Source organism: Berghia stephanieae, chromosome 10 (genome assembly GCF_034508935.2).
Source record: "Berghia stephanieae isolate SIO BIC M18660-M18661 chromosome 10, UCSD_Bste_1.3, whole genome shotgun sequence".
Classification (NCBI taxonomy): domain Eukaryota; kingdom Metazoa; phylum Mollusca; class Gastropoda; order Nudibranchia; family Aeolidiidae; genus Berghia; species Berghia stephanieae.
In genome coordinates, this window is record NC_088369.1 from 606,256 (window position 1) to 678,344 (window position 72,089).

Here is a 72,089-nt window from a genome sequence, read left to right on the forward strand (position 1 = left end):
TGTCGTCATAAAGCCTCTTGACCTGATGAAAACAAAACAATTTTTAAAACATAAATAAATAAACAAATAAATAAGCTGTAAAATATCAAATCTCCCTCAAAATAAATAAAGTAGTAGTCCTTCAGAGCCATTGCACCCATGGGTCCAGAGTTTATCCTGGTTTCCAAAGCCTGAAACGGACAATAGAAATTTCTTGCTATCCTTTGGATAGGTCGCTAACTAGTCTATCGCAAAGAACTCTCCACCAGATCTAACAGACTCAGCTACCCAAACACTACTGGCAGTTTAAAATATCGACTGCACCCGGGATTGATCACAGTCCATTTTTGTATGAACTGAACTTTCTGGACCCCACTTAAACTTTAAAAAACAAACAAAAATACGGCTCCCAAACTTGTAACGCATTGTCTGAAAAATTTACCTGCAGAATAAGAAATCGGTTATGGTCCAGATCAATTCCGCATCCTCTTAACACTTGGGCAATTTCCTTATAAGGAGCTTTCTTACCATCCAAGTAGTAGGACGAACTGTTGTCCTTGTACGCCATGCGGGAAACGACAAACTGTGAGTTGGGGACCACAGTGTATTCATCATCTCCTGGCTGGAATATGGAAAAGTTAAGGAAAAAAATAATTTAAAAAATAAAAATAATATTTGAGCTTTTATATGGTGCAAAACCCACTAAACATGCTCAAAGCGCTTTACAAGGGGTCCCTAGCCAACCACAACACTTAACATGTAGGACGACACATGACGCCTGTTAGGCAATATTACAATTTTTCGGACAGAGACAACGCTGTTAAATGGGCAGACACTCGTGTTACACCTGAGTATGGTGAGAGAGAGAATATGAGTAAAGAGCTAGGACTCAAACCGTGGACCTTCCAATCCAAAGGCGAGTGATATACCACAGATAAGAGGAGGGTCTGGGGACATTCAAGAAATGAAACATTCATACAGGTTGGATGTCCAAGTGTCAGGTCTGTATGACAATCTTAGTACTTATAGATAGAATAAAGTTGATGTCACTCCAGTCTTTGTTATTGTTTTTTGCCATCCACGTTTATGAGTAATTCTCACTAAACTGTATTAACCAGACTATAAATGTTTAAGGTTACACATAGTTTTTTTTCTGTGTTGGTTCGTTAAATTTACGGAGGACAATGTTGTGAGCTTCTTAGCCAAGCTCATACTATCTGTACATGAGTTTGTGTTCAGGGGTAAAAAAAAACACCTCAAAATGCTATGAAAATTCCAGTGTTGTCTAGGACTGGCAAAGGTACAGGGAAAAGTTTTTTTGTTTTTTCCTTTATAATATTTTCTTTTGAGAGAGGGGGGAGAATGGCGCTTGCAACACCATCCAAGAAAACAAAAAGGAAAATGATTGAATAATCATATGAGTGTAAAGAGTAAAATTTGATTTATAAAGCCATTTATCAGTGCTGATGGTGACAAAAAGTGAAGAAAGAGGAAAAATTTTAAAGGTTTTCCTTCAGCCCTATTTTCACTGCCTTAACCCCCACTTTTAGAGCGATTGAGATGATCAACTATCATTTATAATATCGGTCAAAGTGATACAAAGCTGCTAGAAGCTGTGGACTGTAAAAAGTAATCAATAAAAATGAATAGAACAACTTTAAAAAAAAAGAAGAAAATATAAGACACAAAACGTTTCGGGCTCAAACCCCTTATTCTGCCAACAACAACAAAAAAAAAACAAAAAACAATAAAAGCAAATAGAATACTACATTCTAGATCTACGACAGAGAATTTCGGTAGGTCCTCTCTAATGTATTTATGTTTTTATTGCTTTTTGTTGTTGGCTGAAGAAGGGTTTTGAGCTCCGAAACGTTCTGTGTTTGGTATTTTTTTCTTTTTTTTTTTTTTTTGAAACTGTTACATTTATTTTTGTTTATTACTAGTTATAATATAGATCACTTTTGGAGAGTAGGAAACTGCACCTTATATAATATAGATCACTTTTGGATAGTAGGAAACTGCAACTTATATAATATAGATCACTTTTGGAGAGTAGGAAACTGCACCTTATATAATATAGATCACTTTTGGAGAGTAGGAAACTGCACCTTATATAATATAGATCACTTTTGGAGAGTAGGAAACTGCACCTTATATAATATAGATCACTTTTGGAGAGTAGGAAACTGCACCTTATATAATTTTGATCACTTTTGGAGAGTAGGAAACTGCACCTTATATAATATAGATCACTTTTGGATAGTAGGAAACTGCACCTTATATAATTTTGATCACTTTTGGAGAGTAGGAAACTGCACCTTATATAATATAGATAACTTTTGGAGAGTAGGAAACTGCACCTTATATAATATAGATCACTTTTGGAGAGTAGGAAACTGCACCTTATATAATATAGATCACTTTTGGAGAGTAGGAAACTGCACCTTGTTGTCCCACCACACTCAAGGCTTTTACTGCCAGTGCATTTTTGTGAAAATTTTTACAAGGAGGAAATTTCCTCCCCTGACTCAAGATTTCCGTGGATCTGAGGAAAACCATCCGAACTGCTCTATAATGAACTCATCACGTACGTTTACTCACCCCATTATCAATGATTTTCTGGAAGTGAACGGCAACAGAGCAGCTGTTGATATTTTGGTGTTTCTCACTGTTGTGGATAAGGACACTAATTTTCTTGGAGCGGATCTTGTTGGCCCGATATCCAAACACAAACAACATGGAGTCGATGACATTCGACTTGCCGCTTCCATTGGGACCGATAATGGCTGTAAAATTCTGTGGGGCAGCAGGAGAAAATGACATTACAACTGTACCAAATCAAGATATCTTTATTTTCTATATCCAAAAAAAAATAATATATATATATATATTAAAAAAAAATTAATGACACAAACAACAACAACAAAATTAAATAAAAGGTTAAATTAACTGCCAATGAATTTTTCCAAAAAAATGTAGGCAGGAAATTTGCTTATTTTATCAAGTCCAATTACTGAATTTAAATGACAGGTGGGGCTATGTGGTCTAGCAGTATGACACTCGCCTTCGGATCGGAAGGTCCTGAGTTTGAGTCCTGATCTGAGCAGTGCATAGTTGATTCCTTCCAAAAGACTCTTTACTCACGTTCTCTCATTGTACTGAGGTGTAAAATAAGTACCTGGACGTATCTACGTAGCTATCTAAATTGTAATATCGCCTAACAGACATCATGTTTCGTCCTCATATCTGTCACTCAGGTAATAATAAAATTAGTATGAAAATGTGAAAAAATTAGTGTTTGGGGAGAAAAAAAACCTGCATAACGTTACGTAACGTATATATCGACTTACCAGTGACTCAGTGATAGACGATAATATCAGCAATGATGAATAAATGTTAACTTTTTGTATATACATAAACGAAATAGTCTTTGGTGCTCCCAAGACATAAAGTTCTTGTGAGCATGGAGTTAACAATTGTTTTGTTTTTCTTTTAAATTATTTTTTTTAAAAACAAAAAACATTTACCCTATGAAAAGGTCCAAGGGTCTGTATGCCGGCATAGGATTTGAAATTTTCATTTACAATTTGAGTAATCATCAAACGGGGACCATCTGGTTCATATGTGGCAACAGACTGGATTGCCTCAGGGATTTCAACTGGTCCATAGTCTGTAGAATATAGAGAAGACCATTCAGAAAATAATAAATCTTATTTATTTCATTCGAGCTGTTCTTTTTTTCTTTAAAACTCACTCATGTTTCGTGTTGCTGTTGGTCAGGGACCCTTTGTAAAGCGCTTTGAGCATGTTTAGTGGATATTGCGCTATATAAAAAATAGCTCAAGCTTCAACTTTAATGATTTTCCCCCATTTTTGCTACAAACCCTAAGATGGGTGCCAGTTCATAAAAGCCTTTACTACTTCTCCTCAAACATTGCAGGTTCTCCACAAGTGATTTTAAATATGATTTTGATGTTTGGTGGATATAATCTAATTTGCCAACATCACTTTTAATGATTTCCCCCCCCCCCCCCATTTTTGCTACAGACCCTGACATTCAGCAAATTTAGTCAACGTTCGCGTATCACCGTATTTTGGACCCCAAAGCATATCATAATATGAAAAATCATACTGGTTGGCTTAGAATTAGAAGGAATTATTCCAAGATCCAACAGGTCTGGCATTAGGTTTAGTGACAAAAACGATACTAAAAATTGTTTACCTTCAGGTCTAAAGACAACAGGAGCACTGGATACTACAGATGAACTGTCATCATTTTCAGGATTGTTGTCTTGTTGGACATCCATTTCCTCTTCCCCCTCATGTTCTTTTGCCATTTTGCCACCAGTATCTGAGAGAGGGACAAAAATGCATTGTGCTTTTATCACAGAGTTATACTATAAATTAGATTATAAAATAGTGCCAACTGATTTTTTGAATCAACTTTTATTTTCTTCTTCTTTACTTTCATTGACCCAACAAAATCATTTCAAACTCAAATTGAAGAACTTTGGTAAAAATGTGGTCTCTGCCAAACTGAGTAATTTTACTAAAATTTTACCAATGTTTTATGTTGATCAAGAGAAATAGCAGCTAAATTTTTATGTAAATATTGCCCCCCCCCCCCCCCCCCCCCAAAAAAAAAGCAGCCAAATTTGTTTAAATGATTAAATGTCAGAAAAGGGCCAATTTCGACAAAAATGTTGCTTAATCAAAAAAAAAAAAAAAAAAAAAAAGAACAACTTAAAATTATAAAGTCCACGGCAACTAGTCCTCGCCATTTAGAATAGAATACCATCCAAGTCCACCAAGTCAACAAATTAGCACAGTACAGGCACAGGCGTTTTCCCGGTCACGTCACGGTCATGAAACTTTTTTTTTTTTAAAAAGAAAAGTCTCCCCCCTACTAACTATCTACTACTACTACTACTAGAACTTAGAACATTATAAAAAAAAAAGTTTCTCCCCTCCCAAACCCCCTACACTAGAACAAGAATACTGGGGATGTAGGAGCTTTCGTTCGGATCTATCTCTAAATAGAAGACCATTTTTCAGCCTTTAAACTAACATAACTTTTCTTCTGCTAATCTGATTTTCATAATTTTGGTGTTATTAGAATCGTGTTGAAAAGCACTTTATAATGATATAAGTTATAGTTATAGGTTTCATTGAGCTCACTCAATCCAATTTGAATTTTTTACCAAAGTCAAAGTACCTAGGATTAGACTCGTTTAAAAAAAAAAGGTGAGGCCTTCCGAAATTCCTACATCCCCAGTGCCAGTAGGTATTCTTGTTTTTTTATAATGTTCTAGTAGAGGGGTTGGGAGTGGGGAAATTTTAGAAAAAAAGTTTTTCCCCTCCCAAACTCCTACTGGGAACAAGAATACTGGAATGTAGGAAATTTTCGGAAGGCCTCCCTAAAAAGAAGATAAATTTTTACATTTCAAATAATATCAAACGAATCTTAATAAGAAAACTAAAGAAGTACAAATGAAGGTGCGACTAGAGTCCGACTAGAGTTGAAGTAGGGAGTTTAATAGAAATTCTAAATGTATCTCACACACTTTAAACCAATGTCATATTGAAGAGCTGGCAACACAGATTACAAAACAGTTTGAATTTTGTTTCTATCTTGATTAGAAATGTAGTTACAGCAGTTCAAAGTCTGAAATTTCAGACCGATTTTTACCCCAAAATTACCATTGCAAAGTTGTGACCGAAATCGCGTGATGTTAATAAAAAATGGTTAAAACAGTCAATATGGAGTTCTTACCATATATTGTATACCAAAATGTTCGTCTTATCGAGGACAATGCATTTACATTAATAAAGAGGAAGATAAACATTTCAAATTAACACATTATTACATAATATGACGCAAATGTTACATAATCAAAAACTTGGCTAGACATAAGAAACAATTTGCTATATCACTTTTGGATTTATCCCCAATATCTCACTGAAACAATTGCAAATAATTCCCCTCTTTGAATTAATACATAGAGAATAAAAAGGGTTTGAGAGTATTTAAATGAAAAGATATAAACATGTTGTGTAATAACATAATGAGTTTATTTTTACCTATGGCAATTGCATATAAATAAAATCGTAGATTGAAAAAGTTCAAATAAATTGAAACAGATTCCCTATTATAATTAGAAGGAAAGTTCTGGCTTTTAATACTTTAAAAAATTCTGCTGAACCACTTTGGGTTTATTGCTATTACATCATTTGAACTGACAATTAATATAATTTTATCCGCCCCCCCCCCCCCTTCTCTCTCAATGTATGGGGGTGTCAAAATGTATAACTAAAAGAACTTCTTACCATAATAATTATTAAGGCTAAGGCCTTTAGATGGATACAGATGATAAACATATGGGAAAGAAACTTGATGACTTGATGGCAAAGTAAAATAAAATTCAATTAAAACAATTGGTATTTATAAAATATCGATATTATTAATATCGGATTTCAAAAAGAGAAGAAATATACGAACTTTTAAAACAAAAACTATAAAATGCCCATAAATAAAGTTGGAAAGTATGTATTCAAAATAAAAACATAGTAAATAATAGTACTGAAAATATTATGGACTAAAATTAAAATAATATATAACTAAATTTAAAATATTGATATGAATATCGATATCGTCCGGCAGCCATGATGAGAAGATAATGTAAACATGGCATTTCGGCGCAGAGTTAAAAAAAGGTGTCTGCGCATCGATATAGAGCCCTGAAATTTGGCATGAATAAAGTTTAGATGTTATTCTAAAAACAAGCGTTTAAATTTTAAAAACACGCGCAGTAAATAAAAAAAATTAATGAATTTGAAAATTGCCAAATTTTAACTTCATATAACTTCTGGAATTATTAATGGATTTTTTCCTTAAGTGGCACCATTTAAAAGGAAATTGAAAGACGAAAATAATGATACCAAAATATCTGCGATATTCCTCTTTATAACGAAGTTATGCATCTTTAATTGAACCCCCCAAAACGCGAACGGCAATTTCCAGTCACAACTTTCCTATGGGCGAGTTGGGTCAAAATTTGACTGCCACTGCTGCTGCTCACTAAACTGCCTAGTTGAAGTCTATTTATCAATCAAACTTTCCCGATCGCCGCGAGATGTTTGTTTTGAGGCAGCAGTGAGATCACAGATTCTCTCTGTAAAATTTACAAAAAAAATTCAACAGAAAAATATAAATTGGAACCGTTAGTCGTAGATGAACAATTAAGGTCTCAAATTTTATATTTTTTCATGTCCCATCTCCCTGACTGTGTAAGATATTTTGAGTTTGAAAATGTTATCTAAGTGATTCACATTCACTATTCAGGACACCAGTACCAGCCTCTCCCCGCTGTAATGTTCATGTACAATAGTTATGTTTATATGCAATACATAATATTGTCGAAATGTATATGAAATATCTCACATTTTTTCTCTGAAAATAGCAATGTATGTTGTAAATTATTATTTAGATCAGAAAGAAATTAGGATTTCTCTAAGATGTAAACAATTGAACTTGGCGCTTCCGCTCTGTCTAATTTTGTTTCCGGTAAGATCGGTGAAGTCAAAAAGTTTAACTTAAAAGGTCTGTTCAAATGACTCGAATAAGTAGTTTTGACGTTGTTTTGTTTTGTTTTGTTGTTTTGTTTTGTTCAGCAAGCTACTGGCAAGTTAAACATTATGTTCCTAACCTACGAACGGTGTTGAAGAAAACGAACATATGTCCTCAGACAGTTTTCTTCCGCGTCGTCCGTCAATCGCTGTAGGTTGGGACATAACAGACTTGCTTGAGATCGAGAATCAAAACGTGTTTATCGTGCCACATAAAATCATTTAAAATATATAAATATTTTTCAATGTTAACACAGATCCACACTTTTTTCCATGCTCTCCACTAATTGAACAGATTAAAAATAAAATTAATTGAACTTCCCTTTATTCTTGCTTTTTAAAGAACGTTGTCTGCGGGGTATATTGACGAGGTATAAAATCATGTTATGATACAAATTTTAATGTGGTATTAAGAGTGCTGGACATGTTGATAACGACAGTGGAGAAGAATAGTATAGATATATATATATATTCTCTCTCTCTTCTCTCTATGCCATGACCGGTTGGTCGTCGGGGGGACTCTCGGGATGCAGACTTCACGATTCGACGCCACTCATCACGGTCTTGGGCCTTCCTCATTAGATTGTTCCACGTCAATCCTGTCCAATCTTTAATGTTATCCTGCCACACTTTCCTCTGTCTTCCTCTTTTTCGGCAGCCTTGTACTGTGCCCAGCAATATTGTCTTGCATAAGCTTTCGTGTCTTACGAGGTGACTAAACCAAGACAATTTCCTTTTCTTATACATATATATATATATATAATATAATATATATATATATATATATATATATATATATATATATATATATATATATATATATATATATATATATATATATATATATATATATATAACGCACTAAAAAACCAGTGGACACTCAGAAGTCTTCGATACAAACCCCTAAACAATAAAGAACCCAATTTAGCTCAGCAAAAGAAAAATCAAGATCACGCGACAAAACGACTTGGTTCAACTTCCCTTTCAACAAAAATGGCAAAACTGACATCGGACAATAATTCCTAAAACTAATAGACACCCGTTTTCCCCATGACCACAGGCTACACAAAATTCTGAATAAAAACATCATAAAGGTCAGCTCCGCAACATCGAGCACATAATTAAAGCGCATATCAGACGCATTTTAATGTCCACAACCAACAAAACACCACACCAAAAAAAAAAAGGATTGCAACTGCATAAATAAAGACCCGTGTTCCCTATGGGGCAAATGCCTCATATCGAACATAATATACAAAGCAATCGTCACACACGCCAACACAGACAAGCAGGAGAATGACATCGGACTGACAGAGGGTTATTTCTAAACCCGGTATAATCAACAACCTCGGAGGAAAATTTCCACATAGATAAGAACCCACAACAAGCAATACTAAGTAGAAAAAAAAGAAAAAGAAATATTTAACACGTGCCTACATAGTAAAAAAAACATTTACTATCATCAATTAACTACCCATCTCAATAACCCCGCACAACTCTAATCTTTAACCCCCCCCCCCCCCCCATTTTTTTTGCACCACAAGCACATACCGTCAAATTGCTACTGGGTTTTTGCGCCCCCCCCCCTCCCTTTTTTTCTTCTTCTTTAAAAAAAAAAATAATTATTGTCGATTGATATTTACTTTTTATGATTAGCAAGTGAGGTAAGCCTGTCACAGGATACTGGACTCTGCAATTAACCCTTTGCCAGTGACACTGATTTTTGTTTTCAAATAATAGTTTTTCTTCCCTTTATATTATTTTTAATGTAAAATAAACCGTTCCCATCAGAAGAGCAGCGAGAATATCCGGATTTGGGCTTCAATTAAACTATAATTGCATTGCCGTTATTTGTCTTTTGATGAAGACGGTAAGATCTTCTATTAGGTCCAAGTAAGATTGAAATTCACATTTGAAAGGTTAAGTTGTAGGTGGGTTTTTTTTTTCTTTTCTTTTCTTTTTTTTTCAAACGCTGATTCTTTTTTTCTGACTGGCAAGCGCACGCTATACTTAACCGCACGGCTTGCACACACAAAACGAGACATCTAGGTCACAAAACAAGACATATACGTTTCGTTTGTGCCAAGACAGCAATCCAAAACCGAGTTCGAAAGACATTTCCATAAAAGATTCGGTATTTGCAAGACCCTTATAAACCAATTCCCACCCGAGCTCTAATATATATATATATATATAAAGTTCATTTCTATTGATGGAGTTATTCAAGGGTCTTACTTCATATGAAAATCGAATTTGTAAATGTTATAGGTTTGTATTGATATTTTTGACAAGAAAACTTGGCAGATTTGAGAGGGTGTCTTCTGAACGCACCATCCATTTTACAGTCCCCTGGTAGTTCTTGAGTTGACAGTCACGCAAAGACAGCAGACCACGTTCATAGTTCAAGTTTTATCTTGTTTATTATTTTGGGAAATAATTGTTTCATTTGTTTTAAGAGAATAACAAACAAATTCAATCCATAATGAAGGAATCATTATGATTTAATATTATGTTTTTTGTTCTGTGAACTTCTGTCAGATTTTAATTTTTAGAAAGGGGTGTCACCCTGTGCATTATTATTGTTTGTCAGTTTTATCTTCCGGGTTACAAGTACAGGTTTATCTCACTATCTTGTGATTGTTTAACCGAAACTGAAAACTGTGGTTTTCAATACACAACTTCTGTTTTACAAGATTACAGAAAATATGCAGAATATTCTCAATAGCGTGAAGGGCCATGCTCTAGGATTTGCTGAATACTTGACACCTGTTCTAAAGGTAAGGTAACTGGATGGTGATATTATAGCTACGACAGTTCAGCTGAGTCTTCTCCTGTCAGTGACAGTGCAGGCAGCGGCTGTCTCTTGCATTGCTGTACTTGATTACTTGCAATAATTGAATTGCACGCTCTCTTAATACATGTGCTTACGGATTCATGACATGACATTGTAGCGTTTGAGTTTGTTTGGTGCTACACGTCAACTCTCGTCTCTGCTTCAGGGCATATTATTGTATATTGCTGTTTCAGATATTTGAGGCCAAAAAAAAAGTTGGCCCCAGTCCCAGACAGGGGAACGAATAAGAATACACTGTTTACAGTCGGTGCCGGTAAATGAAATGGCATCCGGACTATCTGATGGAGAGAAAGATAAAGTGAGTAAATGTGACTCATATCATATATAAATAAAGATAAGGGAACAACACAAAACAAACAGACGATTTCGGCCTTTGGCCTTCTTCAAGTAAGTTCAAGTAAACACAAAATTTGTTATATAACTATGAACGAAAGGCCGAAACGTCGTTTGTTTTGTGTTGTTCCCTTATATATGTCACAGTTACTCATATACTCACTTATCTTCCTCTCCATCTTATTGGCTCATTTAGGCACTTCTTGTTTTCGGAACAATCTGTCTGTGTGAAATAGTTTTTGTATCATTGCATTTCGACTGATTAATCAATTAATCGGAAATCTTGTCATTTGATGGAATTGATTTCAGACCCTCAGAAAACGTTTTTTATGATATAAGTAAGTATGAGTATGAGATGTGAGTTGTAAAAAAAAAATATTTCCATCCAAGTAGCTAATCAAATATATATGTATTTTTAAAAACCCATTGAAATGAGCAAGAATGGAAATATCAGTGTCTTCAATAGGTCTGAGTCTGATATTGACATTATAATAACATCAAGTTTATCATCATCACCAACCATTCCCTTTTATAAGGGGTCAGTTATACATACATTACCCATTTGGTTGTCTTGGAGATCAAGAGATAGTTAATAATAATAATAGAACGCAGGTAATGATGCAATAATTTATTTGCTAATGTCACAGTGTCAAGAAATGTATAATTTGTCGTGATATATGGTTGAACTAGAATTATATGGCCTTCTATTCATTTTGGGGTCTTGATTGCTCAGTCGGTAGAGCACTCACTTCATACACAAAGGGATCAAGATTGATCCCGTTTATAGTCGAGATTTTTTTTGTGATTCTCCCCTATCAACCCAGCAGTAAATGAGTAGCTGGTTCTTTTAGATCTAGTGGAAAACGCTTTGCAATAGACTAGCACCCTATCAAAAGGAAGCAAGCAATTGCTATTGTCCATTTCACGCTATAGAAACTACAACCATAAACTCCAGCTCCATGGGCTTAATGGCTCTTAAGGACTACATTGATTTTCTTTCATCTACCACATATGAAATGTTAAATGTTTAATAATTATTATTATTATTATTATTATTATTATTATTATTATTATTATTATTATTATTATTATTATTATTATTATTATTATTATATTATATTTATTTATATCCACCACCCTCGACATGGACCTAGAGCAATCTTGGGTGAAGCAGAGATTTTTTTCTGACCATTTGTTTTAGACCTGGAGGAAAGTACTTTCCAATAGGCTAGCATCATATCCAAGGGGTAGCAAGCAATGAATATTGTTCATTTCAGGCTATAGAAACCAGGATAAATCCCCGACTCTGCAGGCCTATTGGCTCTGAGGGTCTGCTTTCTGACTTTTTACATGGCTTAACACTTTGTTTATTGATTTCTTCATTAGGAGTCAAAGTTCAAGGAGACCGGTGTACTCACTCCAGAAGAGGTAAAGGTGTTATTTACAAAAGTATATTTTGATTTGTCATTCTCATATCCTATTGTTTGATGCGGCTATGTGGTCTTGTGGTATGACACTCGCTTTCAGATCGGAAGGTCCTGGGATCGAGCCTCGGCGCATAGTTGAGTGAGTCCTTTGAACAGGCTCTTTACTCACATTTTCTCACCGTACTCAGGTGTAAAATTAGTACCTGGCTGTTAACAACGTTGTCTCTGTCAGAAAAATTTGAATATCGCCTAACAAGTTTCTTGTCTTGTTCTACATGTTACGTGTTAGTCAGGGACCCCTTGTAAAGCACTTTGAGCGAGTTTAGTGGATATTGCGCTATATAAAAGTTCAATTTTAAAAACTTTTTTTTTATGAGATCAGTTTTGTTAGTTCTGAATTTTAATGAAATGATTGAAAACTAATCTTTTAGAGCACAATGCTTCGCACACCTGTTATCAATCGTATCAAAATGGTAATATATGGGTGTGTTCCTTATCATTAAAATTTGCTTTTAAGCTAAACATGAAATTAAAGGGGTGGGGGGGGGGGAACAGGGAGGAGTACTGTCCAGGTTGCTCAGTTGGTATAGCACTTGCTTCACACACAATCGGGACTGAGATCATTCATGGGTGAAGGCATGATTATTTTTTCTGACCCCATCTCCACCCAGCAGTGATAGGGTGGCTGGGTCTGTTAAATATGGCGGATAGTACTTTGTGATAGACTAGCATCCTATTTAAAGGGTAATTTTAGTTAATTTGAGGTTAAGAATATTTGTACATGTCAGAACACTGTGATCGATGTTCAGTTTTACTCATGAAATGAAGATCAAGTTGGATTACATTTTTTGTTTTCTTTTGAAGTTTCAAATTATACATTTTTATCTTCCAAATTATACATTTTTGATTCTTGATTGTATTCATAAATGTTTCTTTTTTGGTTACTCTGGCAGAATAACAATTTTAAAGAATCTTTTCTCTTTCTCTCTCTTTCTCTCTCTCTCTCTCTCTCTCTCTCTCTCTCTCTCTCTCTCTCTCTCTCTCTCTCTCTCTCTCTCTCTCTCTCTCTCTCTCTTTCTCTCTCTCTCTCTCTCTCTCTCTCTCTCTCTCTCTCTATCTCTCTCTATCTCTCTCTCTCCCCTCCCCCACCTTTCTTTCTCTTCTCTAGTTTGTTGCAGCAGGAGATCACATAGTCCATCATTGTCCCACCTGGCAATGGGCTGCAGGGGAGGAAAGCAAAACCAAGCCATATCTGCCAAAGGACAAACAGTTTCTCATCACCAGAAATGGTATCAACCTCGTTCCATTTGACATATTTTTTTGAAAGGGGAATGGGGGGGGGGGGGGGGGGGGGGCTACATTTTTGTGTGTGTGGGTGTGTTTTTTTTCTCCTGTTTTTGTGTTGTTTTGTTTCTGTTTTTTGTTGTTGGTTTTTATTTTTTTGGGGGGATATTTTTCCATTATAACTTATAGAGATGCACTTTTACTTATATTTTTCTTTTGTTCACTATATTGATTCATGAATTCAAATGAATATATTTCATAGCGCATAATTATTCATTAATGTAATTCACGTTTGTAAACACCAATTTCCTTATAGATGAATAAAGTTTGTATATATTTAAATTTACCCATAACTAAGCTTTGACCCATCAACATATTTCCTACCATTTACTTGTTCCGTCCCCTCGACTATTTATTTCCTGAGCTACCCTTTGTATTGCCAAACACACAAATTATTAGGTCAGGCCCAGTGAGTATTTCTTACATATTTTGACACGTTGATAAAGGAATGTAGCATTGCAATGCTTGACAACACTGCATTTTTTTTTCAATCATCTGTGTTAAATTTGTGAGTGATACTCAGTATCTGTGGGTTGTTTGCTCCGGGTGATTCGCAAGTACTTTATGTGGCTCTGGCCTTCGGATCACGGTCATCAGTTGGTTTCAGGGGCAATGAAATGTTTATTCGATTAATTTTAATAAAATATATGATAACTGACATGATATTCAAAAGTCTATGCACTGTATGTTGATTACATAACTCGAGACTCATACTATAAGATTATAATTTAAAAAAGGCACCCATTTCAATAGGTCATCAGGCATAGCAACAAGAGGCCACAGAGGAACCATCAATTGAAAATGTAACTTCGTCACCCTTCCATGATATAATGGAATATTTGTAATCTCAAACCACACACATTTAGTTATAATGGTTTGGATTACCCATTAACTAGATCAGAATTCATCCATGATGTTTTCGACAAAGCTTTTATTTATTTGGGGACGAAGTGGCCGATTGGTTAAAGCATTGCACTGTGATCCAGAAGGTCCCGGGTTCAAGACCCGCTTCAGGCACTTTAGTTTTTTTCCTTCAATTATTAACACCCAATTTGCTCACTTGGACAATATGGATCATTCCAGTTGACATCAGACATCCTGTTTGATGGATTATCTATATTCCTTCATGGAATGTCTAGGCGACACGATCTTATGATGCCGCTGCGAGGGGCATAACTTTTTTATTTAAAAAAATATATATTTGTCTTCCTTTTTTAAAAAAACAAAAAATAAATAAAACTTTTTTCTTGGTGGAGTCTTTTGACCTCCCTTGGAATGGGATCACTTTGTTTTGCCCTGTACGCAGTCCTTGCCAGTAGGGAAATTGTCAAATGCATAGCTATAGTCTAGGGAGATATTTTTTTCCTTGTAAATTATCCCTCTGATATGTAGTGTTACAATTTAAGTTTTAAATATATTATTTATAAAAAAAAATATGAGTGTGTTCCTATTGTGCGGCTATGTGGTCTTGTGGTATGACACCCACTTTCGGTAGGAAGGTCCTGGGTTCGAGCCTCGCTCGGCGCATAGTTGAGTCCTTGGAGAAGGCTCTTTACTCACATTCTCTCACCGTACTCAGGTGTAAAATGAGTACCTGGCTATTAACAGCGTTGTCTCTGTCCCAAAAATATGTAATATCACCTGACAAGCGTCATGTCTCGTCCTACATGTTATGTGTTGCTGATTGCCAGGGACCCCTTGTAAAGTGCTTAGAGCACGTTTAGTGGATATTGCACTATATAAAAGCTCGTTTTTTATTTTTCTTATTTTTGATGGAGTTTTGATGAGACTTTTAGATGAACTCAACCAAAGTACACTGAGAGTGTGTTCTTTGAATTTACATCTGTTACCGATTTGAACCAGTCTCCTTCTTAATTTTTCTCATGTGCTGTCAATTGTTAATCTATTATAATTTTTTATTGTCCCATTTTCTTCCTTTTGACTGGCGCTGCGAAATGACCTAAATGTGTCGCAATTGCCGTAAAACCCTTAAAAACAAAAGCAAAACAATACAAAACCTTTTTATCTCTAATTTGTTTTCACAATGCCCACTATTCCACCACCCACAGTGCCATGCTTCAAGAGAGTCAAACACATGGACACTCACCAAGAGGAGCAAGAGAAAGTCATAGAGGAGAACGATGAAGATGGGGGATGGGTGGACACACACCATTATGCTAGTAAGGAATTAATTTGTTCTAAGCTGCTATTCTTCTTCTTCATCATGGTATAAACATCATCATCATCATCATCTAAAAATATTATTATTGTTGTTATTATTATTATTATTATTATTATTATTATTATTATTATTATTATTATTATTATTATTATTATTATTATTATTATTATTATCAGTCAAATCCTCATCTTCATTATCCAGGCTTTTTCTTTTGTGTGGCTGAACTGAGCTCAGTAGCTCCTGAGATGAAGTTCACCGTTTGGGTATATTGCTGTCCATTGTAAAGAATTGATCGAAAAGTTCTGTTGAGTGGGAACAGCATCGTTGATTTCATATGGCTGTTGGTTGTCAATGCAATCAAGGTGGAGCGATTAAGCGGAGATGGTGTGCGATTAAACAGGAAAAATTATGGTTTTCGGGAATGTGTAACGTATAAGCGGCCTCCCCTCCAATAAAAAAACAAACAAACAAAAAAAAACAAACAAACAATGAAACAACAAAACTCAAAGATGAAAACGTAAGAGGTTCATATCAAGAAAATAAAGTGGCCAGAGGAGGAGGAGTAGTAGTAGTAGTAGTAGTAGTAGTAGTAGTAGTAGTAGTAGTAGTATTAGTAGTAGTAGTAGTAGTAGTAGTAGTAGTTAGTAGTAGTAGAGTAGTACAGTAGTAGTAGTATATTAGTAAGTAGTAGTAGTAGTAGTAGTAGTAGTAGTAGTAGTAGTAGTAGTAGTAGTAGTAGTAGTAGTAGTAGTAGTAGTAGTAGTAGTAGTAGTAGTAGTAATAGTAGTAGTAGTAGTAGTAGTAGTCGTAGTAGTAGTAGTAGTAGTAGTAGTAGTAGTAGTAGTAGTAGTAGTAGTAGTAGTAGTAGTAGTAGTAATAGTAGTAGTGTTTGTAGCAGTATAGTTAGCTGCGGAAGAAATGGTGATATATGCGATTACAGTGGTAAATAAGGTTTGACAAAACTCGAATGTGGCACAAGCGGTTATGCTCACATTTCTAAAGACATTAGAATTGGTGATTGTTCAAGTATTCTACATCCAGGCAAATGAACCCACTGGATGAAATTTTTCATGAATGTGAAGGGTTCTTTGGGTTATTCCAGTCTTCCCATAAGACAAATTTGCCCCTGGGGTTGACTATAGGGAATTTTATTTATTTTGTAAAAGTTTTATTTATTTTTTTTTTTTCAGAAGTCAGTCTCTCATATTAGATTCAATCTGCTTTGTTGCATTGCGGGATTCATTATTTTTTTTTCTTTTCTGTTTTTCCTTGATTTATTTGTGTGTTTGTTTTTATTCCAGCTGATCACAGCGTGAATGCTTTAAATGAAGATATGGGAGATATGACACTAGAAAACAAGGTAAGCAGTTTGATTTGTTTTGTTTTATTTTGTTTTTGTTTCTCGAATATTCAAATTTGTGTTTTAAAAATGTTACTCAAGTAATTTTGTTTGTTTGTTATATATTATTATTATTATTATTATTATTATATTATTATTATTATTATTATTATATTATTATTATTATTATTATATTATTATATATTATTAAATTTTATTATTATTTATTATTATTATATATATTTATTATTGGTTGATAGTCCTCTTGCGGCTATGTTGTCTTTAGTTATGACACTTGCCATTGGATCAAAAGGTCCTGGGTTTGAGCCCTGTCCTGAGCGGTGCATAGTCGAGTCCTTGGAAAAGGCTCTTTACTTTGTAAAGTGCTTTGAACACTTTTAGTGGATATTGTTTTATATAAATTATAAAAGCTCGAATTTTTTTTTTTTTGTCTTGTTTTTTTTTTTGTTTGATTTTTAAAAGGTGATAGGGATTCAGTATTGCTTTTCGTTATCTTTGTGTGATTATTGTGCCATGTCTTTTTTTTCAAAGAGGGGGCGGGGTTGGGGGTTTTTTTTTATGTGTGTTTGGATGGGGGTCGGTTGGTTCTTTTTTTTCTCTCCATTTTTATTATTTCCTACAACTGGAAATAGAGTGAGGAAATAATGAAGTCACAATGTGATAGTATTTATTTTAACTCTGTTGTTCGCTGCCTTTTATACCCGCCATTATCAAGGGTAGTAAGTGTAAAGTAATTCTTGTCGCAAGATAGACAGAGTTTCCTCTGAAAACATCTTTTTTTGTTGTCCATTTCAGGGGGCCAGTGCAACAGTAACCAAACAGAGCAATGATGATGATGATGATGATGACGACGACGAAGATGGTGAGGCTGAGGATATGGAAGCATTTGAAGAGAGTGGAATGCTTGAGGAACAAGATGAGGTTTGGAATAGTTTGTATCCTTTGTTTATATTTTTCTTTTATTTAAATTTTGATAAGTTTGCTTTAAATACTAACCAGATGTTCATATTTTGTTAGGGGGGGGGGGGGGTTCATTTGTTTTTTGTTTTGTTTTTGTTTTAGCTTTTATAAAAAGATCTTTTGTGTGATGGTGGCCTTGTGGTCTGACACACCTTGGGACCTCTCTGTCCTCTGTTTAAGTCTTGTTGTGGGTCGTGCCAAATTGAGTCCTTCGAATAAATTATTTGCTCACATTCTGTCCCAGCACTCTAAAATCAAATTATATACAACCCTTGTAAAATCAGTGCAATTGTTCAACTGCGGAACGTGGCCGCTGACCAGAACAGAAGACCAAGATTAGACAAGATTCCATATTAAACAATATACGATACTCCACAAAAATAAGCACTAAAACACTGCTCAAAAAGTTAATGAAAGACAGAACCTTATCAATTCAATTCCTGGAGGCAAGATCGCGGCTTTTTGGGCATATACTCAGAAGAGATGAAAGTATACCAGTTAATAATGTCATGAGTAATTTTTTCACCCCATCTGGACACAAGAAATATAAAGGCAGACCACCCATGTCAATTCACACTGTCCTGAATAGAGGCCTAAAATGTCTCCAAAATAATCATGAACTAAAAAACAAAGGAAGTTCTTATAGCATTAGCATCCACAGCAAAAGACCGTGAACTTTGCAAGGAATTGAAACAGACGATTAGAGAGGCAGCCAAGGCGTCCAGATTGGATGATTAGGAAACGAAAGTCCTTGTCAGTCAAGTCAGCCAGTGTAAAATGAGCCCCTGGCTGGTAACAGAATAGTTTCCATCGAAAAATAAATATTGTAATATATGTATTACAGGCATCCTTTTATTCTAACATGTCAATTGTTGTTGTTGGCTTTGGACCCCTTGTACGAAAAGTTGAACCCTTGGATAATGCTCTCTCCTCACATTTTCTTACCGTTCAGGTGTAGAATGAGTACTTGGCAAGTAACAGCAGAGTTTCCTTCAAAAATAATAAAGTTGTAACCTTACTTGTCCCATATTTTAAGCATTGCTGTTGCCTTTTGATCCTTTGTCTAGCACTTTGAGCACATTTGGAGGATATTGCGCAACATAAAAGCTGAATTTATTGGGGTTTTTTTATTGTTTTCTTTGCTTTTATTTGGGAAGGGGGGTTGTTGCTGTTTTTAAAAATAATTGATGATTTGTTGTTTTGTTTATTCTATCAGGCAACAATGACAGTTCCAGTGAAGAGTGATCAACCAGCAGAAGGGGGTGCAGTGGGCGGTGACAGCGGCATTATCCAGACCCGAACCTATGACCTAAACATCACGTATGACAAATATTACCAGACGCCGAGGTTGTGGCTTTTTGGATACGATGAAGTGAGTAAAGAAAAACTCTTTGTCTCAGATTCCTATTTTCTGACGTTTTGATTCCACATTTGGAATATGAAGGGTTGATTGACAGGTCTGCTTATGAGTTGGCAGGTGTGTTGTTAGTTTGAATTACCTCTCCCTCCAGACACACACACATACACACACACTCACACAAACACACACACACCACTCCACGCCACGCTGTGTAACTACAACATCATATACTAGTCTCCTGCATCATAGTATTATTAGTAAAAGTACAATTACACTGATTGCATCGTTTTGTTTGTTATAAAAAGGTGCACAGGATGTTTATTAATATTGATTATGATACCCGCAGTCTTAAGCACAATCCAATCCAATCCATACTGTTGCAACTTCAATTTTGAAGATATTATTTGTGTTGTTTTGGAATGGTTTTGGCTGTGTATACCTATGATTATGTCCTCCATATTTATGTCCTAGAAATGTATTCTTAATGGCAAGTAAAATGTTCATGATTATCAGAATTTGTCATGGATAAAATTCTTGATTCACAGAGTCGAAAGCCTTTAGCTGTGGAACAAATGTATGAGGATTTTAGTCAAGACCATGCTAAAAAAACTATCACCATGGAAACTCACCCCAATCTACCCGGTCCTCCCATGGCGTCAGTCCATCCGTGCAGGTAAGTCCTGACCTTTTACTTTTGGGAAAATTATATATTCTTCCAGAGATGAGGGGCGAGATTCTTTTGTATCATTTCCTGTCAACTAATCGGTGTGACCGAAATTCTGGAATCCCTAAACTTGACCCCATTGACGAATGCTGTCGGAAACATTGATTTCCATCCCTGCATCCATGAGCAAGTTGCACCCTTAAATCAACTTCAGACAAATCAGGGATCACAAAGACACCATCCTACAATACCGATCAAGCAACAGTTTTATGAAACAAACACTTATTCTAACTCAATCTTTCTTCGCACCATCCAAGATTGGAACACTCTTCCAAGTCACAGTCAAGCCTATTCCAATGGTAAACAATATAAATGATTCCTATTATCTTACAATTAATTGTGTAGACAAATTATGAGCCTCACACTCCAAGGGAATGCTCACATCTGAGATACTAAGAAGTTCATTATGGATACAGACACCGCAAGAATAATACACATTTTAGAATTGCAATAGTTTGATCGACTCTATTGAATTAAATTTTGCATTCTTCCATTCGTAAAACACATGATTCATCTATACAACCCAAAATAAGAAACTTGCATTCAATAAATTATTCAGATAGTGTTAATCTAGTAACTCTCAACAAACATCTACAAAATGGGCGACTAATTTTTGTATCTACTCTGCTCCCCATTTATGGAATTCTCTCTCAAAATCTGTCAGAGATATTGTCAGTGCCGGCTTTTTTTTAAAGTCCTGCTTGAAAATACATCCTTGTAATGTCTGAATGTATAATTGTACCCTCCCAATTATTTGTGTGAAGGAATTATAATGACTATGGTAAACATTTCTTGTCCATACATCAGTGTAATGAATCTGTAAGGCGCTATGAGAAATCATCTCAGTTCATATTTGTGTGACAGAAATACACAACTAAATCTTCGAGAATGAGATATTAATATCATCGTGAAGCTGAGGCATTGCTGAGTATTTTGCAGTTTATTCTCTATTGATATCTTAATTAGAACCATAGATAAGGCGTTTTATAGACGCCCAGCTGAGCAAATGTCATGCAAAAATGGTAGAAATATGAGAACTATTTTTGCGATTTAAAAAAAATCATTCTATCAACATCAACCAATGTCCAGATTTTCCCAGGCATGGAATGTGTAGTAAATTCATTGAGTAGCTGATGTTTTGACCTAAATATTGATACCAAACATGATAGGCCATGACTCAAAAATTGGAGGTGGAGTTAGAATAAATTACGGACCTATTTTCAATATTTCGGTCTTGTGTTTCCCTGCTTCATGCGATGGTAGGATGATTAATTTACTTATTTTAAGCATTTATAGCATGTCATTAGTAATTTTCTTAATTTTAATCCGTAATTAAGATATCATAGGTGATTTTCCAAGTGAAATCAACTATTTTCCCCATGATCTTGGTGTCACTTTGTGCGACTTTTACTGGGTTTCTTCAGCCTTCACACATTTAATTCATGTTTACCCTCTGTTCAGTTTACTGTTTGGTATACATTTAAATACTTTGAAAGCTATCTATTTTTAAATAAATGAATTATAACTTTTTATAAATAAAAATAAGAACAATAAAAAAGAGAAGTGAATAATATTTTTTTTGTAAGTTTCATTAAAAAATTTAGTTCAATTTTGTTTGTTTATAAAAATTTTTTTTTTTTTTTTTTTTTGATCATTTCTTGTTTTAATTCTATTTTTACATTCAAATCTTTTTTCCTTTAAAAAAAACCTATTTGTTTAACTGTCAAGCCAATCCATTTCTATGATAACATGGTAAGATATTCTCTTTGGTCCACATCTTTTACAGGCATGCTGAAGTTATGAAGAAAATTATCCAGACTGTAGCCGAGGGGGGTGGAGAACTAGGAGTCCATATGTATCCTTTTTAAAATTCTATTGAAATCATCTTGAGCATGTGTAGTGGATATTGCACCACAAGGCTTTGGGGAGTGTTTTTGTTGTTGTTATTTTTGTTAAAGAAAACACAATTTATCATGTTGTTTGTCTAAGATGAAAAACATTGGGTGGTCCGAGCCTGGTCTTTCCTTACATTATAGAATATTGTTCTATGTTGTAGAATTTTTAGTAAAATAAAGGGAGTAAAAATGACTCTGATAAAAGATACAAAACAAAGTAAACGACGCTTCGGCCTTTGGCCTTCCTCAGATAAACAAGAAAAATAAATACAAAATATTATATGGGCAAGATAGTTAAAACATTATAGACAAAAACGTGTTTGTGTGTGTGTCTGTGTGTGTGTGCATGCAAGGGATGGAGAGAGATAGAGAGAGAGAGAGAGAGAGAGAGAGAGAGGGAGGGAGGGAGAGAGAGAGATAGAGAGAGAGAGAGAGAGAGATATATATATATATATATATATATATATATATATATATATATATATATAAGAGAGAGAGAGAGAGAGAGAGAGAGAGAGAGAGAGAGTTAGATTACTTCCTGTATTATGTACCATTACCATGGGACAACAATGTCGCACACATGGGAGCTGTCACTCAAAGCTGTATAATTTCAGAGTAAATTTCATGCCAAAATAGGGACTTTGATCGGATATGTGAAATTTAATTTTAGTTGGTTTTATTGGGGTTTTTTTTGTTGGTCAGATTAAGAAATCAGAGACATTCTCCCCAATAAACCATATACCGTGGAATGGGGTGATTAAGCCCAGTTGAGATGACTAAGACCTGCCCCCAAATCCGCCCCCCCCCCCCCCCCCCCCCCCCCCCCCCCCCCCCCCCCCCCAGATTGAAAATTATTAAACAAATGTAAACCATTCATCATTCCATAAATTTCACCCTTCCCCACACTTTTACTTTTAGCTGGACCGGGTCCTTTGACCTCCCATAGGGGGGGGGGGGAGGAGGTCACTTGCTGTGTCTTCTATCCCCTTATATCTTGGAATGGGATTACTTAGTTTTGTCCCAGTCTTGGCTGGAGTCCTTGACTGGGAGGGCAACAGTCACATGTATTATTATTATTATTATAGTTTTGGGAGATGATGTTTGTTCCCCTTGTACATTATCTTTCTGCTGTGTAATGTTAGTTATATATTCTGTAAACATTTGAGTGTGTTCCTCTTAGTGAGATCATGTGCTGGTGTCTGGATGAGAAGTTAAGGTGATCTCAAACTTAAGTACATTGATGGTGTGCTCTTGGAATCTACATCTGTACCCTTTTTGAACCAATTCCCCTTTGTCTTACTGCTTCTTGGGTGCTTTGATTGTAAATCTAGAATATTATAACTATTCCAGTTTCTTCTTTATACTGGCGCTGATATGCCCTAAATGCGTCGCAAGTGCCGTAAAAACCTGGAACGCCACCTTTTTCACATCTTTGTATGATTTAATCTTGATATTGAAAAAACCTGTCCAGCTTGATCTTTTTCGTAAGTGTGGGGAACGGTGAAATCTATCAAATGGTGTGGGGAACGGTGAAATCTATCAAATGGTGTGGGGAACGGTGAAATCTATCAAATGGTGTGGGGAACGGTGAAATCTATCAAATGGTGTGGGGAACGGTGTAAAATCTATCAAATGGTGTGGGGAACGGTGAAATCTATCAAATGGTGTGGGGAACGGTGAAATTTCATGATCATCAATGGTGTGGGAACGGTGAATCTATCAAATGTGTGGGGACGGTGAAATCTATCAAATGGTGTGGGGGACGGTGAAATCTATCAAATGGTGTGGGGAACGGTGAAATCTATCAAATGGGTGGGACTGAATCTATCAATGGGTGGGAACGTGAAATCTATCAAATGGTGTGGGGAACGGTGAAATCTATCAAATGGTGTGGGGAACGGTGAAATCTATCAAATGGTGTGGGGAACGGTGAAATCTATCAAATGGTGTGGGGAACGGTGAAATCTATCAAATGGTGTGGGGGGACGGTGAAATCTATCAAATGGTGTGGGGAACGGTGAAATCTATCAAATGGTTGGGGAAGGTGAAATCTATCAAATGGTGTGGGGAACGGTGAAATCTATCAAATGGTGTGGGGAACGGTGAAATCTATCAAATGGTGTGGGGAAGGGTGAAATCTATCAAATGGTGTGGGGAACGGTGAATGAAATCTAATCAAATGGTGTGGGGAAGGGTGAAATCTATCAAATGGTGTGGGGAACGGTGAAATCTATCAAATGGTGTGGGGAAGGGTGAAATCTATCAAATGGTGTGGGGAACGGTGAAATCTATCAAATGGTGTGGGGAAGGGTGAAATCTATCAAATGGTGTGGGGAACGGTGAAATCTATCAAATGGTGTGGGGAAGGGTGAAATCTATCAAATGGTGTGGGGAATGGTGAAATCTATCAAATGGTGTGGGGAATTGTGAAATCTATCAAATGGTGTCAATTTTGGCCATATTTGTTAAAAGATTTTTAATCTGGGAGGTACATTTTGGGGCTGGTCCTAGTTACTTCATTCCATGGTAACCGACAAAAGAATAACAGACAAATTGTTGGGGTTTTTTCTATTCTGTGAAATTGACCTTGACCTGCTGTTACAGGTATCTGATGATTTTCTTGAAATTCGTCCAAGCAATCATTCCAACCATTGAGTACGACTATACAAGACATTTCACCATGTGATGATAATGGGGACCACTGGTCTTTTATGGAGTCATTACCAATTATCGCATCACCATCATTATCATCAGCATCATCATCATTATCATTATCATTATTATCATCTTTTCATCTTCAACATTATATACAATGCATTTTGTATGGCTATTTATTTATTTATTTATCTTGCTTTATTTTTTATCATCCTCTGGGGTATGAAAAATATGGAATTCTTTCAGTTTTTTTGTTTTGTTTTGGTTTTGTTTTTTTCCCCTTTTAAAAAAATTTGTAATGATAGGGACTTGAGACAAGTTATTTAGAAAAAATTAATTTAATAATTTAAAAAAAGAATTATTTATGAAAATTGGATACATTGAAGTTCAATTTAATGATACATTTGCTTCAATAGTTTAGAGATTTTGCTTTCTTTGATTCAAGCTCAGATATTATTTAACGTTTAATTTTGAGTTTTGACAATAGGGAAATGGAGTCAACACGCTCCTTTTAAAAGGATATAAATATAAATACAGTAGTCGCTGGGTTCTAGTTCTAGCACATTGTTGGGAGAAGCCTAAAAGTGTGCTAGAATCCGAGCCTGCCACAATCCAAGTGTCACGGCAGGTAATGGCTTGGTTCGGTCACCCAGTTCCAGCATTCCGTATTGCATACCTGCCAACCCTTCCACTTTTGGCGGAATCATTCCTATTTTCATTCTTCCATTTCCACAATTCCGCCGTTGTCTCTAAAATTCCTATTATCAAAAATTAATGAAGATGATGGTAAGAAGAAAAAAATGAAAGGGGGGGTCGAGGGAGTGGTTAAAGATGAATTTTTTTTTTTAAGGATTGACAAGAGGGAATTAAGTAATAAAACTAATGTCACTCCTTTCCCCCTTCCCCATTCCGTTACCTGATACATGTGATATATGTAGTTTTGCCAGTTGTGCCAGAATGCTGTCCGTGTTTGGTGGTCATTTCGATACAGAATTATCCATTGTCAAGAAATTCCTGTTTTTTGTCTCAAATTCCTTTATTCTGACCTTCTGATTCCACTTTTGGAATATGAAGGGTTGGCAGGTCTGCATATTGCAGAAGAGCCTGCTGGAATTCGGTGTACCAGAATCCAGCAAGTACTATATTTTGATTTGTATTTTTTAAAAAATTTTAATCTGCTTCCTCTACTTTCATTATTTTATTGCTAGAAACCCGATCCCATCACTGCATGCAAAATGACATTTGTTTACTTTTTATCCGTCAAACCCACAGGTTTTTCAATGCTTTATCAATAAAACACGTTGCTTTAATTGTGGCGAGATTCTGGACTGTGCTTTTATGGATGTCAATCACGATTATAACATCTTTATCATTGTCCATTGTCCATGTGCCGCTATGTGGTCTTTTGTATGACACTCGCTTTCGGATCAGATGTCCTGAGTTCGAGCCTCGCTCACTCGGCGCATAGTTGAATCCTTGGTAATGGGTTTTGACTCACATTTTCTTGCCGTACTCGGGTGTAAAACGAGTACATGGCCGTTAACAGTGTTGTCTCTGTCCGAAAAAAATGTACTATCGCTTAACAGGCATCATGTCCTGTCCTTAGCGTTAAGTATTGTTCTTGTAAAGTGCTTTGAGCACATTAAGTGGATGTTACGCTATATAAAAGCTCAATTTTTTTTAAATTGTCAAACTGCTAAGATAGAAGAGACTGTGGATTTAAAACATAGTCGGCCTGATCAGAGTCTTTTGACCTCCCTTGGAATGTCTTCTATCCTCCTATATTTGGTTTCTGTGGAGTTGCTGTCTGTCTTTGTTTTGAAATGAGATTACTTGGTTTTGTCCTGGGCCTGGCAGTGGTTTTTGCCTGGGAGGGAAACAGCCAAATGTAAATTTATAGTTTTTGGAGATGATAACATTTTTTTTTCCCTTGTAAATCATCTCTCTATCATGTACTGTTATATGATTTTTGTTGAAAATATGACGTGTATACATTTCAGTGTATTCCTCTCAGTGGGATCGTGTGCTTATGTCTGGATGAGACTTTTAGGTGATCGCAAACTAAGAATACTGATTATGTGCTCTTGGAATCCACATCTGTTTCCTATTTGAATGAATTCCCCTTTGTCTTTCCTTTTCTGGGGTGCTTTAATTGTAATTCTAGACCCTTTTTTTACCATTCCATTTTCTTCCTTTTTACTGGCGCTGATATGACCTAAATGTGTCACAATGGCTGTAAAACCATTAAAATAACAAAAACAAAACAAGTATTTCGTGGGATTTTTTACTTCCCTTGCTGGGAGTAGAGGTCACTATCACTGTGTCTTATATTAAAGAAAGAGTGAAAATGGAGAGGCTTCGTATGGGAACAAAACAGACAATGGACGTTTCGGGTACAAACTGCAACCACCATTGATTACAGACGATACAAGTTATTTTGCAATTTAATTTATTTGTTTTCCACGTTAATTTGTGTATTGTTGTGCACCCGAAACGTCCATTGTCTGTTTGGTTCCCATACGAAGCCTCTCCATTTTCACTCTTTCGTTAGTATTCACGATCACTGGCTTCAGGCAGCCCCTGCCATTTTCTACTGTGTCTTATATTCCACCTTATATCTGTTTTCCTTTTCCAGATTGCTTTCTGTCCTTGACTGGGAATGAAATTACTTGGATTTTTATCCTTACCCCGGCTGAAGTCCTTTGAACTCGGGCTGTTGAAATATATACAGGTTCATGGTGTCATCGGGTGTGTCAATGCAATTCCTATCATTGCTGTGTCAAAACAACCCGTGAGGCTAACTGATTTGGTGTGATTGGCATGTTCTAAAGATGGCTATGGCTTTGGGAAAATACTTGCCTGTTCTGCCTGCCAGGAAGATCAAACGTTCTGGGTGGGGTTCCTGACCACCTGGATGTACTTACTGTGCCTTCTATCCCTCTATTTTTGTTTTTCAACTTGCTTTCTGTCTTTGTCTTGGAATGAGATTACTTAATTTTGTCCTGACTCTACTGTGTCATCTATCCCCCTATATCTGGGTGGGGTTCCTGACCTCCCATAGTGGGCAGGGAGGTACTTACTATGTCTTCTATCCCCCTATATCTGGGTGGGGTTCCTGACCTCCCATAGTGGGCAGGGAGGTACCTACTGTGCCTTCTATCCCTCTATATCTGTTTTTCAACTTGCTTTCTGTCTTTGTCTTGGAATGAGATTTAGACTTAGTTTTGTCCTGACTCTGGCCGGAGTCCTTGACTGAGAGGGAAACAGTCGAATCTATAGTTATAGTTTTGGGAGATGATATTTTTTTCATTGTAAATCATCTCTCTGTTATGTAGTTGTTTATTTATATTTAACATTTGAGTTATAAACCTTTGAGTGTATTCCTCTTTGTGGAATATTGTGCTGGAGCCTGGGTGAGACGTTTAGGTGATCTCAAACTAAGTACAGTGAAAGTGTGCTCTTGGAATCCACATCTGTGGATCCTACTTTTTCCTCTAGTCCTTTTAATTGTACATCTAGAATGTCTTTACTATCCAATTTTCTTCCTTTTTACTGGTGCTGATATGACCTAAATGTGTTGCAAGCGCCGTAAAACCCTTAAAAACACCAAAAACAATTTTTTTTGTGAATGAGAGAGAACTTATCACTAGGCAGGGTTCCTGACCTCCCATTGTGGGCAGTGAGTTCACTTACTGTGTGTCTTCTATAGATAGTGTGCGCTTGTCCAAGAAACTCACAACATTGCCATTCAGAAACAAAACAAAGACACAAAACTATGTGTAATCTTGAACGTTTATAGTCTGGTTAATACATTTAGTGAGAATTGATAACTCATTAACATGGATGGCAAAAAAAAAAAAAACAATAACAAAGACCAGAGTGACGTCATCTTCGTTCTATCTATACCCCTATATCCGTTTTCCATCTTGCTTTTTGTCTTTGTCTTAGAATGTGATTACTTGGTTTTGTTCTGACCCTGGCGGGGTCCTTGGCTGAGAGGGAAACAGTCAAATGTATAGTGGGATACTGTGCTTATGTCTGGATGAGACTTGTATGTGATCTCAAAGAATGCACAATCATAGTAGCTATGCTCTTAGAATCTACATCTGTTCCCTATTTGTATCATTCCCCTTTGTCTTACTTTTTCTTGTGTAGTTTTTAATCGTAAATCTAGAAACTTTTTTTCTATCCCATTTTATTCATTTTTGCTGGCGCTAAAATGAGCTAACAATGTTGCAAGTGCCCTAAAAATAATTAAAAAACCCTCTACAGGATAATAATTATATTGTCTTTCATGTTCGCTATACAATGGACGACGGGTAACTCCACGACGCCGTTTAAGGAAGTGGATTTTTTTTTTCTTCATCCCTCTACCCGGGTATTGTGACCTCCCATATCGTAGGCAGAGAGGTCACGTACTGCGTCTTCTATCCCCTCATATATGTTTTACTTTTTCATGTCGCTCTCTGTCTTTGTACTGTATTGAGATTGCTCTTTTTTTTCTTTTTTTTTTTCCTGGTCTTTGCCGAGATCCTTGGGAGGAATACAGACAAATGTATAGTACGGTTTTCGATAGATTTTATATTATTTTTTCTATTATTAAATCATCTCTGTATTATGTGCTATGAATAGTTATTAGTTTTGAATATATTGTACTTTGTAAACATTTGACCATATCCTTCACTTCAAAGCTGGATTCTTTGCTTGTCCCTTGATGGGGTATTTAAGTAATGTCAAAATAGGCACATCGAAGGATTGCTGGTGAAATTTTATGCTCTTTTTTGAGGGAGGTTCCAGCAGACCTCCCATAGTGGGCAGGGAGGCACTTACTGTGTTTTCTATCCCCTTATATATATATGTTTTCCAACATGCTTTCTGTCTTTGTCTTGGGATGAGATTACTTGGTTTTGTCCTGGACCTGGTTGGAATCCTGGCTGGGAGGGAAATAATCGAATGTATAGTATAGTTATAGTTTTGGGAGATGATATTTTCTGTCTTGTAAATCATCTCTCTGTTATGCATTGTATTAATAATTTGTGTTATAAATACAATAATTTGTAAACATTTGAGTGTATTGCTCTTAGTGGGGACCTGTGTTTGTATCTGGATGAGACTTTTAGGTGATCTCAAACTAAGCACACCGATAGTGTGCTCTTGGAATCTACATCCTATTTGAACCAGTTCCCCTTTGTCTTACTTTGTCTCGGATGCATTCATTGTTATTCTAGAACTTTTTACTGTCCCATTTTCTTCCTTTTTGCTGGCGCTGATATGACCTAAATGTGTTGGCAAGCGCCGTAAAACCCTCAAAAACAAACAAAACAAACTTATGCTCTGAATTTGAACCAATCACCTTTTGTCTTTCCAAACTGTTATTAGAAGGAATGTTGATGCCGTCATTATGCTCTTTGTTATTGTTTTTAGAAGCTGATCAGTTCTTCAAATCTTCAATGGCTTGTATTTGCCAAATGCCCAGTGGACGCATCAATGCAGTGCAATTGTTCTTTTTCTTTGATGCCTTCGGGGAAATCCGAAACGTTCATTTGATCTGTTCTTGTAATACAATGGAAGCTTACATTCAATTTCATATTATTTATTTCTTCGAGCTTCGAGCAGCAACATTTACTTTACTTTATAAGAAACCAGCGGGGCTCTTAATTGCTGGATAGCTGGATTATTTTCTCGAGTCCCGTCGACAGTGAGTTAACCATCATCCATTGTAACAGTAATTAATATGATATTTTTAATAACTGCGATTTGAAAATGAAGTGCTTGGTTCGGTGTATGCTTATATATGTCTTGTATGAAAATGATTGAATTTTGATAAAAGTGTTATGTTCAGAATATTGATTAAAAAATTTAAGTTTCATTTTTCGTTTTTGTTCAAGTCGTTTTTTTTTTAAAACAGAGGCGTGTGTGTGTGTGTGTGTGTGTGTGTGTGTTTGTGTGTGTGTCGGAGAATGGGGGGGGGGGGGGGGGGGGAATTTCATTTTGGGGGGGGGGGGGGGGTTATTATTTTTTTTTTAAATTATCATTATTATTATAACTCAGGGTTCCCGCGGCCTCCTTTATTCAAGGACTCATTGAAAACTCCTTGATTTTGATATAACCAAGAAAATCTTGAAAACTCATTGAATTTCATTTTAGGAGAAAACCCCTTGAAAATTCCTTGAATTTTGAGAATCTCCATTACTACAACCACAACAATATCATCATCATCATCATCATCATCATCACATCATCATCATCATCATAATCAGTACCACCACTACTACAACCACAACACCGTCATTAACCACTACCAACATGAAAACAACGACTATTACCACTGTCATTTCCACCACTACCACAACCACCACCACCACTACATCCTCATCATCGCTACAACCACTTCTAAAACAACCACTATCCACATCATCATCGTCACTACCATCACCAGTATAACCAGCACATCATAATCACTACTACAATCACCACAGCATTACAACCATCATTACCACATTTTCATTACCTTCTTTACAATTTACAATAATCACCACAAGCACATCATAATGATCACTACCACCACAACTACAATCACCACCACATCAACATCTCTACCATCACTACAACAACCATCACATCATCATCCCTACCACCACTACTAAAACCACCATCTCCGCTACCACATCATAATCATCATCATCATCATCACTACCACCACAACTACAAACACAACCACCACCTATTAATCATAGACCTGTAAATTCTCAGTCAATTAACTGAAATCAGTCAATTTGTCAAATTCAAATATTTAAAAAAAGGAAAGAAAGAAAGAAAGAAATAAAAAAAGAAAGAATTCACAGATCATAGTCGAATGACCGTAAAGTAATTAGGAGTGTCCCACAGCGCTACGCATAGCTCATGGGGACCGTTTATATTAACGATTTATATATTGCCAAGACTAAGCGACGCTTTTTATAAAAGGCGTGTCTGAACACTTCCCTGGGTATTTTCACACATCCTTCGTTAAATTATTTTTTCACTTTCCAAACCCGTCGTGATCCCAACTGTAGCCAATTTTAACTGAGCCACCGAGCGATAAATTTCACTGTTTCATCTTAGCCAAAATTGACCACATTTACCTGGCGAGTCTCAAAAGTATGATAAAGTAAATTGCGAATGCCGGAAGTCCGTTATGTAGACACCTTCAAATCGAAAGTTAGGATAGATTGGATTGCCTCACGTTGTAAACAAACTGGTTGACCGTTTCTTCACTGATTGGGTACCTGATCATAAGGAACAATGGTAAGTAGCCTAATTAATTCCCGTGCAAATCAGGACGTTTTTCTGCCATTGTTTTGCTCAAGCCCAAGCGAGCTTGCTGTTTTGTGGCGATTTACCTTCATTTCGATTCTTTGAATTTTTCCGCTACCCCTACCGAAGTTTCTTCTTGATAATTCACTTCTACTTAATAATTCAGTCTATTGGCCAGAAGTCATATTTATTTAAGTTTTTTTTTCCTGTCATTTACTGATTGAAAATCAAGTTTGCTCATTGCTACATTATTCTAATGTTCTCACAATGTCTGAGCTGTTCGTGGATCGCAATTCAGACTTGTCGAACATCGATAAAGATGTGAGGAATAAATTCAATTGGTCATGGCTAGAAGTTAAAGATGATAATGGTGATTATTTTTCTGACTATGTCAAAAAAATTCCAGATGCAGAAATATGACTTTGATGAAGTCATCTTTACCTATATGAATGACATGCTTATTTAGCATTCCTTCTACATCAAATTATGGCGGTCATACTTCCAGTAAGAAATAACACCCACTATTTTAATATATTGTATTTATCACTCTCCTCTCCAATGATGCCCTTATTTAAAAAAAAATAACTGAATCTTCAGTTTGTCGAAGAGTTTCAGTCAATTTTTATAGAGCTCATTTACAGGTCTATAATCATCATCATCACTATCACTACAACTAAACCAATACCGACTCATCATCCTCGTCACTACAACTACCACATCACCATCCCTAATACCACTACTACAACCACCGCCACATCAGTATCCCTACCACCATTAATACAACACCCACCACATCATCGTTCAAGGCGCCCGCGTATCGGCTCGACATCCTGAATGGTCTAGTGACGGTCAACCGGAATTACTTTGCCCCCCCCCCCCCCTGATGTGCCTCAAACACCCCCACCGAACGTCAAGGCGGTGATCCATTCGGGGTGGCTCAGAAAGCTGCAGCCTCTCATGGTGCTCACACTACTATGTTATGACAATCTATCCAGACATCAGCTTCTAATGGTGCTCACACTACTATGTTATGACAATCTATCCAGACATCAGCTTCTAATGGTGCTCACACTACCATGTTATGACAATCTATCCAGACAACAGCTTCTAATGGTGCTCACACTACTATGTTATGACTATCTATCCAGACAACAGCTTCTAATGGTGCTCACACTACCATGTTTTGACAATCTATCCAGACAACAGCTTCTAATGGTGCTCACACTACCATGTTTTGACAATCTATCCAGACAACAGCTTCTAATGGTGGTCACACTACTATGTTATGACAATCTATCCAGACAACAGCTTCTAATGGTGCTCACACTACTATGTTATGACAATCTATCCAGACAGCAGCTTCTAATGGTGTTCACACTACTATGTTATGACAATCTATCCAGACAGCAGCTTCTAATGGTGCTCACACTACTATGTTTTGACAATCTATCCAGAAAACAGCTTCTAATGGTGTTCACACTACTATGTTATGACGATCTATCCAGACAACAGCTTCTAATGGTGCTCACACTACTATGTTATGACGATCTATCCAGACAACAGCTTCTAATGGTGCTCACAGTACTATGTTATGACGATCTATCCATACAACAGCTTCTAATGGTGCTCACACTGCTATATTGTGACGATCTATCCAGACAGCGGCGTCTGATGGTGTTCACACTACTATGTTATGACAATCTATCCAGATAACAGCTTCTAATGGTGCTCACAATATTATGTTATGACGATCTATCCAGACAGCAGCTTCTAATGGTGCTCACACTGCTATATTGTGACGATCTATCCAGACAGCGGCGTCTAATGGTGTTCACACTACTATGTTATGACAATCTATCCAGACAACAGCTTCTAATGGTGCTCACACTACTATGTTATGACGATCTATCCAGACAGCAGCTTCTAATGGTGCTCACACTACTATGTTATGACAATCTATCCAGACAACAGCTTCTAATGGTGCTCACACTACCATGTTATGACAATCTATCCAGACAACAGCTTCTACTGGTTCTCACACTACCATGTTATGACAATCTATCCAGACAGCAGCTTCTAATGGTGTTCACACTACTACGTTATGACAATCTATCCAGACAACAGCTTCTAATGGTGCTCACACTACTATGTTATGACGATCTATCCAGACAACAGCTTCTAATGGTGCTCACACTACTATGTTATGACGATCTATCCAGACAACAGCTTCTAATGGTGCTCACACTACTATGTTATGACGATCTATCCAGACAACAGCTTCTAATGGTGCTCACACTACTATGATATGACGATCTATCCAGACAGCAGCTTCTAACGGTGCTCACACTACCATGTTATGACAATCTATCCAGACAACAGCTTCTACTGGTTCTCACACTACCATGTTATGACAATCTATCCAGACAGCGACGTCTAATGGTGTTCACACTACTATGTTATGACAATCTATCCAGACAACAGCTTCTAATGGTGCTCACACTACTATGTTATGACGATCTATCCAGACAGCAGCTTCTAATGGTGCTCACACTACTATGTTATGATAATCTATCTAGACAACAGCTTCCAATGGTGCTCACACTACCATGTTATGGCAATCTATCCAGACAACAGCTTCTAATGGTGCTCACACTACCATGTTATGACAATCTATCCAGACAGCACCTTCTAATGGTGTTCACACTACTATGTTATGACGATCTATCCAGACAACAGCTTCTAATGGTGCTCAACTATTGTTTGACAATCTATCAGACAAAAGCTTCTAACGGTGCTCAACTACTATGTTATGACGATCTATCCAGACAACAGCTTCTAATGGTGCTCACACTACTATGTTATGACGATCTATCCAGACAACAGCTTCTAATGGTGCTCACACTACTATGTTATGACGATCTATCCAGACAACAGCTTCTAATGGTGTTCACACTACTATGTTATGACAAAATTATCCAGACAACAGCTTCTAATGGTGCTCACACTACTATGTTATGACGATCTATCCAGACAGCAGCTTCTAGTGGTGCTCACACTGCTATATTGTGACGATCTATCCAGACAGCGACGTCTAATGGTGTTCACACTACTATGTTATGACAATCTATCCAGACAACAGCTTCTAATGGTGCTCACACTACTATGTTATGACGATCTATCCAGACAACAGCTTCTAATGGTGCTCACAGTACTATGTTATGACGATCTATCCTAAACACTTCAATGTGCTCACCTGCTATTGTGACGATCTATCAGCAGCGCGTCTGATGGTGTTCACACATACTATGTTATGACAATCTATCCAGATAACAGCTTCTAATGGTGCTCACAATATTATGTTATGACGATCTATCCAGACAGCAGCTTCTAATGGTGCTCACACTGCTATATTGTGACGATCTATCCAGACAGCGGCGTCTATGTGTTCACATATATGTTTGACATCTATCCACAGCACTCTAATGGTGCACACTACTATTTGTGACGATCTATCCAGACAGCAGCTCTAATGGTGCTCACACTATATGTTATGACGATCTATCCAGACAACAGCTTCTAATGGTGCTCACACTACATGTTATGATAATCTATCCAGACAACAGCTTCTATGGTGCTCACACTACATTTTTGACAATCTATCCAGACAGCAGTTTCTAATGGTGTTCACACTACTATGTTATGACAATCTATCCAGACAACAGCTTCTAATGGTGCTCACACTACTATGTTATGACGATCTATCCAGACAACAGCTTCTAATGGTGCTCACACTACTATGTTACGACGATCTATCCAGACAACAGCTTCAATGGTGCTCACACTACTATGTTATGCGATCTATCCAGACAACAGCTTCTAATGGTGCTACACTACTATGTTATGACGATCTATCCAGACAACAGCTTCTAATGGTGTCACACTACTATGTTATGACGATCTATCCAGACAACAGCTTCTAATGGTGCTCACACTGCTATATGTGACGATCTATCCAGACAGCGGCGTCTAATGGTGTTCACATTACTATGTTATGACAATCTATCCAGACAACAGCTTCTAATGGTGCTCACACTACTATGTTATGACGATCTATCCTGACAGCAGCTTCTAGTGGTGCTCACACTGCTATATTGTGACGATCTATCCAGACAGCGACGTCTAATGGTGTTCACACTACTATGTTATGACAATCTATCCAGACAACAGCTTCTAATGGTGCTCACACTACTATGTTATGACGATCTATCCAGACAGCAGCTTCTAATGGTGCTCACACACTATTTATGATAATCTATCAGACAACGCTTCTAATGGTGCTCACACTACATGTTATGACAATCTATCCAGACAACAGCTTCTAATGGTGCTCACACTACATGTTATGACGATCTATCCAGACAACAGCTTCTAATGGTGCTCACATACTATGTTATGACGATCTATCCAGACAACAGCTTCTAATGGTGCTCACACTGCTATATTAGTGACGAATCTATCCAGACAGCGGCGTCTGATGGTGTTCACACTACTATGTTATGACAATCTATCCAGATAACAGCTTCTAATGGTGCTCACATATTATGTTATGACGAATCTATCCAGACAGCAGCTTCTAATGGTGCTCACACACTGCATATGTTGACGATCTATCCAGACAGCGGCGTCTAATGGTGTTCACACTACTATGTTATGACAATCTATCCAGACAAACAGCTTCTAATGGTGCTCACACTACTATGTTATGACGATCTATCCAGACAGCAGCTTCTAATGGTGCTCACACTATTATGTTATGACGATCTATCCAGACAACAGCTTCTAATGGTGCTCACACTACCATGTTATGATAATCTATCCAGACAACAGCTTCTACTGGTGCTCACACTACCATGTTATGACAATCTATCCAGACAGCAGTTTCTAATGGTGTTCACACTACTATGTTATGACAATCTATCCAGACAACAGCTTCTAATGGTGCTCACACTACTATGTTATGACGATCTATCCAGACAACAGCTTCTAATGGTGCTCACACTACCATGTTATGACAATCTATCCAGACAACAGCTTCTAATGGTGTTCACACTACCATGTTATGATGATCTATCCAGACATCAGCTTCTAATGGTGCTCACACTACTATGTTATGACAATCTATCCAGACAACAGCTTCTAATGGTGCTCACACTGCTATGTTATGACGATCTATCCAGACAACAGCTTCTAATGGTGCTCACACTACTATGTTATGACAATCTATCCAGACAACAGCTTCTAATGGTGCTCACACTACTATGTTATGACGATCTATCCAGACAACAGCTTCTAATGGTGCTCACACTACCATGTTATGACAATCTATCCAGACAGCAGCTTCTAATGGTGCTCACACTACTATGTTATGACAATCTATCCAGACAACAGCTTCTAATGGTGCTCACACTACTACGTTATGACGATCTATCCAGACATCAGCTTCTAATGGTGCTCACACTACTATGTTATGACGATCTATCCAGACAACAGCTTCTAATGGTGCTCACACTACTATGTTATGACGATCTATCCAGACAACAGCTTCTAATGGTGCTCACACTACTACGTTATGACGATCTATCCAGACAACAGCTTCTAATGGTGCTCACACTACTATGTTATGACAATCTATCCAGACATCAGCTTCTAATGGTGCTCACACTACGTATTATGTTATGAAGATCTATCCAGACAACAGCTTCTAATGGTGCTCACACTACTATGTTATGACAATCTATCCAGACATCAGCTTCTAATGGTGCTCACACTACGTATTATGTTATGAAGATCTATCCAGACAGCAGCTTCTAGTGGTGCTCACACTGCTATATTGTGACGATCTATCCAGACAGCGACGTCTAATGGTGTTCACACTACTATGTTATGACAATCTATCCAGACAACAGCTTCTAATGGTGCTCACACTACTATGTTATGACGATCTATCTAGACAGCAGCTTCTAATGGTGCTCACACTACTATGTTATGATAATCTATCTAGACAACAGCTTCTAATGGTGCTCACACTACCATGTTATGGCAATCTATCCAGACAACAGCTTCTAATGGTGCTCACACTACCATGTTATGACAATCTATCCAGACAGCACCTTCTAATGGTGTTCACACTACTATGTTATGACGATCTATCCAGACAACAGCTTCTAATGGTGCTCACACTACTATGTTCTGACAATCTATCCAGACAAAAGCTTCTAACGGTGCTCACACTACTATGTTATGACGATCTATCCAGACAACAGCGTCTAATGGTGTTCACACTACTATGTTATGACAATCTATCCAGACAACAGCTTCTAATGGTGCTCACACTACTATGTTATGACGATCTATCCAGACAACAGCTTCTAATCGTGCTCACACTACCATGTTATGACAACCTATCCAGACAGCAGCTTCTAATGGTGCTCACACTACTATGTTATGACAATCTATCCAGACAACAGCTTCTAATGGTGCTCACACTACTACGTTATGACGATCTATCCAGACATCAGCTTCTAATGGTGCTCACACTACTATGTTATGACGATCTATCCAGACAACAGCTTCTAATGGTGCTCACACTACTACGTTATGAAGATCTATCCAGACAACAGCTTCTAATGGTGCTAACACTACTATGTTATGACAATCTATCCAGACAACAGCTTCTAATGGTGCTCACACTACGTATTATGTTATGAAGATCTATCCAGATAGCAGCTTCTAATGGTGCTCACACTACCATGTTATGACGATCGACCCAAATCTTCAAATTCCGTACCGCACTCGTGCACCGTCGTTTCGAGGAGTTTATGTCCCCACCCCCTCAAGGGATTGAATTCGTCTCTAGGCGGTGATCCATGAGGGGCGGTCAAAAGGTTCTATTTGTCACCTCTTCTTTCTGACTACAATCCGAATCTCTCTCTCTCTCCGCTCATCTACTTGCCTGTACTAGAACTGTTTGATCCTAAGTCGATTTTTTCACAACGGGCTTTCGCACATTCTGCTCCCTTTCTGATTATATTGATAAAGATAACGTATAGTAATATTTACTTTGAAGCAAAAACACCTCATTACCGGGCTGGGGCAATCTAATCGTTGCTTTTGCGTAAATATCACACGGCCTGGCAATCCGTCAAATATTAAAAAGACAATTTTACCATCAATTTGTTGGTGATTGTTCCATCAGTATGTCATCCAAAGCGAAAAACCTTGGCGTTGTGCTCGACTGTTTCAGCATGGAACATCAAATAAACCAGATGCTCAAAACCATGAATTTTGTATTAAAGAGAATCCATCGAATAAAACAATACATTCCTCCCCATTTGCTGAAGACGGTTGTTTGTCCACTGATACTGTCACGCCTTGATTACTGTAACTCGCTACTTGTTGGTCTACCTGACATAAAACTCGAAAAACTACAAAAAGTTCAGAATAGAGCAGCAAGGCTTGCCCTAGGTATTGGTCGCAGTGACTCGATGGGTGTCAAGGCGATGTTGAGGTCATTACAATGGCTACCAGTTAAAGCTCGTATAGAATACAAAATTGCTCTACTCTGTTTTGATGCCATCAATTCGCAAAGCCCTGCCTATATTCAAGACTTGATTGTCCCCTACAACCCCACTCCAAATCTCAGGTCCTCAAAATTGTATCACCTTCAAATTCCAAAAACTAATCTTAAACGTTTTGGCGACAGATCATTCAGTAAAGTAGGTCTCATCACTCGGAATGCACTCCCACTGTCAGTCAGACTTGAAAGCAGCGTTGATAAATTCAAAAATAAACGCACACGCAAAGGGACCAAGATCGATCCCGGGTGCAGTCGAGATATTTCCTGCCCCCCCCCCCTGTCTGCCCAGCTGAATCTGTCAGATCTGGCGGAAAGTACATTGCGGTAGACTAGCGTACTATCCAAAGGATAGCAAGCAATTTCTATTGTCCGTTTCACGATATAGAAAGCGGGATAAAATCCGGCTCCATGGGCTTGGCCACAATGGTTCTGAGGAACTACTACTTGTTATTTTGTTGGGTTTTTTGTGTGTGTGTGTGTGTGTGTGTGTGTGTGTGTGTGTGTGTAATCGGTGTTTTTAAAATCTCACAATATTCCTGTAAAAACGCAATGGCACTGTATTTGAAAATGAATGGCATGCACATCCTGGCGTCACGAATATATCATTAGAATTGTTGACACAGACAGAGTCCAACTTGACTAAGAACCGACGTGCACGTATCTGCAGGTCTGTATAAACCTAATCCTTATGGGTATTGGTGTTATGCTGAAATCTCAAAAATGACGCAAATATTATTATTGCAACAATGTTAATAGCATATGGGTTCGGATGTCAGACCTGCATATATATATATATATATACACGTATTGTCTAAGACATGGTTTTTTTTTCTATTGTCACTAAACATGCTGAAAAAAACTCCGATAAGATCAAGCAAGTTTCTCAGCTCCCGCCTGCTTCAATTTGTCCCACGAACTCTCCTGTAAACACTGGGAGATCGATCTGTTGAACACCAGGGACCAAGAATCTGGAATAATTTGCCGAGGGAGCTGTTATTATTATTATTATTACTACTACTACTACTACTACTACTACTACTACTACTACTACTACTATACTACTATGCTAGACTGCTACTACTACTACTACATACTACTACTACTACTACTACTACTACTACTACTACTACTACTATACTACTACTACTACTACTACTACTACTACTACTTACTACTACTACTACTACTACACTACTACTACTACTACTACTACTACTACTACTACTATACTACTACTACTACTACTACTACTACTACTACTACTACTACTACTACTACTACTACTACTACTACAATTACTACTACTACTCTTACTACTACGATGTGGTGATGATTTATTTTGACAAACAACGATCCGGTGTCTAAGACATGAAGTCCACAGTGTACGCATTTAAGTTCAAACTTCTATTGGTTGCTATGATTTTGGCTGAAGAGTTTTCACATATTATCATTCCATTTGACTATAATATAAATGTGGAACTTGGCTAAAGGCAGAATGCTACACTCTACAAAAACGTGCCCAAATCAGACGTATCCTATGTGCATTGGAGGTTTATTTCAATCTGACTTGTCTGGAGAATTAAATGAAGCATTGTTTAGCGCATTGAATATGGGAAATCCACTGAAATTATCTATACAATATTTATAAACTTTACTGCCCATTTTATATATACGTTAGATAAACTGGGATATGAATATGAGCCAAAATCGTGGGCCTGGTTTGATGGCCCCATGTGAATATTCTTTGTTTTTCAATATATCAGTGTTTGCACTGTTTTCAATCTTAGAGCATAACAAGTGGACACATGCCATTACGATTACAAGTCAGTAAATCAGATGTTAACTACCCTCTTGACATCTACGAGTATTAATCATTAGCCATTGTATTCTTTTCAAAGAGTAAGACGTTGTTAAGCTGTACTGTTTATATGACAAATCCTTAAATTTTATTTCCAAGTGTAACGCTATTAGTGGCTAACTGTCTCAAATTTGACTCGAGCAAATTTTTGACGCGTTTTTATTTTTCTTCCAATTTTTGCGTCAAAAATCGCCCACACGAGTCATTGGTCACATGATTTGTTGCTCTCCAACGATTGGATATTTCTGAATAAACATAAACACGCTGCTTGCGTATTGAAGTTGTAAACATACGAGGCGGTCGAGCTGAACAAAATGAGTTATCGTGATGCTGGAGATTTCGTTAACTGTGAACCCTGTTTGTTGTGAGGACATTTTGCAATGCGACTCATGACTCGAGCAAATGGAAAAAATAATATACATATAAACGTGTTGTATTGTTCATGTTACTCAGTTTCATGATTACCCTTCAGGAGCTGTTTTCACGAACGCGGACTATCGCTTAGACTATCTCTGACTTTAGTCAAGGACTTGCAAAAAAATCGGATTTCATGTGAGCTGACTAAGCAAGTCTCAGACTAAAATCACCGCACATTCGGACTAAGTTTGGCAGAGTTTTAGTCATTTGCTGAGGCAGGACTTCACAAGCTTATCCTGAGACTAGTAACTAGGATGCGTTATAGCGTCAACAAGATAGCAGCTATTTTTAGATGAGAGAGCATCGATTCGGAAGGAAAATCGTCAGTTGCGAATGACAGAGGCAAAAAGTGTCCTGTCGCTATTGACACTGGCTTTTAAAAAAATATAAGATAAATGCAGATTGTCGAAAGTAAACATTTTTGTCAGCAAAAAATAAAAATAAAGACTGAATCTAATCGGCTCCTGAGTTGAGAGTGAAAGGAGTCAAGAAATCGATGGAGTTGCGTGAAAGAACAACAAAACAGATGATTTGAAAGTATAGTGGAGACAAACGTGACAACAAAACAGATGATTTAAAAGTATAGTGGAGACAAAAGTGATAACAAAACAGATGATTTGAAAGTATAGTGGAGACAAACGTGACAACAAAACAGATGATTTGAAAGTATAGTGGAGACAAACGTGATAACAAAACAGATGATTTGAAAGTATAGTGGAGACAAACGTGACAACAAAACAGATAATTTGAAAGTATAGTGGAGACAAACGTGACAACAAAACAGATGATTTGAAAGTATAGTGGAGACAAACGTGATAACAAAACAGATGATTTGAAAGTATAGTGGAGACAAACGTGATAACAAAACAGCTGATTTGAAAGTATAGTGGAGACAAACGTGATAACAAAACAGATGATTTGAAAGTATAGTGGAGACAAACGTGATAACAAAACAGATGATTTGAAAGTATAGTGGAGACAAACGTGATAACAAAACAGATGATTTGAAAGTATAGTGGAGACAAACGTGATTCTCCTGGCTTTGTAACTGACTGAAATAATGTGATTCATCAGAACACACTTTCCTTTTTGTTTGTTTGTTTGTTTTTGGTTCAATTTGTTTGAGTTTCAGTGAAACTTTCATGGTCTATATCACATATAGACCATGGACACCATTAACGTCTAGCAGTCCAAGGTCAATATCATGTAATTTGATTCATCATGACAAAAGTTAAATATTGAAAAGAACGAAATATTTTTTATACCGGATGTGTTGCTAATTCCCTCTTTGGAAATCTTTTGCGTTGACAAGATGAAGGCAGGTAACTTACATGCCATCGTGTACTTGAGAGCGGGATGTTCCCAGCACAAAACATCCGCATTAGTCACCGTCCTTACAACGTCTACTTCAAGGCAAGAGACTAGCCAGTCCGAGACTAGAAAACATTCATGAAATCCGAATTTTTAAAGTCACTTGCTTCGTTTAGGCTTAAGTCTAGCAAGTCATTTACTAGACTAGTAAATAATGAAATCTAGTCCTCGTTGATGAAAACGGGCCCAAATGATAACTATAGGTTTTATAGCTCAATATCCACTTAACGTGCTCAAAGCGCTTTACAAAGGTTCCTTGGCTAACAGCAACAATTAACATGTAGGACGAGACATGACGCCTGTTATAGGCGATATTATTTTTTTTCAGACAGAGAAAAAGCTGATGACGGCCAGGTACTCATTTACACCAGAGTAAGGTGAGAAAATGTGTGTAAAGAGTCTTTTCCAAGAACTCATCTGTGCGCCGCCCAGAAGGGGGCTTAAACCCAGGAGAATCTGATTGTCATACCACAAGATCACATTACCCCACAATATTTTGTTGAATTTTTCATGTTATTCAGTTTCATAATTACCATTTTTGATCACAATATTTTGTATATTTCATGTTTTACAGTTTCATGATTGCCCTTTTTGATCAAAATATTGTTGTATTTTTCATGTTTTCAGTTTCATGATTACCTATTTTGATCACAATATTGTTGTACTTTTCATGTTTTCAGTTTCATGATTACCTATTTTGATCACAATATTGTTGTATTTTTCATGTTTTCAGTTTCATGATTACCTATTTTGATCACAATATTGTTGTATTTTTCATGTTTTCAGTTTCATGATTACCTATTTTGATCACAATATTGTTGTATTTTTCATGTTTTCAGTTTCATGATTACCTATTTTGATCACAATATTGTTGTATTTTTCATGTTTTCAGTTTCATGATTACCTATTTTAATCACAATATTGTCGTATTTTTCATGTTTTCAGTTTCATGATTACCTATTTTGATCACAATATTGTTGTATTTTTCATGTTTTCAGTTTCATGATTACCTATTTTGATCACAATTATGTTGTATTTTTCATGTTTTCAGTTTCATGATTACCTATCTTGATCACAATATTGTTGTATTTTTCATGTTTTCAGTTTCATGATTACCTATTTTGATCACAATATTGTTGTATTTTTCATGTTTTCAGTTTCATGATTACCTATTTTGATCACAATATTGTTGTATTTTTCATGTTTTCAGTTTCATGATTACCTATTTTAATCACAATATTGTCGTATTTTTCATGTTTTCAGTTTCATGATTACCTATTTTGATCACAATATTGTTGTATTTTTCATGTTTTCAGTTTCATGATTACCTATTTTGATCACAATATTGTTGTATTTTTCATGTTTTCAGTTTCATGATTACCATTTGGATCACAATATTTTATTGTATTGTTCATGTTACTCATTTTCATAAAATGTTCAATTACCTCTCCCAAATCGATTACCCTTTGGGTCACAGTATTGTCATGTATTGTGAAAACGCCTGACGTTTAAATGTCCTACATCATCTATAATAAATTTAAACGTGTTCCATTGTGCACGGACATAATACGAAACTGTTTAAGAATGCTATATTATTTAGCAAATACTATCCCGCACAAATCTTTGGGCCTCTTTTTCGCTCACTAAGTGCCCGAATTCGCGTCAAAATATGGGACGAAGCCGTTTCGTATATGCTATTTAAAAGAAATTAATTACGACGCTGTTTATCGATGAATATGACTGAAAGTTGGCACACAGTTAGAAAAAAGGTCATTTTAGATTATGTCAAGCGACAAAACTCGTGCAATTACCAGAAGACCGTTAAAAATAGATTTTTACTCTTTGAGTAAAATATTTCTAAAACTACCGTGCGTGGAGCTTTTGTCGCTGACAAGGTAATACATGAACATTTCTTCTTTTTGGTTGTAAAATTTTATATGAATATGACGAATACTTTTCCCGTATTTTACAAAACACCATCCTAATTTGCTCTTCTTTTAAAACACTTATTACGCCAAAGATCGGAAAAAAATGCCGAAAAAGCGTCCCATATTTTCGCGCTTTTTTCCTCTTTGCGGGTCATCCAAATAAATGACACCTTTGAAACTGCATAACTTGTTTATTTATGAATGGATTTTCAAAATTCAAAAACATTTTTACTCAGTGGAGATAGGGCTTTGATTTCAGACAAAAATTTTCCTCAAAAAGAGAAAAAAAAACATTTTTCATAGTCATTGCTATATTATTCCACCACCTGCATTGGAAAACCCTATAATTTATTCAACGATTGCAGATTATTTTTGCACATTTTATTGGTGTGAAATTAGGTGTAAAAGACATCTGATTGGTAATTATACGTAGTCTTTTGGTGCGCATGAATCCAACGATTTTAGTTTTGGGTTAAATTGCCATTCAAGCAGAAGGAGTAAGATACAAATTATGGTGAAGTACTAATACCATACCATTTGGTTACAAAATATCTAATAATCTTACTTGGAGGGGTAGAGTAAACGTATTCTTTCATTTCTTTGTATTTATTAAACTCAATGTAATTTTATCATGCAGCAACACATACTCGCAAGCTCGTTGTGTTATTGGGCACGATAAAAATAACTCGTTTAATAAATAAATACAAAGAGATGAAAGAACGGTATGTTCTCCTCGGCGACGAAGCATAAAAATCTTCCTCGGCTCTCATACTTTTTACTATAGATATTATAAATGTTAAAAAATAAATAGTCATCATCATTGCCTTTTTCACCCTGGGTCAGGGTATAGGCCACAGACAAACAGTTTCCATCCTTCTCTATCCTGAGCCAACTTTTTTTTATCTCATTCCAGGTCTTACCACTTCTCTGTATATCAGCTTCTTTAATTCTTCTCCATGTTCCTCGTGGCCTTCCCTTGATCTTCTGCCCTGAGGGTTCCAGTCCAATACTTTCTTTGTTATAGTTGAGTCATTCTTTCTAAGCGTGTGTCCAATCCACCTCCATCGTCTTCTTCCTATATCCTCTCCCACTGGTTTCTGCTGTGTTCTTTTCCATACTTCTTCATTTTTTATTCTATCCATCCATTTTATTCTGAGTAGCTTACGCATGCACCTGTTTACGAAAATCTGTACCCTCCTTATACATGCCTGTGATGCGTTCCAAGTTTCACATCCATACAGTAGGACAGACTTCACGTTTGAGTTGAAAAGTCTTAGCTTTAGTTGAAGGGAGATATCTTTAGTTCTCCAAACTCTGTTCAAAGATGTGAATGCAGCCTGTGCCTTTCCTATTCGTGCTTTCACCTCTGCTTCCGTGCCTCCATCCTTGTCAATTATACTTCCGAGATAGCAGAAAGTGTCTATATCTTCGAGTTCCTGATCTTTTACTTTGATCTGCTCCCTTTGACGCGTACCTATCCTCAAGACCTTTGACTTTGCAGGGTGAATTCTTAGACCAATTGATTCCGAGAGGCTGTTTATAATTGTGGTTTTTGCTTGCATCTGGTCCTGGGTGTGGGACAAAAGAGCCAGATCATCTGCAAAATCCAGATCATCCAACTGTGTCCAGGGGGTCCACTGTATCCCATTTCTTCTCCCTTTGGAGGTTTCCTTCATTAGCCAATCAATGGCAAGGATGAACAGGAATGGAGAGAGCAAGCATCCCTGCTTGACACCAGTCTTAATTTCAAAGCTGTCAGTAAGCTGATCTTCATGTACAACCCTGCAACTTGATCCTTCATACATTTCCTTAATGAGGCTTACTATCTTTTCAGGGAGTCCATAATGTGCCAGAATTTTCCACAATGTTGCTCTGTCAATACTGTCGAAAGCCTTCTCGTAATCCAGAAAGTTGACAATAAGAGGAGAGTTCCATTCTATAGACTGTTCCACTATGACTCGCAGAGAGGCAATCTGGTCGGTGGTTGAACGGTTTTTCCGAAAACCTGCCTGTTCGTCCCGCAGTTTAGCATCTGTTGCATTCTTAATTCTCTCTAAAATAATACGGTTGAAAACCTTTCCTGGGATAGAAAGAAGAGTGATGCCTCGATAATTATTACAATTACTGAGGTCCCCTTTCTTTGGAAGCTTGATAAGATGTCCTTCCTTCCAATCCTTTGGGAATATCCCGTCATTCCAGATTCTCTCAAATAGTGGGTGCAGGGCCTCAGCATTTCTTTCCGCATCAACTTTTAGAGCCTCCGGTGGAATCTGGTCTGGTCCAGCAGCTTTCCCCCTTTTCATCTTGTTAATGGCACCCACAATCTCTGCTATCGATGGTGGATCACAGCTAATTGGTATCTCATTTCTTGCAGGCAAAATTTCTGGCTGGTTGTCTGGTGGTGGTCTGTTCAGAAGGCAGTTGAAATGTTCCCTCCATCGTTCAGATTGAGCCTCTTTTCCAAAATAGTTTTCCCATCTTTGTCTTTGACTGGTACCTCTGGTTTCCCATATTTTCCAGCAAGTGTCTTGGTAGTTTGGTAAAGGATCCTCATGTGTCCTCCAGTCGCTGCTGCTTCTGCTTTCTCTGCAAGTCTGTTCATGAATGCTTCCTTGTCTTTCTTCACAGATCTTTTGACTTCCTTAGCTATGGCTCGATACTGCTCTTGTGCATCCAGTCTTGAAGCCCTTGTTCGGCTTGCATTCACTTGTTCCTTCCTTGTTCTCCTCTTTTCAATAAGGTCCAAGGTGGTTGGACTTATCCATTCTTTATGTTCCAATTTCTTTACCCCCAATACCTCGTGGCAAGTTGTTATGTAGACTTCCTTGATCTTTGTCCAATGTGACTCTACATCTATGTCCTCCTCGAGCTCAGTAAGAGGTTGGAATCTATTACTCAATCGTAGTTTGAATTCCTCATTCTTTTCCCCATCAAGTGCATTCACCTCGAATTTTCTTCTTGTATGTGATCTGGCCCCGTGTTTTCTGAGTCGGAGCTTAAGCTTTGCCAATAGCAGGTGGTGGTCTGATCCAACATCTGCCCCTCTCCGTACTGTCACATCTTCCAATGAACGTCTGAATCTACGAGAGATACAAAAATGATCAATCTGATTCTCTGTCACACCATCTGGTGAGACCCAAGTTGCTTTGTGGATCCTCTTATGGGGGAACACTGATCCTCCAATCACCAAACTGTTGAATGCACAGAAATTTGCAAATCTCTCACCATTATCATTCATTTCTCCCATGCCATGACGTCCCATGATACCTTCATAGCCTACGTTATCCTGTCCCACTTTTGCATTAGCATCTCCCATCAATATGTTGATGTCTTTCCTTGGCAACTTGTCAATGACTTGTTGTAGCAGACCATAAAATGTATCTTTGTCCTCATCTGTTGCATCATTTGTTGGGGCATAGATCTGTACAATGTTCATGCTGATCTTCTTACTCCGTGTTGTAAAGGACGCCATGATGATCCTTTCTCCGCATTGTTCCCATCCTCTCAGTGACTCCCAGAAGCCCAGAAAAAATAAATAGTAAATATAGTAAAAGGCTAATGGCCAACATTAGACAAAGGACAATATCAAGTTGCAATTTTCAGACTTTGCTGCAGACAGAACCGTCACCGTCACCACATAATATGTTCAAAGCATTTAAGATTGGAGAAACATATATTTATGAATGTGGAGAAGGGAAGCAGGATGCCACACATGTTTTGCAGGACTGTACAAAGTACAACGAACAAAGAGCGACCACTGAAGTCAAAGCTCTATGGATCTCGGCATGCACTTAGGAAGACCACAGCGTTCCTGTATCTTGTTGACCTTCAACCATCAAGACAACACGAGGAGGAAAGCAGAAGAAGAAGAAGAAGAAGAAGAAGAAGAAGAAGAAGAAGAAGAAGAAGAAGAAGAAGAAGAAGAAGAAGAAGAAGAGTTTTGCCATCTTTGCAACAATCTGAAAAGAAGCATTTTATAAAGTTTGGCCTGACGCTTCAAACAGTCTTTGATTAAACCGATCCTCATCATTCGATTAAACCGATCCTCATCATTTGATTAAACCGATCCTCATCATTTGATTAAACCGATCCTCATCATTCGATTAAACCGATCCTCATCATTCGATTAAACCGATCCTCATCATTCGATTAAACCGATCCTCATCATTCGATTAAACCGATCCTCATCATTCGATTAAACCGATCCTCATCATTCGATTAAACCGATCCTCATCTTTGATTAAACCGATCCTCATCATTTGATTAAACCGATCCTCATCATTTAATTAAACCGATCCTCATCACTTGATAAACCGATCCTCATCATTTGATTAAACCGATCCTCATCATTTGATTAAACCGATCCTCATCATTTGATTAAACCGATCCTCATCATTTGGGAAAAAACTGAGATTTGAGAGTCTTTGACAACATGGAGTCATTTTGATCGATTAACATTTGAAGGATTAGTTTTCTGGCCAATTTTTTTCCTTCAGAATACTGCAGAACGAATAAAGTTTTTGTAATTCAATGGAGAAAAGATCTTTGCAATTCCTATATGGGCCTTTGTAAGGATTGGCGAGTGGAAGAAAGTCTTTGCTTACCGAACTGCCGCACTTTGGAATAACCCGTATTTAAACATTTGGCCAGAAAGCTCGTCCTCCAAATATCGACCCATTTAAATGACCCTCATCTAGGCAACATCTTTCAAACCTGGGACTTTTCCCCATGTCCGGGCGGAGGCCGAGGGGGGGGGGGTGTATAAAATTTCTTGCCTATGGACCAGACTTTTCCACGATCACTGTTACCTTCTGGCCAGTGACAGTGCTTATCATTGCCTGCTTTGACAAGACACGTCCGCGAGGCAGTCAATCAGTCTGTCTCCTGTTCAATCAGGAGGTCTGAGGTTTGATCCCCAGTCGAGGCAGGCTGATTATTTGAGATGACTTTCTTTCTTCACTGGTTTTGTTTTATTTTGTTTTATTTGTTTTTGTTTAGTTGTTGTTCTTGTTCTTACTGCTTCGTCTGGCACTGTTTCATATACACTTTTTAGATATTTATCTTACACCAGTGCCTGCTCTCTAACTTGTCACATTGGCTACTTTAGTAACCGGAGGGCTTGTGTAATAAAACAAAAATAAATAAAATTCCCTTTATTCGTCTCCAAGGGGAAATTTGTCTTTTGGACGTATTCCAAGGGAAGACTGGAATAACCCTGGCGTCAGCTGCAGTGCAGCGCCGCAAAGTGAGCTAGGGCGAGGTGACTCGCTCAAGGCCACACAACGAGGCTGGTAGTCGAACTCGGTACCTTTTGGGTACGAGGCAAAGACCGTACCGCTGAGCCACACTATCTTAATGTAGATAACACAGGAGTTTATTGTGTGTATCTATTTATTTATTTATTTATTTCTATGTATTTACCAGTTGTCTTCAAACATATCTTGATAATATAGAGACACTCTTGTAGATATATCAAAGATACTTTAGTGAGAACGAATAAACCGTCCTGAAGTTAATTCATTGTTCAAAACGGCTGCTTTTTGACAGATGTAGGAACGTTTAGCATTGCACATCTTATCGTTCCAATTTCCTTCGTGATTCCCAATGAGCTCCACACAATGTTCGTTGCCCTGGACATTCCTAGGCCGGGTTCTGAAGGCTTTGTATTCCGTCTCGCCAGAGTCGTCCAGCCAAGAAAATTTGCCGCTGCCATCTTTGTCATGTAGACCAATCCATGAACGACCTTGACCCATGACGTTGGCTTTGATGAACTCGTGTGTACCAGAATCAGGAATGGCCCAAGGTCACCGCCTTGAGATACGCAATCTTCTCTTGCGTTGTGCCACTTTTTACGTCTGGTCATGAGCTTGAAGCACATTTTATTTTCTGTCGCCTCGTACAATTTCCAGTCTACTGAGTCGCAACGATAACCGGGAAGTTCTGTTGTGGTTGTGGTAGTAGTTGTTGTTGGTGTTGTTGTTGTTGGTGTTGGTGGTGTTGTTGTTGTTGTCGGTGTAGTCGTTGTAGTTGTGGTAGTTGTTGTGGTAGTTGTTGTGGTAGTTGTTGCAGTATCTATTTCGGGACCAATTTGACAAATGAAGTTCATTTTTACTGAACAATCTGATGTCTCCATTCTATTCTTTCCTCCAGAAGTCTTCAAGTTGACACAATCCATATTCTCTTCCGCTTTGGGGTTACCCCGATGCCATGCCAAATATGGTAAGGGCTCCGTGTTGTCCAGCCAAGTAAAGTTCCCTTCTGTATTTCTGTCGTTAAAGCCGATCCAATACTTTTCGTAATAACTCATAAACTTAGTCAATTTGTCATGTATTCGAAAGTTGTGTATGTTTACAAGCCTTCCATTTGGATTCATATTTTCGCAATGTTGTCTAGCCTCGGCCCATGTTTTTTTAGTTGTGATGAATGATAAGCATTTTTTCTTGTCCCACCCATATTTTCTCCCAAAATTTCTAGGGCAGCTTACCCCTGGCTCACTTTGGCGTTCTCCAATGAATCCAGACGCACAAAAGTGTTTTCTCTCCTGGCCACAGTCTTCAATAAAATACTTGGCGCCATCAAAACTGCCACAATCTTTAAACTCATCATTCGCTGGTCCCCCGTTTGCCCACGTGATATTTTCAGCTATTTCTGGACTGTCCAGCCACGAGTAAACGCCTTCTTTGCTTCTATCGGTCAATCCAATCCAATATTTCTGTCCAGTCCACATAATGCTTTTCAGAATGTTTTGAAGCCTGGCATCAGGATTTACAATTAAATCTCCTGTAGCGCTCATGGAGTTGCACTTAAATCTTGCTTGACTCCAGGTTTTTTCGTACGGAAGACTATAAATACATATTCGGTTGACGTCGTCCTTAGTGGTTCTTGGCGGACATTCGTTTGCAGCATCAGTAGGAACACTTGCAAAGGCAGCAAGGACAACTACCACTGACCACAACAAGGCCATCTTAAACCAATTTATTTTATTAGGCAGGTGTAATCAAATCTGGGGGGAAAAACAAACATAACGAACCATTATAGAGCAGTTAAAAATCAGAAAAATTGTGTCTATAACATTGTATATAACAAAGCAGAGGGAAAAATAAAAGTGCAAAATTCGTCACCCAAACCCCTCACCCCCTTTCCTCTCTAAGAAGAAATCAGCCGAATGATGATTTCTAAGAACATTTTTTTTTTGTATTTTCTATTTGTTTTTGTTATTTCGGCAATGTTTAAAACGCACCTTTTCAAATTGTTATTTTACACCAGTGTTTTTTCCTTATTTCTCCACTTTCCAATGTTCGGGATGGGATTCATGTGTAATAAGTAAATGCATAAATGTCACAGTGAATGTCGGATGGTGAAAAGGTTTGGACTGAGATATTGTGAAGTTTAGTTAGAAGGAAATTTTTTATCGAAAATGAGTTCTTGTCATAAATGATTAAATCAACCCTTTTTGTACATCTCCGGGAAATATCAAAGCATAATTTCACTTCAAAATATTTTTTAACAGCTAGTCAAGTTGAAAAAGTATGAAATTAGAAAAAAGTTGCTGACTACCTTTCCCATATCACCCTTCTGTAACAATTGCCAAAAAATCATTTAATCTCTCAGATACCTTTTTACCGACCATCATATCGGATATGATTTTTAAAAAAAAGTACTTCAGAGCCATTCGACCATTGGAGCCGGAGTTTATCCCGGTTTCTATAGCGTGAAACGGACAATGGCAATTACTTTCTATCCATTGGGTAGGAAACTTGTCTATCACAAAATACTTTCCGCCAGCTCTAACAGATCCAGCTACCTAATCCCTGCTGGGTGGAGAGGGGGAAGGAAGAGAAAAAATATCGACTGCACCCGGGATCGGTCACGGTTTCTTTACGTGTGAAGCGAGTGCTCTATCAAGTGAGCTATCGGAACCCCCAAAAATCATTTAATATCCCAGATACTTTCTTACCGACCATTTTCTTGGATATCATACAGTCTGTGAGAAAATATCCTCCACATGTCTTGTGACAGGGGGTACCGATAGCTCAGTTGCTAGAACACTCGCTTCACACGCAAAAGGACCGAGATCGATCCAGGATGCAGTCGATATTTTTTTTCTGACCCCCCTGTCTACCCAGGAGTGAAAGGGTAGCTGAATCTCTTAGATTTGGCGGAAAACACTTTTCGACAGTCTAGCGTTCTATCCAAAGGATAGCAAGCAATTGGAAGGCCATGGCTTCGAGTCCCGCTCTGGGTGGCGCATAGTTGAGTCCTCGGAAAAGGCTCTTTGCTCACCGTACTCAGGTGCAAAATGAGTACCTGGCTGTTAACAGCGTTGTCTCTGTCTGAAATAATGTAATATCGCCAAATAGGCGTCATACCTCGTCTTCCATGTAAAGTGTTAGTGTTGGTGAGGGACCCTTGCAAAGCGCTCTGAGCACTTTTAGTGGATATTTCTCTATATAAGAGCTCTGGATTTTTTTTCTCTTAATCACAACTTTAACATTTTCTTTTTTTAAAGTCACATAATATATAAATATACAGCATTGTAAAGTCAATATATGAAATCACCAATATGACTTACCAAAGCCAGGAGAGGGACAAACTAACAAGACATGGCCAAGTCGTTCAAACGTATACTTATATACCAAATCCATTTTCTTTTTATGGCTAAATTTTAATCAAGACTCTCGAACGTTGTGACAATAATTTCCTTTTTATAACCCCTGTCCCTGTTTGTATTAGATCTAATTCTAATTTACTGACGGTTATTGGGAGATTGGAGTCAAATTTGGATTATATATACAATTATATGCAAATTCAACTCCTCAATGTCTCATAACGATACTCGTACGTTGAAGGGATCTAGGTTCTGAAAACGAATATTATATTTATAATTAAATAAATAGAAACCATGCTATAACGGAGTTGTTAATAAGAAAAATACACACTTCAAATGTTATAAATATAAATAAAAATTGTTGTCATAAATTACATATATATATATATTTCTTTACATCGTAAGCCATTTATATAACGACTGTCATCTACTGGCTAAAACGCTGTATAAATGTCATAGATCATTTATCTTTAGTTAGTCCAATATCGGAAATATAAAGTTATTTTGTACACTGTATTGACGGAAATAAACATTGTTTCATTAAATGCAAATGAATATAAAATAATTTTTTTTAAATTCATCATTATTTAGAATTTCAGTCCTTTTAGACGTAAAATTAACTCCTAAGCATAAGAAAATAAATAAATTAAATTCTCTTTATTGATCCCATAGGGGAAATTTACTTTTTAAAGCGCTTTGAGCACATTTAGTGGATATTGCGTTATATAAAGCTCAATTAAAAAAAAATTTCAGTTTATATTCCAAGAGAAAACTGGAATAACCCAGGCGTCAGTCGGATTGCGGCGCCGAGAATTGAACCAGGGCGAGGTGACTTGCTCAAGACCACACAGCGCAGAGGGTTTCGAACTCGGTATCTTTCGGGTACGAAGCAAAGACTGTACCCCTGAGGTACGCTGAGCCCTCACTGCGTATCTTTCACTCTGGCACGACCAGTCTGAGACAATGAATTACATATGTTTTCTTTCTTTCTTCTTCTTCTTCTTCTTCTTCTTCTTCTTCTTCTTCTTCTTCTTCTTCTTCTTCTTCTTCTTCTTCTTCTTCTTCTTCTTTTTTTTCTTCTTCTTCTTCTTCTTCTTCTTCTTCTTCTTCTTCTTTTCTTTTCTTCTTCTTCTTCTTCTTCTTCTTCTTCTTCTTCTTCTTCTTCTTCTCTTCTTCTTCTTCTTCTTCTTCTTCTCTCTTCTTTTTTCTTCTTCTTCTTCTTCTTCTTCTTCTTCTTCTTCTTCTTCTTCTTCTTCTTCTTCTTCTTCTTCTTCTTCTTCTTCTCTTTCTTCTTCTTTTCTTTTTTCTTCTTCTTCTTCTTCTTCTTCTTCTTCTTCTTTCTTCTTCTTCTTCTTCTTCTTCTTCTTCTTCTTCTTCTTCTTCTTCTTCTTCTTCTTCTTCTCTTCTTCTTCTTCTTCTTCTTCTTCTTCTTCTTCTTCTTCTTCTTCTTCTTCTTCTTCTTCTTCTTCTTCTTCTTCTTCTTCTTCTTCTTCTTCTTCTTCTTCTTCTTCTTCTTCTTCTTCTTCTTCTTCTTCTTCTTCTTCTTCTTCTTCTTCTTCTTCTTCTTCTTCTTCTTCTTCTTCTTCTTCTTCTTCTTCTTCTTCTTCTTCTTCTTCTTCTTCTTCTTCTCTCTTCTTCTTCTCTTCTTCTTCTTCTTCTTCTCTTCTTCTTCTTCTTCTTCTTCTTCTTCTTCTTCTTCTTCTTCTTCTTCTTCTTCTTCTTCTTCTTCTTCTTCTCTTCTTCTTCTTCTTCTTCTTCTTCTTCTTCTTCTTCTTCTTCTTTCTTCTTCTTCTTCTTCTTCTTCTTCTTCCTTCTTCTTCTTCTTCTTCTTCTTCTTCTTCTTCTTCTTCTTCTTCTTCTTCTCTTCTTCTTCTTCTTCTTCTTCTTCTTCCTCCTCCTCCTCCTCTCTTCTTTTCTTCTTCTTCTTCTTCTTCTTCTTCTTCTTCTTCTTCTTCTTCTTCTTCTTCTTCTTCTTCTTCTTCTTCTTCTTCTTCTTCTTCTTCTTCTCCTTCTTCTTCTTCTTTCAACATATCCCGAATTTTACAGGGTTGCAGTAATGAATGCCACAACTCCATGCATCTCGGTTCATCGCATTACTAATAGCATCATCTTTCTCCAGGCCTAGTACTTTCATATCGTCCTTTACCCTACCTATCCATCTAGTCTTCGGCCGTCCCTTTTTTCTCTTTCCCGCTAATTGTATATTCAATACTTTCTTTCCTACTTACTCCTTCTTTGATCTCTTAACATGTCCGAACCATTTCCATAATATATTTTCTCTCATCTTTATTGATACATTCTTCACTTCAGTCAATCCTCGATTTCGTTCATTTCTCACTTTATCCTTTCTTGTCCAGCCAAGTGACCAACTCAACATTCTCATTTCTGCCACCTCAACTTCTTTATCTTGTTTCTTGTCGTAGCTGCTGTCTCTAATCCATACAACATTGCTGGCTTTACAACAGATGTATATATGGTGAAATTCGTTTGTCACACATCTTTATTGCCATTATTGTCTATCCATTTACTGTCGGAAACTATGCGGAAAAGTATGGAAACTAAACAGCGTCCCAGTTATTATTTGTCTCTTCAATTAACAATGGAAAGTATCATCGTCTATACGGCCATCCTCATCATCGCCACCACAATAATCAACGTTAATTTTAGATAACAAATATATTAGCTTCATCATAATAAAATGCTTCACCACATTTGGCATCATCATCATCATCATCACCATCATCATCATTATTATTATCACGTGTGTGTAGCATACGTGAGTGTGGGGTGTGTACGTGTATAATATTAATATGCCCACTAAACGAAACTAACTGTATTTTATATTGGCATTAATGTGAACCAAAATGAATTTCCATTCCTCCAGACAATAAAGGTTTGTTTTATTATTATTATTATTATTATTATTATTATTATTATTATTATTATTATTATTATTATTATTATTATTATTATTATTCTTCTTCTTCTTTTCTTCTTCTTCTTCTTCTTCTTCTTCTTCTTCTTCTTCTTCTTCTTCTTCTTCTTCTCTCTCCTCCTCCTCCTCCTCCTCCTCCTTCTTCTTCTTCTTTTCTTCTTCTTCTTCTTCTTCTTCTTCTTCTTCTTCTTCTTCTTCTTCTTCTTCTTCTTCTTCTTCTTCTTCTTCTTCTTCTTCTTCTTCTTCTTCTTCTTTCAACATATCCCGAATTTTACAGGGTTGCAGTAATGAATGCCACAACTCCATGCATCTCGGTTCATCGCATTACTAATAGCATCATCTTTCTCCAGGCCTAGTACTTTCATATCGTCCTTTACCCTACCTATCCATCTAGTCTTCGGCCGTCCCTTTTTTTCTCTTTCCCGCTAATTGTATATTCAATACTTTATTTCCTACTTACTCCTTCTTTGATCTCTTAAAATGTCCGAACCATTTCCATAATATATTTTCTCTCATTTTTATTGATACATTCTTCACTTCAGTCAATCCTCGATTTCGTTCATTTCTCACTTTATCCTTTCTTGTCCAGCCAAGTGACCAACTCAACATTCTCATTTCTGCCACCTCAACTTCTTTATCTTGTTTCTTGTCGTAGCTGCTGTCTCTAATCCATACAACATTGCTGGCTTTACAACAGATGTATATATGGTGAAATTCGTTTGTCACACATCTTTATTGCCATTATTGTCTATCCATTTACTGTCGGAAACTATGCTGAAAAGTATGGAAACTAAACAGCGTCCCAGTTATTATTTGTCTCTTCAATTAACAATGGAAAGTATCATCGTCTATACGGCCATCCTCATCATCGCCACCACAATAATCAACGTTAATTTTAGATAACAAATATATTAGCTTCATCATAATAAAATGCTTCACCACATTTGGCATCATCATCATCATCATCACCATCATCATCATTATTATTATCACGTGTGTGTAGCATACGTGAGTGTGGGGTGTGTACGTGTATAATATTAATATGCCCACTAAACGAAACTAACTGTATTTTATATTGGCATTAATGTGAACCAAAATGAATTTCCATTCCTCCAGACAATAAAGGTTTGTTTTTATTATTATTATTATTATTATTATTATTATTATTATTATTATTATTATTATTATTATTATTATTATTATTATTCTTCTTCTTCTTCTTCTTCTTCTTCTTCTTCTTCTCTTCTTCTTCTTCTTCTTCTTCTTCTTCTTCTTCTTCTCTTCCTCTCCTCCTCTCCTCCTCTTCTTCTTCTTCTTCTTCTTCTTCTTCTTCTTCTTCTTCTTCTTCTTCTCTTCTTCTTCTTCTTCTTCTTCTCTCTTCTTCTTCTTCTTCTTCTTCTTCTTCTTCTTCTTCTTCTTTCAACATATCCCGAATTTTACAGGGTTGCAGTAATGAATGCCACAACTCCATGCATCTCGGTTCATCGCATTACTAATAGCATCATCTTTCTCCAGGCCTAGTACTTTCATATCGTCCTTTACCCTACCTATCCATCTAGTCTTCGGCCGTCCCTTTTTTCTCTCTTTCCCCGCTAATTGTATATTCAATACTTTCTTTCCTACTTACTCCTTCTTTGATCTCTTAACATGTCCGAACCATTTCCATAATATATTTTCTCTCATCTTTATTGATACATTCTTCACTTCAGTCAATCCTCGATTTCGTTCATTTCTCACTTTATCCTTTCTTGTCCAGCCAAGTGACCAACTCAACATTCTCATTTCTGCCACCTCAACTTCTTTATCTTGTTTCTTGTCGTAGCTGCTGTCTCTAATCCATACAACATTGCTGGCTTTACAACAGATGTATATATGGTGAAATTCGTTTGTCACACATCTTTATTGCCATTATTGTCTATCCATTTACTGTCGGAAACTATGCTGAAAAGTATGGAAACTAAACAGCGTCCCAGTTATTATTTGTCTCTTCAATTAACAATGGAAAGTATCATCGTCTATACGGCCATCCTCATCATCGCCACCACAATAATCAACGTTAATTTTAGATAACAAATATATTAGCTTCATCATAATAAAATGCTTCACCACATTTGGCATCATCATCATCATCATCACCATCATCATCATTATTATTATCACGTGTGTGTAGCATACGTGAGTGTGGGGTGTGTACGTGTATAATATTAATATGCCCACTAAACGAAACTAACTGTATTTTATATTGGCATTAATGTGAACCAAAATGAATTTCCATTCCTCCAGACAATAAAGGTTTGTTTTTATTATTATTATTATTATTATTATTATATTATTATTATTATTATTATTATTATTATTATTATTATTATTATTATTATTATTATTATTATTATTATTATTATTATTATTATTATTATTATTATTATTATTATTATTATTATTATTATTATTATTATTGTTGTTGTTGTTTATTTGTTTAACATTTTTTAGAATTATTTTTGTTTTTATTTTTTTTTTTCATTATTATTATTTTATTTTCTGTTGTTTTTATTTTAACAAAGAGAAAACGCAACTTCGGCATAGAGAATTCTATTTAGACGTGCAATTTAATTGGCTGCTCGTGAAAGTGAGTGCGCACTATAAATAGACACAAAAGACAATGGTGAATTCAAATGCGGCATTGTGAAAGCAATTTCGACACAAACTTCTCATAATTGTCGTTTGGGTCTGTTTTTGTTTTGACCACGAGTTAAGAAGAAAACATGGTAAAAAAATATTCCAAGATCCCATTGAATTACAAAAGAAGGCTTATCGAAGCATATGAAAGAGGTGAGGATTATTTAGATATTGCCAAAGCATTTGAAATAAAACTATCCTCTGCCTATCACTATGACTATCACTATGACTATCATATCGTGAAGCGATGTTTTGATAACAATGGAGTGATAGCGAAGGCTCGGGGTGGTAGATAACGGGCTGGAAAGGTTGACGTCGCCATGAATTTAGTAGTTGAGGATATCGTGAACAATCATCCAGGATTTACTATAAAGAAAATAAATAATGAACTAAGGCATCGTCTCCCAACAGCACCTCATGTCTGTAGCAGTACAATTAGCAGCATTATCATTATGAATGGAATGCTGCTGACCCTGAAGAAACTGGAAGACGTACCACAAGAGAGAAATACAGAAAACAACAAAAATTTACGGTATGAATTTGCGACATGCAGATTGTAATAAACGATTTTATTTATGTTGACGAAGCGGGAATCAACTCGTGGACAAGAAGAACACGGAGTCGTTCTCAAAGAGGTTCTCGGACTGTCTGTGTGGTCAGTGTCAGACGAGGGGAAAACACGATGGTGTTTGCAGTAAGTAGTAGGTGTGGACTTATTCATCATAAATTACTGGAATGTGGCCTGACTTGTGAACGATTCAACAATTTCCTGCAAGAGGCAAGCGGACAATATAGAACGGACTCGGCATGTTTCATGTTTGGCAATGCACCAGCACATCGCTGCCCTCTGATGACAAAACGTCGCATATGCTGATAACAACATTTTTCAGGAGAGCAAAAAAACTGTTCGATTCAATTTTAAATTCGAGGATCATTACAACTCTAATTTGAAAACACATTTCGAACCCCTTTTTTTGGCCACGTTTTTCCTGAAAATTATTCGATATTTGAATCAAAAATAAGCATTTTAGAGGGGTTTCAACTTTTTGTCATATTGTAGTTGGTGTTATTTATTACATGCATTTATGACAGAACGTCGCATATGTCATATGCGACAACTCTATTGGGAGAAAATTTCTACTCTGACCACAAACCGTCGCATATGGTTACATACGACGCTCTGTCGTAAATGATGGTAATAAAATACGTCATAGGAAATATACGACACAGGGTGAATATATACTGGTCATGTTCAATTAGGAAACTCTTTTATTTTGGTTGGAGTGGCCTTTACATATCTGACACAAATGCCAATTCACTAACTTGACAAGAAATTACACACGTAAACATGAGCAGTAAACAGTCACATAGGTCTATAACACTATCTCACTCAGACTTTCGTCTCTTCAGTATTGCTATCAAGTCATAGATTGTTGACATTGATTTTTGTTTCTCGCTCCATATTTTAATTCTATCATGAGGACATGCTATATTCTCATACAAAAAATAATATTTGAATAAAATGGACGAAAAAGAAATGTGGTAAAAGTAAAAAAAAAAATATCAAAATGCAATTTCTTTTCCGGTTTTTGCCAAGTCACTGCATTTAGGATCAGTGGGCATGTTCTCCCAAAAAGCTCTCCGGTTTAAGGGCATTAAAGGCACAAGCTTGTCAACAATGTCTTTTTTTTCTTTTTAGGATTAATCCCTCGCGGAACTTTTCTCGGCTCCGCATTTTGTGTGAAATTTTTTTGAAAAAATTGAACTGTGTAAAGTCAGCCTCGTCAATTTTCTTCTTAAAAAACATACTTCCACTTCCCTTACGGAATTGCACTGATGTTATGTCTGATAGATAAGGACGATCTGACGCGTTGTTTAGGGTGTACTGGTTTGTTCCTGACTCCCAGTTTGAAAAGTCTGTTATTCGCATTTGGTGTACTTCACAACCAGCATCGACAAAGGATTCCGTGATGTCATCAAAATCACAAGGTTTCCCACTTCTGCGGTTCATGACTTTTTCAATTCTGGAGTGGGTCAAATCAGCTGCCATGAACGTGTGTCCGGGTTCAAAATATTTAATCGTGATCACGTTAGCGTTTATAAGCCTGCTGTCGTTGAGAACATATAAAAACATTGAATAAATTGTCCAATTTTTATTTTGGCCGCTGCAGTTGTCCAGCCAGATAAGGATTGAGAATCAAAAATATGTAAAAGGACGACGCAATGTCTTCATCACGCCTTCCCGCAATTCCTTCGTGCCATACTATTGTATGGTCTTTGGCATTCTTGCCACATTTTTTTCGGTCTCCAAGAAAAGCGAATGTTTCATTATACACACACACACACACTCTTGAAGTAAAAATGGAACGCTTGAACTGCTCCATTCTTGGCAATAAAATGACTTTTTGCAAGTCTCCAGCGAATTTTGGCCTCGTTGCATCAAAAGGTGTTGTTGAATCTCGCATGTATTCAGCCCGAGCTTTGGTGTAGCGATTTTTGTGCGACAGATGCTTCCCGATTTCTTTGCAAATGTTTTCACACTCGCAATTCAGTTGATGAAATTTGTATTCGTTGCATTCCTCGCACTCTTCATTTCCGAGTTTTGCAAAGGATACATTCATCTCTTTAAAAGCTTTGTAATAAAAGCTGTAGCTGACGTGCACTTCTGATGATTTACAAAAGTCCTCGTACATATCACGAAGCGTCAGGTCTGCAGGCAGGTAACGACCAAGTGGTGCATGCTCACGTCTGTAGTGCGAAATTTTGGGCTGAAATTTATTCACGTGATTGTGAATAATTTCGTGATTAATTTTATGTTTTAGGCTGTGCTTACCCCTCTTGTCGACAGGAGCTTCGATGACATTGTTTGCTCCTATTTCAACATCCTGGAAGGCTGTGCGTATGGCCCGATCGTTCTTAGCAGAGTAGCCAAGGGTTTCAAGAAGAAAGTCTTACACACGTTTTCGTATATCCCTTCTCCTGTTCTAAATGAGTACTTGTATGTACAAGACTTTTTTGCCTCACACCTGGGCTGCCCTTTGACTGTTCGCCGTTCACATTCAATTTTCTGAATGTGTCTCAACAGGAAGCGTTTTTGGTCTTGCCTGCTGAGTTTCCAGAAATGATCGATAATTTTCTCACAAAATGATGAAAAGTTGAAGTTACTCTCAATTGAAATAGTAGAAATAAGAAAAAACGTGCTTCCATAGAGCTGGTACTTAGTCATCTGACTACGAGGTGGGATGACCGGAAACGTCTGCATGCACCATTTCTCATGACCAAGATTCATAAATTCTTGTTCTATCTTCCATAATCAAAAATAATTGGTGTGGGACGAGGAATGACAAGAAGTCGTTGTATCATTCCATTCTCACGCATTTGGTTAGTGTTAGTAAAGTGACGTATTGTAACCATTTATAAACATATATTTACCACTGAACGACGTATATGGGCATATGCGACGGTTTACCAAAAATATTTCAGTTCACACTTAAAGGCTGCATATATAGCGTGCGTCGTATTTATTACAAAGCGTCGCATCTAACCATTTGCGTCGTTCTACGGTAAATGATCTGCATATGCGACATTTAGTTGTAAATACAAGCTTATTCTTTTATAATTAGGTCATGTTGTATATGCAATGAATCTTATAAAATCATTATTTGAATAGATAGAGACATGGGACCAAGAGTAAAAGATGCGTCTTAGCCTCAACTTTCAGAATCTGAGAAAAAAGAAATTTGACCTAATTCTACACATGCGACGTTTTGTCATCAGAGGGCAGATCGGAATGCCCCAAACATTCCTTTGTCGGAATATCATACGATCGAATTTTACCACCTTACTCCCCCTTTCTTAACATGATTTGTGAAAACGCTTTCAGCTATAGGAAAAACTTTGTACAACAAAATTCAGCAGAAATTTGCCATTGTCTTCTTACAATGGAATACTGAATGAATGGCAAGTCTTGCTCAGCTGGTAGAACAGGGAATAACTTCTGTATAATAATTGGAGGAAGGTAACTGGAGTTATGTGTAACAAACGAATTTCCACAAATCTGAAGGGAAAATATATACATCTGTTGTAAGAACAGCAATGTCGTATGGACTAGAGACAGTAGCTACGACAAAGAAACAAGATAAAGAACTTGAGGTGGCAGAAATGAGGATGCTGAGAATAGTCACTTATTGGCTGGACAAGAAAAGATAAAGTGAGAAATGAACGAATTCGAAGGTTGAATGTAGTGAAGAATGTATCGATTAAGATGAGAGAAGATATATATATATATATATATATATATATATATATATATATATAATATATATATATATATGTGTGTGTGTGTGTGTATATGTGTGAGTGTGTGTGTGTCTGTTAAGAGACGAGAGAGAGAGAGAGAGAGAGAGAGAGAGAGAGAGAGAGAGAGAGAGAGAGAGAGAGAATACGTGGAAAGAAAGTATTGGATATATAATTAGCGGGTTGGTAAAAAGGGACGTCCGAAGACTAGATGGATGGATAGGGTAAAGGGCGATATGAAAGAACTGGGCCTGGAGGAAGATGGTGCCAAGAACCTAGATGTATGGAGATGTGGCATGCATTATGGCAACCCTGTAAGATTCGGGATAAGCTGAAAGAAAAAAAAGAAGAAGAAGAAGAGGAAGAAGAAGAAGAAGAAGAAGAAGAAGAAGAAGAAGAAGAAGAAGAAGAAGAAGAAGAAGAAGAAGAAGAAGAAGAAGAAGAAGAAGAAGAAGAAGAAGAAGAAGAAGACGAAGAAGAAGATGATGATGAAGAAGAAGAAGAAGAAGAAGAAAAAGAAGAAGAAGAAGAAGAAGAAGAAGAAGAAGAAGAAGAAGAAGAAGAAGAAGAAGAAGAAGAAGAAGAAGAAGAAGAAGAAGAAGAAGAAGAAGAAGAAGAAGACGAAGAAGAAGAAGAAGAAGAAGAAGAAGAAGAAGAAGAAGAAGAAGAAGAAGAAGAAGAAGAAGAAGAAGGATTATTTTCATGTTCTCGTACCGCGTTCAAAAACATGAACGGAGTAATGGGCTGGTAACATCATTGTCGGTTTCTAAAAATTATACTACTTAGCGCCATTCAGACATCATGTCCCTCTCATCCTAGATGTGAAGTGTTGATGTTTGCTATTTGAGCACGTTTAATTTTAATAGATATAATATTGTGATACACAAAATTTTATGATAAAATTCATGCTCCTGTTTTATGGTCGAATTCTATAAAGGTTTCCTGTTTTATTGAATAGTAATAGTAGTTAATGTCACAGAATTCCTATTAAATAATGCTGTAATATATTTTTACATTTATATATTTATATATATATATATATATATATATATATATATATATATATATATTTATATATTACAATGTTATCTAAGCCTATTATTGTCTCCGTGTCAGCTAACCTCACTGCCGACTCTGAACGAAACAACACGTTAAAAAAAAATTTTAGCCGGAAGACTCGTCATCCCAATATCGATCGATTTTAATGACCCCCATCTGGTGAAAACATTCTCCAACCTGGGACTTCCATAAAGTTACATATTTGAGAGTTTTTGATAAGACGAGGTCATTTTAATCAGTCGATATTTGAAGGACGAGTTATATGGCCAAAATTTCTAAAACTATTTATTACAGAGAAAGGCAAAAATGCCATTCACAAAAGACGAGTAATATTAATATAGAATAGATTAATGATATGACATTTGTAACTCACCGACTTTAAACGGTAATAATAATAATATATTGAAGTGATGCAGCTGCTGTTTGATGAATCCGTAATACAATTATGAGACTCTAATATGGAACAAAATTGTGGTGTTCAAATATTGGCTCTAATCTCCTTTCAAGTGTAAAACTACTCACCCGGAGGGCTGAATACATACCTTATGCAAGTGATCCTTTGTCTTCAGAGTGACGGCATCTTATTTGCCAGTCTAAATATATTATTCATTTCATCAATAAAGACCATCCACCCTCGCTCTAATTACGTCCTATAATCAGATAGAATTGCCTATACAACCGGCTACTAAAATAGTTATGCTACCTTTTGATTTAATATGTAACCTCTTCAACATTAGTCCTCCGAAGGACTGGTTACATACACACTTCCAAGGATTTTGCAACCAGAATGGTTAAAGGTGTGACGTCACGGCTGCTCATTTGACCCCATGCACAACACATTTATACCCCTCTTATCTCTCTCTCTCTCTCTCTCTCTCTCTCTCTCTCTCTCTCTCTCTCTCTCTCTCTCTCTCTCTCTCTCTGTATATATATATATATATATATATATATATATATCTTTTCTCTCTCTCTCTCTCTCTCTCTCTCTCTCTCTCTCTCTCTCTCTCTCTCTACCTATCTATCTATCTATCTCGCTATATAATATATATATATATATATATATATATATATATATATATATATATATGTGTGTGTGTGTGTGTGTGTATGTGTGTGTGTGTGTCTTTCTCCCTATCCCTCTCTACGATCTTTCTCTTTCTCTCTCTCCGTCTCTCTCTTTCTCTCTCTCTCTCTCTCTCTCTCTCTCTTTCTCTCACTCTCTCTCTCTTTCTTTCACTCTCTCTACTATTTTTTTCTACACTCAGCCCACTAAATCTCTTCCTTTCACATCTGTCCATTCTACGATATTTTTTATATAGCTAGATCCTAGTCTTTGTCACAAGTGGAATTTCAGCATGGCACATTACCGAACATAACGCTGTCAGCAGCCATCTGGTAAATGGATTAGCCACACATTTATCTCCCTTGCCTAAATGACACTTCACATATAATATATGTGCGTGGGGGGAAAAAACCCTAATCCACCCGCTCGCTACGCTCAGACAATAACGGACAATGGAAAATTAGGTGTTAGGCATCTGGAACGACCCGCCCACCACCACCCTATGTTCGAAACAAAGATACCTAGGAATCGGACTCTGGTCGCCCAAGAATGATAAAAACCACACCTTGCATCGAATCATTCTCTTCCACAAGTTGTCTTTCAGGAAAGGACGTCGAGTTTATTCCGTTCAGTGGTGTAATATTAAGAATAAGGGGTGAGTGGAATACATTGATTTTATTTTCTTAAAATCCTTTCTGATCTACAGACTATGTATCAACAGCCTCATCTGCCTACTCTTGCCTCTATTCGTATACCTATGATTTCGATATGCATGGTTTTATGACGTGGTTACATGTAATTTGATTATACGTTACAATATTATTGTTTATCTAAACTAGTGCAGACTTTTAATTCATAAGTCCCGAGTACCTATCGTTTGTATAATCATTGCTATCTGGGCGTTTCACGTAGTAGACTATTTTACTCAAATATTATTAGTATTAGGCTTGTTTACCCGTTTGTACTATTCGAGCATATTATATTAGTAGGTTTGAATTTAGACCAGTCTTGAGTAAACTTTATTCATATTATAAGAATGTGGCTTCATTACCTGTAATCATTACCTATATCATTACCCTCATTACCTGTACCATGTTTACCATATATACCACTTTCTGAGGGCACACAAGTCCCGCAGACAGGCGGAGGAAGTTTAACATGGAGAAATCTGACGTCTTGTGAATATTGAATTTATCATATCAAACCAGATTTCAATCACTTCCTAGCATGGATATAGGAGGGTTAGTCCAACCTCACACCATTGCATCAACGGCAATCTATATTCAAAACTTGAGAGACGGCCAGAATGGCTAAGCACCTCGGCTTCCACAAAGATAAGATTCGCAAACGTAAGCAAAAAATGTGGTTTTTTACAATGATGTAAACTAAGCAATAAAAATCTGTAAATGCGTACATTAATATTATAAAACAGAATAAATCAGACTTACTTTTATTGTCAAATATATGTGGGACTGGTACTTGTTTTTTATTCATTACTTATTTCATTGTGAAGGTTATATTCTTAAACAACTGTAAGAGTCATTAATCATTGCTGTTTACTATTTTCATATAATATGTGACGGGGAAATCATAGGATTTGCAGACCTCTATATAATTAATCTTAATTAATAGGACGATTCTGTGAGTGCTGAAGATGGCTACCTATTTAAAATGCTTGAGTAGTTTGGAAAATTATCTCTTTTCTTAAACAAAATTGTACCTCCACCTTAAATACCACATTACAGTCTTCCTCTTTCTCATTTGCCCTCCATTTTCCCTCTACTACATCTTTCATTAGGGTGCATCCGTTTCAGCATATGTGATCGAAGAAACTGAGTTTCCTCCTTTTGATGACATTCAGTAGTTCATGACAGTATCTGATACGTGATCGAATATTTATAAGAATGTGCCTCTTTTGCCACCAAACAACCACATATTATTATTTATGGTTATTTTTTCTATTATTCGCTATGAAAAGTGAGCGGTCTGAGATAGGAGCATGTGTGAATAAGTGGACGTCAATTACAACAATAATAATCATCCAGCAAAACATTCTAGTAGTCACGATCGTCAAAAATATAAGTGAAGTAAAAGGGTTCGTTCTATCAAACTCGCAAAACTTATACAGGTATACGAAATGTTTGGTAAATGTTGATCTCAAAAACAATCTAACAGAGGATTGACATGATAAATGAAGAAATTTCATAACTAAATTATTGCTATCCCTCGATGCCAAGTTGTAGTCCAATGTGTTACTCTTTTGTGGTCTGAGGGAGTGCAAGTCTTTACCTGCCTTTAAAGCGAATCTCAAGACACATCTTTACTGTATTTGCTTTTATTGACGCTATGAATCCTTGATTTGGCTATGAATTCATTGCATTGCATTTTTTTCACTCAAAATTGATAATTTATATTGTAAAGTGCCCAGAGCTTGTGTTTTACACGAGAATGAGCGCTGTATAAATGTGTATTATCATTTTCTGCCATACACTTATCGTATTTGAACCACAGAAGGTATGTTTTACTCTGAATGATATATTTTTAAAAACCCGCTCATTGGAATGTTATGGGTCTTAGACACACTTCTCAGACATATCTTGAAAATGTCTGTGGTCTGAGAGATTATTCAAACAACGCTATTTCAATGTCTGAGTTCGTCCATTATTCTTATATTAGAAGATATAATATAAAATATGGTTTAAGTTGCCATGTGTTTAGGAAAATTGACACAGTATCTCGAAGGGACAAATATCAAACATCACTTTGAGACGATTGTGTCACAATCGACGTGTACTTATTTTCAGGTCTGATAGTCCCAATTGTTCTGGGCTCATTGTTGAAACGGGAAATACTGTCAATCCAAATTTAATAAATCGATTACAACAATGTTAAATCAAACCCACAATTGCGTTCGGATACAAGTCCTGGAAATATGCACACCTAAGTCACAATTCTTTATTTCTGCAGAACATTGCCCGCTAAACAAACAATGCTTAGAATCAAGTTTAATTTACCAAGCCACAGTCACAGAAACTAAAACAAACAAGCAAGAAAAATATGTAGGACTAACAGAAAATAATTTCAAAACAAGATACAACCTCCACACCTCAACATTTAGAAACACTAACACAAAAACATCCACAAAACTCAGCGAACATATTTGGAAATTAAAAGACAACAAACTAGACCACAACATTTCATGGAAAATTTTATCTAAAGCAACAGGATACATACCAACATCAAAACAATGTAGCTTATGCCTCATATATAAGGGAACAACACAAAACAAACAACGTTTCGGCCCTTGGCCTTCGTCAGGAGACAGTAAACAAAAACACAAACAAATATGTAAATTTACAAAATATCACATTTTGTCAAATGTGGAAATAAAATTAATGTGAGGAAAGGGCGTCGAGTGTTGATGCAAGAAGTGGCGCGAGATAAGGAGAGAGAGAGAGAGAGAGAGAGAGAGAGAGAGAGAGAGAGAGAGAGAGAGAGAGAGAGAGAGAGAGAGAGAGAATGGAGAGGATGTGTATATGTTTGTGTATGTGTGTCCGTGTGCGTATGTCTGTGTATGTGTATATATAGTAAAAGTAACTGCAAAAAGGTCTTTAAAATGGGGATGGTGTAACTATAACTAATGTTGCTCATAACATACTCCTTTCATATGTATCTAATCACGTCATTATCATTGTTACTCTCAGTATGTTTGGATTCGCTACACCCTCTTCCTGTTCCACCCTTCGATATTAAAGTCTGTCTGCTAGCTTGACAACTCTGCGTCCAGTGTCTTATATTTCTAACTTAAGAAGCCTTATTCACATGGTGGCAGTGGTGGTGAACTAATCTTTGATTTTACAATTATGAACTACAAGTCTAGCTTGTTCCTAGCTCCATTTCGCCCGTGTCGTAAGTAAAAACTTATCTCTGAGTTCACCGTAACGAAAAGACGCCATCTTTGATACTCCCATATCGATTCTTCAAATTCGATATATCGATTCCTCGAATTCGATCTAATCAACTGTAAACAATGGCTTCTGCACCTGCATCAACCTCTTCTGCTGGTCTTCACAATGTTGCTACGGCTACCAACATTGCTCCTCCTCCTCCTCTCAATCTTTCAACTTCTCCACTGGACAATTGGAAGCTATTCAAGCAAACTTGGGAGAATTACTCCATAATAACAGACCTCAACAGCAAAGAAGAACAATTTAAAAAATCAATGTTTCTCCACTGCATTGGAAATGACGCCTTACGTCTGATAAACACCTTCACTTTCACTGATGATGACACTCTCGCACATATTATTGATACCCTTAACACTCATTTCGTGGGAGCAGTCAATGAAACGTATGAACGCTATATTTTCAACCAACGATCACAAAAAGGTGAAAGCATCGATTTGTTCGTCACAGATTTGAAAATTCTTGCAAAACTTGTAACTTCTGCAACTGCATGCATGATTCAATCCTCCGTGATAGAATTGTTTTAGGCATCAGAAACGCATCAACACGCAAAAGATTACTACAAGAGAAGAAACTTACTCTCGATAGATGTATTGACATTTGCAAGGCTAGCGAATCTAGTGAGACTCAATCAAGGGTCATAAATCTTCCTGACTCCCTACACAAACTGTCCTTCAAGTCTAACAACTCACACAAATTGAAACAACGTACCTTGCCTAATTCTAAAAATCAACCACCTCCTTTCAGCAAACCACCGTCCTCAACGCCATTTCGTCCTCCAACCAGGCCTCCAACTTATACTCAAACTCCTCGCAAATGTAAATTCTGTGCCTTAACTCACATTTTGCGCAAAGAATTATGTCCAGCCTATGGGAAAACATGTGGGCAATGTCGTCAACCTAACCATTTTCGAGTGTGTTGCCCCTCTGCAAATCGCACTCATCTGCTAGAAACAAACGCTGACAATGACTATGATTATCACAATGAAGAATATCTTCTTACCCTTGGCAATGATAAAAAAGCCGTTTTCATAAACCTCTTAATGGACACAAAAACAATTTCATTTCAAATAGATTCTGGATCCTCAGTTGACGTTATCCCTCAACGTTTCCTAAAACCCAGCGACAAAATCTCTCCTTGCCTTAAAACAGTAAAATCTTACACAAACCAACCCCTTGAAGTGTTAGGACAAATCTGTAAAACTCTCACCAACCCCAATGATTCCAAATCGTTCAAGACAACGATGCTAGTCGTGAATACTACTCTTTCTCCCATCCTTGGGAAACAAACCAGTAAAAGGATGGGAGTATTAAAAATAGATTATGAGAACTTTGAACACATTTTCTCGCTTACATCCCCTGCTGAGAAAATCATTAGTGAATTTGATGACATTTTTGAAACCAACATTGGCTGTTTGCCCAATACAGTGCACTCTGGATACGTCGACGTTGCCTAAGTCGATTTTTTTTCTTGGTCCCTCCCCCTTCGTCCTATATAACATTAGTAAAAAAAAAAAACTCCACATAAGTCGATGTCGCTTAAGTCGATGTTCTTATCACTCATGACTACAATAAAATCACAAATAAACAAGTATTTCCATTGGTTAAAAAAGCTACCAGTAAGAATTTTCAGTGGTTAAGATTAAGAATATCCGTGAACAATTGGCGCACATCGACGTGATGTAGGTGCTTTGCCTGACGTCCGTGTTCAATGTACATAAGCAGTATTGAATAACTTTAATTTCTCCATCTCAAATTTTACATTGTCGCAACTTCAAGTTCAAGAATTTTTTTGGTTCTAATCCCAGGCCATCCTATGTAATGCCCCTCTTAATTAGTATCAATTTTATCAAGAATTCAAGTCAAGTCTACAACTACAATTGCAAACCTATCGCGGAAAAGGAAGATTCGATGCATTTGGAAATCTGGCATGCGACAGAAAATCATCGCGTAGGAAATTGGCATACCGGCTATTTCTGTCTCGACGATTTACAAGAAGCATGACCTTGACCTAGAGGCTCCTACTCTTCCGCTTTTCGCGGAATAATTTCAGTTAATTGGTACACATTCCGCATTCAAGGCAAAAATTCCGCTTTTCACCTTTCCAATCGAGGAAAATTTAAAAAAAATTCTCTAGTGAAAAAAAAAGTGAGCTATGGCTTATTTCATCAGCATCTCCTATGGTCAATCAACACACATTTTGTGTGTCTGATTAGTCCCTTCAAAGTGTGTGCTGATGATGTCGGATGATATTATATGTTTGGGAGGGGGGTTGACCGAAGT

General features: G+C 36.9%; 4 protein-coding genes and 1 long non-coding RNA gene across 5 annotated transcripts in view; 3 read left to right on the forward strand and 2 right to left on the reverse strand.

The window, feature by feature from the left end:
- The window catches only part of LOC144956021 (structural maintenance of chromosomes protein 4-like), a 54,425-nt gene extending 46,874 nt beyond the window's left edge, over positions 1 to 7,551 (reverse strand). Inside the window, exons 1-5 of the mRNA XM_078886309.1 lie at positions 7,421 to 7,551; positions 4,202 to 4,330; positions 3,507 to 3,649; positions 2,581 to 2,775; positions 422 to 601 (exon numbers count right to left, since the gene is read on the reverse strand). Of these exons, the coding sequence (XP_078742435.1) occupies positions 422 to 601; positions 2,581 to 2,775; positions 3,507 to 3,649; positions 4,202 to 4,316 (633 nt within the window). The 5' untranslated portion in view covers positions 4,317 to 4,330; positions 7,421 to 7,551. The remainder of the gene's footprint in view (positions 1 to 421; positions 602 to 2,580; positions 2,776 to 3,506; positions 3,650 to 4,201; positions 4,331 to 7,420) is intronic.
- Positions 7,552 to 10,191: 2,640 nt separating this feature from the next.
- Positions 10,192 to 26,963, forward strand: LOC144956022 (ubiquitin-like-conjugating enzyme ATG3). The gene is made up of 10 exons (XM_078886310.1): positions 10,192 to 10,382; positions 12,179 to 12,220; positions 13,388 to 13,508; positions 15,633 to 15,743; positions 17,047 to 17,105; positions 17,901 to 18,026; positions 19,282 to 19,437; positions 19,971 to 20,098; positions 21,936 to 22,004; positions 24,649 to 26,963. Exons 1-10 carry the CDS (start codon positions 10,311 to 10,313, stop codon positions 24,728 to 24,730), a joined length of 966 nt encoding a protein of 321 aa, XP_078742436.1. The 5' UTR covers positions 10,192 to 10,310; the 3' UTR covers positions 24,731 to 26,963.
- Positions 26,964 to 39,251: 12,288 nt separating this feature from the next.
- On the forward strand, positions 39,252 to 41,502 carry LOC144955964 (uncharacterized). Its single transcript, XM_078886227.1, has 2 exons — positions 39,252 to 39,770; positions 41,419 to 41,502. The coding sequence occupies exons 1-2, from the start codon at positions 39,252 to 39,254 to the stop codon at positions 41,500 to 41,502; spliced, it is 603 nt and encodes a 200-aa protein (XP_078742353.1).
- A 9,087-nt stretch (positions 41,503 to 50,589) lies between these two features.
- LOC144981158 (C-type mannose receptor 2-like) lies at positions 50,590 to 53,808 on the reverse strand. The gene is made up of 2 exons (XM_078929313.1): positions 53,778 to 53,808; positions 50,590 to 52,208 (listed from the first exon to the last, which is right to left on the reverse strand). Exon 2 carries the CDS (start codon positions 52,167 to 52,169, stop codon positions 50,730 to 50,732), a length of 1,440 nt encoding a protein of 479 aa, XP_078785439.1. The 5' UTR covers positions 52,170 to 52,208; positions 53,778 to 53,808; the 3' UTR covers positions 50,590 to 50,729.
- A 5,607-nt stretch (positions 53,809 to 59,415) lies between these two features.
- The window catches only part of LOC144981159 (uncharacterized), a 17,980-nt gene continuing 5,306 nt past the window's right edge, over positions 59,416 to 72,089 (forward strand). Inside the window, exons 1-2 of the long non-coding RNA XR_013647026.1 lie at positions 59,416 to 59,577; positions 67,051 to 67,191. This is a non-coding gene — a long non-coding RNA (uncharacterized LOC144981159). The remainder of the gene's footprint in view (positions 59,578 to 67,050; positions 67,192 to 72,089) is intronic.

Coding starts and splice junctions, on each gene's coding strand:
- LOC144981158 (XM_078929313.1), bottom strand. CDS start 52,169: ATGGCCTTGTTGTGGTCAGTGGTAGTTGTCCTTGCTGCCTTTGCAAGT.
- LOC144956022 (XM_078886310.1), top strand. CDS start 10,311: ATGCAGAATATTCTCAATAGCGTGAAGGGCCATGCTCTAGGATTTGCT. Junction 15,744..17,046: donor GGACACACACCATTATGCTA/GTAAGGAATTAA, acceptor TTTTTATTCCAG/CTGATCACAGCGTGAATGCT. Junction 20,099..21,935: donor GCGTCAGTCCATCCGTGCAG/GTAAGTCCTGAC, acceptor CATCTTTTACAG/GCATGCTGAAGTTATGAAGA.
- LOC144955964 (XM_078886227.1), top strand. CDS start 39,252: ATGTCATCCAAAGCGAAAAACCTTGGCGTTGTGCTCGACTGTTTCAGC. Junction 39,771..41,418: donor GCGACAGATCATTCAGTAAA/GTAGGTCTCATC, acceptor TTTCAATCTTAG/AGCATAACAAGTGGACACAT.